At 39.5% G+C, this 60,948-nt stretch overlaps 1 protein-coding gene across 1 annotated transcript; it reads left to right on the plus strand.

Moving 5' to 3' along the window:
* The first annotated feature begins 14,756 nt into the window (after positions 1-14,756).
* Positions 14,757-48,251, plus strand: LOC128935119 (sodium channel protein type 4 subunit alpha B-like). Its single transcript, XM_054273147.1, has 27 exons — positions 14,757-15,011; positions 16,028-16,146; positions 18,318-18,422; positions 19,989-20,117; positions 20,890-20,981; positions 21,692-21,895; positions 24,479-24,536; positions 25,196-25,337; positions 26,404-26,601; positions 27,925-28,107; positions 28,696-29,076; positions 29,911-30,040; positions 31,841-32,079; positions 32,424-32,624; positions 33,378-33,731; positions 35,430-35,867; positions 36,746-36,892; positions 38,019-38,139; positions 39,621-39,775; positions 40,429-40,602; positions 40,831-40,938; positions 42,364-42,642; positions 43,222-43,275; positions 44,179-44,320; positions 44,890-44,990; positions 45,407-45,677; positions 47,053-48,251. Exons 1-27 carry the CDS (start codon positions 14,757-14,759, stop codon positions 48,249-48,251), a joined length of 5,979 nt encoding a protein of 1,992 aa, XP_054129122.1.
* Positions 48,252-60,948: the final 12,697 nt, after the last annotated feature.

A 60,948-nucleotide genomic window follows, 5' to 3' on the forward strand; every position in this document is an offset into this window, starting at 1 on the left:
CTCTTAAAATTATTCTGATGGGCCACTGAGGAGAGAGAGAGAAGAGCAATCCATATTTTTCCATCTGAGGAGGTGATAAGCAAATTTTCCTGATGGAAACGTGCATTGGACCATTTAGCAAGCTGGAGATTACTGTGTGTAACAGAATGATTTTAATACATACTTACAGGGAAAGCAATTTCCTGTTACTCTGTAATAACAATTATCCATACAAAAGAGTCTGAATTTTACATCATCATGATTTTTTTTTAAATATAATTTCACCCTCTGACAAAAGGAAATGAGATTCCTTTATCCTAGGCCTTTTATTTTGACAAAAATGTCAATTAGCTACTTTATACCATTTAAGACTTCACTATTATGTGGGTCAGAAAATGGTTCAGCTATTCTTCTAAAGCAAAGTAGCAGTGTAATGTATGATAAAAGCTATTCTAATCCCTGTGCAGTAAACAGCCTCCATAAATCACAGGGAGCTCTCTGCAGCAGCATTCCCTCAGTTTCACACTGGGCCACAAATCCCACATATGTTAATACTCATCCCATAAACTGCAATTTATGGGGATTTCCCCTCCTGGCCAGGAGGTCTCAGTTTCTCTTGTGTTGTAAAAATATCTCAAAACATTGAAAAGTTTCAACATGCACTGGTGAACGTAACTCCTGAGCTGACAGGCAGCATTTGGGAGGGGAGTTTTCGTACCATGATTTCATTAACCAAATAAAATAAACAGTAGAACTCAAAAAAAATGGGAAATTTTTATATAGACCTCATCCTAGTGAGGGAAAAAAGCACAAGGTTCTTTATCTTACCTGTGTAAAACTGTGTCAGTTAAGCAATTCTAGATTTACCATAATTTTTATACTGAAATATTACTTGCATTGAATTTGCAAAATAATTCATTCCAGTCCATGCTGGTTGGCATTGGATATTACAATGCTTTCAATTCAAAAGCTATAATTTATTATTTTAGTTAGGGGGATGCTGTTCAGAATATGAAAGCTTCCTTTTGATTAAAGACTCTGTAATTCTACTTTGCATATCCCAAACAGCCAACAGTGAAGGAAAAACATCACAACAATGATATTTTTCCTCTTCCAGATGAAGACTTCAGATCTGTTTTTACAAACTAGACATTAACACTTCCTATTTGGTTTTCATCTCCTTTCTCCCACACCATGCAGTTGAAATGGTTCTGGCTGATAAATCCTTATGCCATGAAAAATGAGGATCAGTTACCAAACAAAACCCCACACTGTATCCTTAAAAGAAGGGGACTGTGAAATGTAAAAGGATTTTACAGCTGAATTTTCCAAATCATATCTAACTTCTCAGGAAAAGCCAGAAATTAATCTTTACCAAATCTGGTGATGTTGTGAGAATTCAGAAATATATTAAATATATTTCACTCATGAAACTTATCCTCTTTCTCCCAATTAAAGCTGCCACTCTATTCACCATTGTGTTTCTGTTACTGTAGTGATGAAATCTATGTAGGAACCTGGAGAGACACTGATTGCTGCATGTCATATACAATTTTTCACAATCTACCTTCCATTCCTTACTTCCTAAATGGCCATGAAATGGCACCATTTATCATAACAGATGAGTGTGTACACACATATCAATTCCAGCATCATCAGGAATCACACAGAAATAAGTTGGTAGTTATTTTTAAAAGAACCAAGAAATGAAATTATTTTGTATTGGTTTTAAGTAACCGTTCCCCACCTCAAAGTTATTGTGGAGGGTAAAACTGAAGGATAATTTGACTCTCACTTGAAGCTGACCAGAGATTATTTATTTTAGATTAAACTGCTTTATACTTAATGAATATTCTTTTTTAATAGCAAGCACACATCACATGAATGTTTCACTTGTCTTTAAGTATTAATTTTTCTTAGGTTTAAATATCCATCACTATCAGATATTTGCCCTCTTCCATTAAGCCATTTCTGTATCATTTGTCAATGCAGATATCGCTCAGCTCTTTAAATACCTCTCCATATTTCCCCTCTAAACACCTTAATTTTTAATAATATTTCCATATTTATTCCTCACAAATGGGGAATGCATTTTGATTTTCTTCTTCATTTAGCAAGGTTTAGATTTTCTGATGGCAGCATTCACATTTCTACTTTTTAAAGTTTCTTTCAGCTTGAGGTTTATTTCCCTCCAGCTGCTCTCTGGACTTGAATTTGCTGGGGGTGGAGATTCTTCACTTTTCCTATTAATGGGATAGAGGGGACTCAAACAGATTTGCCCTGAGTCCAGTGGGGAAAAATAAGGATTTAATTTTAAACAGAGAAGGAAAAGTCAATGCCAAAGGTTCCTCACCCTTCCCTGTCCAGCTGGGATTGTCTATTTTCTCCCCACACACTTAAGAGGAGGTGGGACACATCTAAATTCCAGTTTAGTCCCAAGGCAGATTTCATTAGCACAGCCAGGGGAGCACAGAATTGTGCTTCTCTCACCTTCAACTAAATTTTTTTCAGCTCCTGCAATTCAACAACTCTGCATTTTTCATGCATTTGCTGCCTTTTGCAGGGAGCTGTGACCCAAAGCTACTTTGCTTCACAGAGAACATGAAACACCTGATTTTCCAAGCAGCCACTGGGATGAACCAGGCTGGCTGCCAAAGAGGATTTAGTGACCTCCTCATCACGAGCTTGGATAGCTCAGTGCACACAAGGATGTGCCTGGAAAGGAACCTGTAAAAGAAAGTTCAGTTCAGAAACACATGGGATGGTTTTAATTTCTGAGAGTTAATCTTTCATTCAGTCTGGGCCATCTCCAGGTGAGCACAAGGACCTGGGGAGCCAGAGATAAACACGAGATGCCTTCCTGCTTTCTTCATCCATGGGTGGTAATAATTATTTATTGCCTCTTGAAAGTGCAGGGTCTATTTCCTCTCAAGTACAGGAGATTGACTCATAGGGAGGAGTGTGGTACTATCAGGGTCCTCAGATGGAGGAGGACTCCCTGTTCTTACAAGGCATATTATATTATATTATATTATATTATATTATATTATATTATATTATATTATATTATATTATATTATATTATATTATATTATATTATATTATATTATACCATACCATACCATACCATAATATTATAATTATGCTATACTAAACTACACCAAAGAATAAAGGATACTTACAGAAGGTTTAACAAGATACTAATGAAAAACCTGTGACTCTCTCCAGAGTCCTGACACAGCTGGACTGTGATTGGTCATTAAGTTAAAACAATTCACATGTTGGATAAACAATCTCCAACAACATTCCAAAGCAGCAAAACACAGGAGAAGCAAATGAGATAATATTGTTTTCCTTTTCCCCTGAGGCTTTTCAGCTTCCCAGGAGAGAAATCCTGGCAAAGGGATTTTTCCAGAAAATATGACAGTGACAGAGGAGGCCAAGTCCAGCTGCTGCTTCAGGTCTGCTATTAATCTCTAACTTTGGGTGAAATGTAAGGAACGTCAGGTGGAATCTCTAAATTTATGTTAAATGTAATTGAAGTTAGCACTGGAGATGGATAGGAAAGCTGTGTGTGTAACTGTGCTAGAGACCCTTTATGGTGTCATTCTTGAGAGTGTTTAGGAGCTTAAGTCACATTGATTGCAATGCCATTCTCACTGAAAATCCAATTTGGCATCTATGTATTTCTTTAGAGGGCATAAATATATTTTAAAATCTACCCTTATTATTTGTCTGTTCATTTCTTATGAATGGAAAGTGCAGATATTTGTACAATGGAGGTGAACTTTACCCACCTTCATTGATACCTAAGGCTCAAACAGCTCACACTTCATAAAATTAATGTCAGATGGTTTAAAAGCTATTGGAGCTATGACAGACAGATGGCTTGGAGGGAACAAGAGATGACATTAATTTAATTTGTTCTGTACCTGATATCCCACTTTGAAGTGGGATAGTGGTGACAATTCAGAAGTCAGGAGGATTAATATATGTTTTATCTCTTTAACCTGACACGAAATTTCCTAATTTCATTTGTGGATGGTCTTCCTCACCATCTCTCATGTGCATCTTCCAATGAAATAAAACTTCCTGTGCCCAAAGCCTCCGAGACAGAGTTGAACTTTCTACAGCAACACTAATTACATTTTGAGCCTAATGAAGCAAAGCTCTGGACAAAAGACAGCAATTTTCCACCAGCACATCAGAGGTGGAGATCTGGTGTTCCACCATGAATTCTTTTCCCCCTTCCTCACATCACTGCCTGTTTTGAAAGAAGGTAACTTTAAAGATTAGGCAACAAACTGAAATTCAACAGAAAAAAAATAGAATTTTTCTCAGGATATTTCAGGACCACTTCTTCCCTTGAAAGTTTCTCTTCTCCCTCAACTTCTACTTCAAAGCTGCCAAGGATTAGATAAGAAAGAATTAACAAATTATTTTATTGATCCTGAGAGTATTTGTTATAGGGAAGGATCCAGCACCATGATCTTCTTTGTCAGAACTGTGCTCACATTTTTAATGCATTCTCTTGCTGGAGAGGCACCATCTCAAATTCCACCCAAAGGTCAGTTGGCTTTCCTTGGATTCACCTCATTTTAACCAGTGCTGACATCCTGAAAGTGAAGTAGTATCTGTAGTGATTGTATCATTCTTAGCTTCTCTCTTTAGTGTCTAATAATTAATCTATTGTATTTGCAAGGATCCCTGTGTCAGGGAGGAATGATGAACCTGACTCCATGTTCTCAGAAGGCTAATTTATTATTTTATGATAGTACATTATGTTAAAGAATACTAAACTAAACTACATTAAGGAATATAGGAAGGATACTTACACAATGCTAAAAAGATAATAATGAAAACTCCTCACTCTTTCCAGAGTCCTGATACAGCTTGGCACTGATTGGCCAAAGAGTGAAAACAACTCACAGCAGAATCCAATGAAACAATCACCTGTGGGTAAACAATCTCCAAACACATTCCACATGAGCACAACACAGGAGAAGCAAATGAGGTAAGAATTGTTTTCCTTTTTTTCAGAGACTTTTCAGCTTCCCAGGAGAAAAATCCCGAGTGAAGGAATTTTTCCAGAGAATATGAATACCACATTAATCCTTTTATTGTGCAGCCAATGCTTAATGCAGAGACAATATCTTCTTTCTGTCTTAAAAGTTCCTCAGCCAGAGTAATTCAGAAATATTGATCCTTTGGACCAGACTAATCATAAGATTACACTTTCTGTCCCTAAGCAAACCACATGGAGAAACAAGAGAAACCCTGGTTCCGTTTCAGGAGAGGGAGGACCCTCTAAAATTGCTGGAGTTCCTCCTTAGAGAGGTGGGCTCTTGCTTTCCCTCCCTGTTTTTGAAGGATAAGAAAACTTAGTTTTATGGGCAGAAGTGTACTATGCTATTAACTTCAAGGTCAGGGAATGAGCCCTATCCCATTTTTCTAGGAGAGCCTGCACAGCTGTAAAGACAAAGATCCCCCCCTCCCATCCTGCCCAATAGGGGCTTCAGCCAGAGAGGAGTTGCAGGTCTCAGGAGTGAGTGAATTTCCCAGGCTTCTGACTTATTTCTTGGTAAAATCATCATATGTATAAAATTATTATGAATCTCAGAATCCTAGACTGGTTTGGGTTGGAAGGGACCTTAGAGATCACTCGATTTCAAGCCCCTGCCATGGGCAGGGACACATTCCACTATCCCAGGTTGCTCTGAGTGCCATCCAGCTGACCTGAAACACTTCCAGGGATGAGGCAGCCACAGCTCCTCTGGATAATCTGTTCCAGTTCCTTATCATCCTCACAGTAAAGAATTTCATCCTAATATCTCACCTAAACCTGCCCCTTCTCAGTGTGAAGCCATTTCCCCTTGTCCCATCTCTCCATGCCCTTGTCCCAAGTTCCTCTCCTGCTCTCTTTAGGAACTGAGAGAGGCTCTAAATCTCCCTGGAGTCTTCTCCAGGCTGAGCAACCCCAGAACAATCATATACACCCTAAACGATATATATATATATATATGAATCTTATGCATTCACTGTCATTTTGCTTATATATGTGTAAATGTTCATGCACACACACATAAATTTACACACACGCACACACACACAGAGAGAAAGGTAACAACCACCAGGTCTCCAGTCTTACACTCAGCTTCAGTCATAGTTTTTTAGTTCACTTTATGTGGAAACCCAGGGCACTAGGAATATTTCTGCGTCTGCTCTGGGGTGCCCTGACCCCCAGGGCAGCACTGACTTGGACCCTCATTCATGGAGAAAGTTTCCCAGACTTCAAGATAGACCGGGATCCAAAAAAGTGTGAAATAGATTATAGAGAGTAGTCTAGGTGTATCACTTGGTGAGAAATTGAGGTTTTGGGGTTTTTAGTATGTTGTGGATGGCAGCAAGATGGAGGGCACAGGGAGTTGTCCTGGGTTTCGTCTTCATGCTTCTTCTTCCTCCTCCTCCATGGGTTTGGGTGGCATTTTGTAATTGGGCAGAAAAGTCCCCATTGGGGGCTCTGTGGGATCAGTTATTGGGTTAAAAGGGAAAATAATCCAGGTGTCAGTTCTTAATTGGATAGTTTAGTCTTAAAAGCCTTTGAAAGAAGAGATTGTTGGCCATTTTGTGCCTTCTAATGAAGAGCTGCCAAACTCCCAGTAGTGAGACTGTTTTACTGATAAGAAATAATAAACACCTGAGTCTGAACATGAACTAACATCTCAAGTGTCTTCAATCTAGACCCAGAGAAACTGACTACTGGTACCCCCATAACTTTATAGATCCACCCTTGTATTTTTTGCACCGTACCAAAGGACAGAATTGAAACTGAGATAATCAAAGAAAATACAAAGGCCAACACCTTTTTCAGACAATCTGTCGGAGTGCAGACACCCCCCAATGTGAGGTTAACATTTTCCTCCCTGTTTCCCACCCCCTTTTTCCATCCTCCCTCCCTGACTTTCTGCGAAAGCCTCTCAGAAACCCAGGGATGAAAGAGGATCAGGGAGAAACGCTCAGCTTGGAGCCTCCCCAGCTGAGCCTCCCCCAGGAGACCCTGTGCAATCACTTCAGCTCCTTCCATGGCTCTCACAGACACCTCCCTCAACACCCCCATGTACAAATAGAGCAGTTCCTGGAGGAACAGCATCTCCAGAGTGCTGAGGGATCGCTGCAAGGGGACACAGGGATGCTAAAGGCAGTGGGGAGGTTTTTACAACTATTTCTGGGGATCCAGCTGGGCTGAGATCATGCTCCTCTCGCACAGAAAGAAGTGACTCCTTGAACCTTCACTTAGAGGGATGGAAAATAATGTAAGTCCTGTGGTTTACTGCACTTTCTCTTCTTAGGGAAAAAAAAAAAAGGTGGTTTGTGGTAGACTCTTCTATAGGTTTCAGTCACCTTTTATTTGCCCAAAAAATCATTAAAAAACCTGAGCAGCAAATTTTTTCTTCCTGAGTGGCATGGAAAAAAGTGGAACTGGGGAGGAGTGGATATTTATTTATTCCTTTGCACAGGAGTTTCCCCTGTGTTTTTGACTTGTTATTTGGCTGAATTAAGTTAACTAGATCAAAAATAGAATCCTAGAAAGGTGAATAGGCATATGAGGAAGTTTTTTTCTGAGAATTAAAATTGCAGATATAGATATATATCTACAAACTTTAGATTTTCAAGGTATATTATTTATTTAAAAGCAAAGAAAGAAAAATTTCAATAACCTTAAGTTTTGTAACATTACTCTCTCTTACATAGGTTTATGCTTAGTAATATTGTTCTGATACAGACTCACATTTGGGTTTTGAGACTTAAGAATGGATCTTATTTTAAATAGATTTTTTTGTGTGTGTGTGAATAAGGCAGAATTGCATCTGTTTTATTTGTGGAATATGTTCTGTGCCTGGTGAATGCTTTTATCAGGATAAACTGAGGGGCAAATAAATCAATTAGTGAAACCTGGGAAAACTAGATGTTCTGGAGGTTCCTCCTATGGTACAGGTTTTCCATGTGTCAAAGGTTTTAATTTTTTTTTGTTGTATTACATTTTGGGTTTCTTTGTAACTATTTGGCTTGATTTGAGATTATTTTTCATATCTTCAAAAAAAAAGTTTTTTGAAATTTGAGTTTTCAAAATTTGAAAAGGGAAAATAGTGAATTTAATAAAGAAAAGTGAGGAACCTAATGACATTATGCATGTCCTTATTAAGTGACACTATTAAATGACATAAACTTATGCAAATGGTTTGTTCAGAAGTAACTTCTGATTAGATACATTTTAATATATTTAGAAAACTGTCAGACAAAAGACCATGTAATTTGAATATTTAATTAAATTATGGAACTAACCTTTGGCAATCCAAGTTAAAATTAAGATTGTGGATTCAAAATAATTTTTTTTTCAACACTTACAGTTAAAAGCATTTTTCACTGTGTTTTAGTGACAGATGAGGGGTGTTCTTTCATGGACCAGCTAAATTTTGTAATGGTCTTGGGAGAAATATTTCTATTGCATTTTGTCCTAAGACTTTTCCTCCATATATTTAGCTGCTGAGAGACCTTTTTGTACACAATGTACACAATTTAAGGAATGACAAAATGGCAAGTCTGTGATACTTTTGGTGCATTTACTCCTTTCTGTTAATGACAACAGTCCAAAATCCAAACCATGACTATCTACAGCTTTTGTCTGTTATAATAAAGTCATGTCAATATGAGTTATAAATTTATAGAACCATTAATCACATTAACCACTTTTGAAACACTGCTTACATGTGGAAAGGCAAAAAATCTGACTTATTTTTAGTGTGACCTGTAAGAACCTAAATCTCAAATGCAAAAAAACTTAAGTTAACAACTGCAATTGGATGTCCTTTAGCTCTTGGATGTTAGAGGCAGCAAGAGCATAGCTCTCATTCCTTAGTGGTGAAGACAACTCAGATTCCCCCTGTTTGCCTCAAATCTTGAGTATCCATAAAATCTGCAGATGGTTCAGTACAGCACTGTAGAAAATATATTATTAAAAATCAGTTTTCCCCCCTCCTGGCAGCCCAGTGTAACCTGCACAGGTTCTTCTTCCTTCCACTGTCCTCCTTGGGCAGGACCCTTTCAAGCTGGGTGAAGTGAATGAATTTCCCTTTCTCCTTCTCCTTCTCCTTCTCCTTTTCCTCCTCCTCTTGCCCACTTCAGAGTGATGAAAGTGAGTGATTCACACTGTCTGGTCACACTTCTTAAATCCCCCCCCAGGCCTGCTGATGTTTCTTGGTATGGCACTTGTAAATCAAGATATTTTCCATTTCATATTCAAGTTAGGAGAGGGCTGGGTCCTGTCCTGTTTCTTCTCTTTGTTCTGTAAAACCTCACACCTGAGGTTTATTTCCCTGCCATCTGATCAGCACCTGACCAGTTTCCTTGATAACAGCAGAGGAAAGAGAGAATCTCAATTAATTCCAATAAGAGATTATCTCAATTCTTTGTGCAGTTGCCACCATATAAAGCCACAGTTTAGAGGATCAGTGGATTCAGATACTATCACACTTTAACCACAAATACATGCAATTTTATGAGTTAACTTTCCTGTAAAACAGCTCCAACCACAGTCCTGAGCTGTGGGGGTTCTTCCTTGGGGTCTCCTCCACTCCCTGGGCTCCTCAGAGGCTGGAGAGATATTTCCAAATCCTGTTGGCTCATGGAGTTTCCAACCAATCTTTCCTTGTCTTCGGGTTACACCACTCTCCTTAGGGACACGGATGGGCAGGGAATGCCTGGATGATGATGACTCAGTGCAAACCACACTGCCACATTTGCTGTTGGCTTTTACAATCTTGTTCTGGCCACTTTTGGAGGCTTTTGTGCTTCTTGATGACCAACAGGTTGATTCCATGCTTTGGCTATTTCCTTGGGGACACCAAAGCTCCCAGTTCAAGTCCATGGGCTGATGTTAATGGCCAGGTGATTACACCTAACTCATCCTAACTCCAGCAGCAATGGGCTCATCCATGGTCATGAACAGCTTTTGAGCTCTTTTCTCCCAGGTTCACTCCTGTGCTGCCACAGAGTTTCTGTGCCTCCTCAGTGCTTGCAACTGGCCATTTGACAACTTGTCAATTGACTGCTCAAGCACTTACAGAAAGTGATCTCTGCACAGATTTAAATTATTTATGATGGCAAAGTAGCTGAAAATTAGTGCCCCCTTACCAGGCAAAAGAAAATGTGACTTAACGCTTCACTAATTGCTAAGAAGGCTCGTGCTGGAAGTAGCCATTAATGAGACAATTCAGTATTAGGCATTTTTATGTGTTCACAGTCTGCTGGTGACTAATGATGTTTGCCCACTCCTCCCACTGACTGTAGAATCACCAAGCTTTGGAAGTTTAGCAGGTGTCCATTAGTAGGGGCAGTGAGAAGAGTGGGTGTAATGGATGCAAAGAGTTGAATTTATCTCGTCTCACTTGAGGCATCTCAGGTCATCAGTTGTAGTCAACTCATGTCAGGATCTCTGCTGATCAGAGTGACCCTGAGAAACATTAGAAAGTCTCTTTTCCCAGCCCGGCACTTGAAGAAGGAGTCAGAGCTCTTCATTTCTCAGTCTCAAGGTTGTTCATTGTTTCTTATTTATAAAATTTTTTCTCCTGGCTTGCAGAGGTCAGCTCAGCAAGACAGTTCCAGGCACTCTGCCTGCCCCTGGGGCGGTTTTATGTCTTTATACTAAAAACTACGTGTACAATATTTACAATTACTTTCCAATACCTATCACCTATGTTAGACAGTGAGCTTCTACTCTAAACCAATCCAAAAGTGCCAACATCACAGCAGAACTTGGAGGCCAAGAAGAAGAAGAAGGAGAAAGGCAGGACATGGCCAGTTCCCTCCATCTTGCCTCCTGAACCCCCATACCAAAAACCCCAAAATCTACCTTTTTCACTCCATGACAGCTTCACTATTATTCTAGCTATATTGTCGAGGCTTGCAGATCTTCATCTAAGGTTGGTAATTTGCTCCATGGGTCATAATCAAACCCACAGGTGTTTTGGGCTCTGTGCCAGGGTCTCTGAGCCCCCTGGCAGGGGTCTTGGCCATTCTGGATGGACAGAGGGTTGTTCTGGCACTTCTTTCCTGAAGTAAATGTGGAAAGGGGTCTTAGCAGGCAATGTGAGAGCTTATGGAGGTGTAGCTGTGTAACTCCAAGGTGTCTGCACTGAGGTGAAATGAATCCCACACAGAGGGGCTTTCTGGATGGATGCTAACTGGCTTTTTCAGGTGAATTATTTTGTTAATTTCCACACTGTTTGCTACCTTCATTCCCCAGCCCAGAACAGTAAATCCCAGTAAAAAGAGTGGGGATTTGTCTCACACTAGTGAGAAAAATTTGTTGCATTTTTTTGGCACTCTCCATGTGTCTGTGTTACTCTCTGTGTTTACTCATCATCAGCGGCTCTGAATTCACAATTTTGCTGATTTCAAGGAGGATGTAGGGTCTGCCTCCCTTGGCAATCTCAGTGGAGCTGCACAGGATGGTGGAAATCAGACCTGGGAGAAGTTCCTTGCAGGCTGCAATGGAGGAGCAACTAAATGGGCTGAAGAAGGGGTAATGTGTGCTCTCCTTATAGAGAAGCATTTTTTGGGTTGCCTTTTGCCTTTCAAATAAAAGACAGACTGAGAGAGCTGAGGCTGTTCAGCCTGGAGAACAGAAGGCTCCAGGGAGTCCTCAGAGCTCCTTCTGGTGCCTAAAAGGGCTCCAGGAGAGCTGGAGAGGGAATGGAGACAAGAGCATGGAGTGACAGGACTATGGATTGAAACTGACAGAGATTTAAACTGGATATTAGGGAGAAATTCTTTCCTATGAGGGTAGTGGGCCCTGGCACAGGGTGCCCAGAGAAGCTGTGGCTGCCCCATCCCTGGGAGTGTCCAGGGCCAGGTTGGACAGGGCTTGGAGCAATCTGGGATAGTGGAACATGTCCCAGCCCATAGCAGGGGACTGGAACTGGATAATCTTAAGGATCCCTTCCAACCCAAACCATTCAATTATTCTATGAACACAGTATTTTCTTTCTTTTTTTATCATGACAGTTTTGTATAGTGGGAAGAGGCATGAATTAAAACAAGGGGGATCCAAATGGGTTGAGACAATCAAGTATTGGAACAGGTCACTCAAAGAGGCTGTGCCAACTCTGTTCCTGGAGATTTGTCTGGGTAAAGCCCTGAGCTTGTGATTTACCCATTTTGAGGAACCTTCTAAGTTCCCTTTCAACCCAAATTATTCTCTGATTAAAAAGTTACACATGTTAAGATACAAGTGTTATCTTAATATGTTAAATATCTTAAGAGCCATTAAGAAAATGTCAGTTTGGTTTCATTAAATCATCTGCCTAAAAACACAGAAATGTTTTTGGGGAAAGAGTAGAACAGTTCTACAGAAACTTTGATCTGCTATTACTTACTTTTTTTATTTATTTAGTTCTAGAAAAATTTGACTTCTCCTCTGGAAATTCAGGTGTGGAAAGATGCAACACAGCCCAAGTGAAGCATAGTGAAACAATCTGCCAAATTAAAAAAATCAAACAAATGGAAAGAAATAGGGTAATCCTGGCCACTCTGATCATACTAATTATTTTGGTAATGCTCAGAATTGCCCATGGATGAAAAGTGCAGTTTTAGCCTTTTGCTCCATGGCTTGCAGCTGTTCTCATGGAAATTCTGCTGCTGACATGTGAAACAACAAGCTCAAGGCTTGATTTCCTTCCCTTAATGTTTGAAAAATTAATTTTTTCCATAATTGTTTGAAGCAATTTATAAAATCACCAGGAAAGATCTCCCTGCCTGCTCTCCAGCTCTGGCAAAGGACTCCAGGCTCTGTGTGCCCTCCTGCTTCCTTCCAATTCCCCATCCTTGGCTTTAGCCAGCAACCTCTTGTTTTCCTAGAATCTCCTCTGCCCTGGAATAGTCTTGAGGGAAAATAATCAAAGTTTATTTTCTGGAAGGTTACAAGATGGTTTCTTGGAAGGGAAGACATAAAACCGCAATGAAATCTGCAACAAACACAGAATTTTAATGGCGAACTTTTGAGATCAGGTAAACTTTTATGGAAGTGGAGGGATGGGTATGTTTGTAAAATTTGGCACGAAGCCTAATAAAGTAATTACTGTATTCCCTCTGTGCATTGCACAGAAATTGCATCTTTTCATGCATCATTCACAGCTCCCATTACTGATACCACAACATCTGAATTACTCTGAGCATCAACAAAACAAACACCACTTTGTCCAGATGAAGGTTTGAAATCTTGTGAGTGAATGTTTTAGTTTTTGTTTTTGCTGTAATACTACACAGAGCTTCCAGACTGTTAACTTGATATTGAAAAGTATGGAACAATGAGTACTCTTGCCTGGCTGTCCTTTTTCTCTTCCAGAAATGATGTTAATTTGTGCTGGGAGCAAGGGTTACTTCTTGTATTCATATTCATAATTTCGTGTACTGCTTTAATGGGAGAGGCAGGCAGACTGCAAAGATGGAGCAATTTCACTGCAGTTAGTTTGGCACTGGCCTCCAGCTGTTGTTCTCACAGCCATGGTTTCCTACAGCTCAGCAATGTGAGGTCAGCTGAAATCATGTTGTATCTGGGGAGAAAGGAAAAGGCATTGCATGACAGGGGAAGGTACAGGCAGTCAGCACATAGAGAAAAATTGTTTACAAAGTAAAACAAAGCCTCTTGGTTCAGGCTGTGCTTTCCTGGGGTGTTCCATGTAGTGTCTGGAAAAGAAAGGTGGAAGAATAAGTTGTCAGGCAGGAGAAGTTAAATTTCAAGATTAAGTACTCACTGCTGTTGTGGAGTGAGATTTGAAGCACACCTGAAGGGGTGGTGGCAGCTTTTGAATGAAAAATCCTGGCTGTGTGCCTCTAAGGTGATCTTCTGTGCCTGCTCAGCACAGGGAGAGCCCTCAGCCAGGTGGGATCATTGCACAGTGGGGCTGCACTGGCTCAGGAGGTCCCTGACCCTTCACTGAATTAACAACGTCCACCCAGAGGTCAGAATCAAAGAAAATATTTTGGAGAAATTTCCGTGCAGGGCATGAACTCAGGTTGTGTTTAGTGGATGGATTCTATCCAAAACCTGGCCAGATTTCTTAATCAAAAATGCAAAGTGTTTTTCTAGCCTATTCTCAATATTTTTGTTCTGAGAGGAAGGCATAAAATATAAACTTTGTCAGATCAAGCATTTCTATGCTCCATGCTCTGTGGGTCACAAATTAAATCCTCTTGGCTGCTGCTCGTTCCTGTGCTGGCTCCACCAGGATGGACTTTCCATCTGAGTATTCCCATCTGCACTAGTTAATTTAATACTTGATTCTTCTGTTGTTGACAACTTCCACACGTTTGATGTTGCAGTTGGATGGGTTTTACTGTCCCATTTTGAAATATTGGGCTGAACCAGAGTAGGGTTTTGTTTTTTTGTCCTGAGCAGCTGAAGAGCATTTAGGATTATGTGTATCTTATATGAGGTACTCCAAATACACTCTTAAGTTTATAGAGGTTTGCTCACATCCTATCTGTGCAAATAATTCAAAAAAATACTGAGCAGGCATCTCACTGAAAAAGGTATTTATCATATATTTTCTTCTTTTCCTTTGTAGAACCTGGTGGCTTAGAAAGTTGATTTTCTTTACTATGCATGGGCTAACAGTTGTTTCATTTCCATGACTTGCCTGTTTTGGAGTTCCTTGACTTCCTTTTTACCTGTTTCTATTATTTGGACAGAATTAGTGACAGGAAGAGGAGCATGAAAAATGGCTGAATTCTTGGGGCTTGGTACCAACAACTTCCGCAGGTTCACTCAGGAATCCTTGGCAGCCATCAAAAAGAGAATTGCTGCCAAAAAGAAATGTCCAAAAAATACCACAGAGCAGAAACCTGAGGAGAAGGCTCGTCCTCAGCTTGACCTCAAAGCTTTCCAGAAGTTGCCAGCTCTCTATGGAAATCCTCCTCCAGAGCTCATTGGGGAACCACTGGAGGATGTCGACCCGTACTACAAAGATCATAAGGTTAGAGCCAACCAAGATACTTGGATTTTATTTTTAATTAATTTAATTTAATTTATTGCATTGCCAAAAGTTTCTGTGGAAAATCTGTCAAAGAGCTCTGCCTACATCCCTTTATACAAATTTTCATCCCATTCTAGGTTAAACAATGCATGCAGTTGGCACAGCTGAGTGATGTGCTGTAATCTTTTTTTAAAAAAAGCTGAACTTTAAATTTTTAGAATGAAGTAATGTGAAATCAATTAAGTTTTGAATCAGAATAGAAGCAGAAAAAATAAACTGGATAAAGGAAGAAAAGGGGGTTTGGAGAGAAATTATAATAATTAGGAGTTCTAGTAATTTTGTACATAATTTTGTACATGATTTTGTACATTTTCATAAGTTCCATAGTTTTGAACAATGTGTTTCACTCCATCTCAATACTTTTGTTCCCCTTACACATACAATAAATGATACTTAAGCATAAAGATTATTTTAATATGATTGCTGATGAGTCTTTACAACCTCCTGACTCAAGCTCCATATTCCAGTTGTGACATACTGAAGAATATGGTTTTCAATAACAAACAGAGAAATGGAAACTAATCCATTGGGAATTATGCTTTTTGCTTGAGAGGATGTTAAACATTGAACTAATTTCTACAGTCCAAGAGCTAGAGGATCACTGTCAACAATAGAAAATAATGAAAAAGGCTGCAGTTCTTCATTGCACCTCTTGTATACCTTGACTCAATGAGGGTTTTGTTCTATTTTAAGAGAATAATCATTAGCAAGATTAGTTTTGTGCACAGCTCTTTGCAAATCACAAGGTTGAAAAAAGAAATTTATGCTAAGGAATAATTTGCAGCCTGAGAGCTGAAGTTTCTAAGGAAAGGATAGCAAATGTATTCACCCTTTCCAGTTAACCAGACTAAAGTGAAATTCAAGCTCTTGCTCATGACTGACACAACAGGATATAGCACAAATATAAGTTTTGTGTTCAACTTCCTGACAAATTCTTGTTTGTTTTTTTTAAAAAGGTTTTCATAGTGCTAAACAAACAGAAAATAATCTACAGATTTACTGCTACACGTGCCCTGTGGATCTTCAGTCCCTTCCACCCAGTACGAAGAAGAACAATTAAAATTTTAGTACATTCATATCCTTTTATTGGCTTTATTCACTCTTTTTGATTATAAAACCCTACATAATCCTGTGCTTTTGTATTTTACAGCATTGAGTTAATCTGGTCTTTTCCTCACTACAGATAGATTCTAATTATGAATCACCTTAGATAATATTAGGTGATTATTATTAGCTGTTATTAGGTGATTTTGGTGCTTTTGTGATGCACAGAAATAAGTTTTGTGAGTATTTGGCTTATTAAGCAAGATTTTCTACAGATTTGTGTTTTCAGCTCTGATATTGACTTCTTGATGTGTCATAAACAAGTATCTCATTCTGAAGCCTTTTCCAGTGAGAAGATTGATAAGATCTCTATCCTCTTTTTCATCTTCTGCTTACCTGAATGTGGGAATTAAATTCAACTCATGTGCCAAAGCTGATCAACCATTGACCAGTTTTGAGAGAAAAGGCTGAGTTAGGCAAGCACACACAGGAAACAAAACCCATATAAACTTAGTTTATCTGGGAAATAAGATTCAAAAAGTGTACATGCGGTATAAGAAAGTAAATATTTCCCAAATGTTGTTGCAGGGAATGCCTTGGGAATATAAAGGTAATATACATCCCATCTCATATATCAAATTTAGGGGGTTGGAATCACAAGGGTATTGCTCCAGTTTGGCATGGGGAAGGACACCTGAGCTGTGGCTTCAGACTGAACTAGACCCAGAGTGGAGTCTGTGATGTCCCTGTGTGGATTTCAGATTTCCAGCCATCTGTGGTGTGAGGTAACCCCAATGGCCCCAGATCATGTGTAGCCATGATATTTTCCGAAAAATCCTTTCCTTAGGATTTTTCCTCCTGAGAAACTGAGAGACCTCAGGAACAAAATGTAAACAATGGTTATCTGCTGCTGTGGAATGCAACAGGTGCATCTGTGATTAATCTCATGTTGGTTGTTTCTAATTAATGGCCAATCACAGTCAGCTGGCTCAGACTCTCTGTCCGAAACACAAGTTTTTGTTATTCATTCTTTCTTTTCTATTCTTAGCTAGCCTTCTGATGAAATCCTTTCTTCTATTCTTTAATATAGTTTTAATATAATATATATCATAAAATAATAAATCAAACCTTCTGAAACATGGAGTCAGATCCTCATCTCTTCCCTCATCCTCAGACCCCTGTGAACATGGTCACAGTCATGTCCTTGAGCTTTGGTGTCCGCATATGAGGTCGCTGCCCAAGCTCCTGTTCTCTGGGCCAGCAGGTCCCAGGCAGCACCTGGGGAGCCCCTGGAGTTGGCTAAACATGGGCATCACAATATAAAAACCCCATTAATCTATTAGAGAGCATCCAACGGAGGGCAGTGAAGATGGTGAATGGTCTGGAGGGGAAGCCATGTGAGGAGTGGCTAAGGGCACTTGGTCCGTTCAGCCTGGAGAAGAGGAGATTGAGGGGAGACTCACTGTGGTCTTCAGCTTCCTTGTGAGGGGCAGTGGAGGAGCAGACCCTGATGTTATTGCTTTGGTGAACAATGACAGGACTTGAGGAAACAGCTGGAGCCAAGTCAGAGGAGGTTTAGGTTGGATGTCAGGAAAAGGTTCTTCACTCAGGGGTGGCTGGGCACTGAACAGGCTCCCCAAGAGCGTGGTCACAGCACCAGCCTGAAGCAATGCTCTCAAGCACATGATGTGACTCTTGGGATACCCCGAAAAGGGCCAAGATTTGGCCTTGATGATCCTGATGGGTCCCCTCAAACTCAGCATATCCTGTGATTCTATGATCTAGAGCTGTTTGAGACTCCTGCAATCACACTGTCAGATTTCATGCTGTCCTTTGGAAGAGCTCTGTCAGGTCGGAGGTAGGTTTGGGCTCCACCTGTGTGATTTGGGCAAGTGTTTAACTTGTATGCCAACAAATGAAACTAAAATTGCATCCTTCCACCCAATCCTAAAGTAGTTGAGGGTCCTTTTTCCAGGCTGGAAACGCTTAGAGCAGCAGATCTGTAATCAATACAGAAATCCCTGAATAACAGCAATAGTGTGTTGTCATCTAGCATGGCTCAAAATCACTGAATACCCATGCATGCTGTTCTTACAAGTGCTTTAAACAAAAAGCCAGATAATATCAGCCAGTGGCTGATGCAATGTTTAGTCACATTTCTGAATCCATGTCATATTCTTTGCCTTCACTCCCATGACTTACATGGTTCACCTGGTTTATCATGTGCACCATCATAACTAATTGTGTATTCATGGCTCTCTCTGAGTCATATAAGTCTTCATCACCTTCATGGAGCAGATATGTTGAGTAAGTATCTGTGGGTATGTATGCTTTTTATTTATGTAGCTGTACTGAGTTATTGAGACTTGACACTTTCATTTGAGATAATTTGTGGGAGATTTAAAGGGAAAGTTGCTTGTCTTAAGGGGGTTTTTAAATTTAGATTTTATTTGAGGAAGTAGCTTTGTCTTTAAGCCTAATATATACAATAATTTTGGTGTTATAGGAGAGAATAAGTGCTGATTAGGTCCAACTGTTGAACTGGCTTCATGTCTGTTCTGCTGCTCCAGTTTTCCCAATTTCTGAAGTTACTCAGTAATTATTTTCTCTCTATCAAGATGTATTTCCTGCTGTTACTGAAGCTGATTGAGCACATGGGAGTTGCTGTCTTCCAAAATTCTGGCTAATTATATTGAAATCCTGAATTTTGCTCTAATAAAATGTTCTGTCAGAAGCACTTGGCCCGCAGAGTGCTGTTAGAATGGAAAGCTTTTATCTTTGGTGCTGCCAACACCTGCAATGTTAAATCACAATAAATCCATGTTTTGCAGTCAGTCTTGAAATGTATAATGCCATGGATTTGTTGGTCTTGGGGCTTTTTTAGAGACTATTTCAGCTGTCACTTTTTCACTTTGGCAAAAATACTAGAATATAAATACTGATGATTCTAAAACCTAACATGAAGGAGAAGATTCCCAAATACTTAGTATTAAAAACATGTTTAAAAGTATTTTTTTACTATATCATATTAAATGACACTGAAACAGCTTGGAATGGCAAACTGTCATGCAAGCAGGAACAAAACTCTGCATGGTATTAAAACACCAGAAGATGCAGAGGTGCCACTCTACCTATGAGAGAGTTAAAGGTTGGATCAGAGTTGTATCTGCTGTTGACATCAGCTACCATTCAAATGCATTTCAAGAATAATTTCAGAATACTTCTTTCCAAATAAAAAGGGAAGCATTACATCCATATAATTTCTTAGTGCATTTGCTGACTACCAAATGAAAGCCTTTTGAATTCTGTAGGGATATCAGTGCCTCCTTGAAATTATAAGTGCACTCAGTTAAGTCCAGAAGAGCTTTTACTGATAATTTTCCATTAATAAGAATAATTGCCATCTTAAATTGAAAACCCTCTACTCTTGTATTCCTCTAAGTGTTTTTAATATTCTACACAGAAATGGTTGCTGTGTGCCCAAAGGAAAAAACACAGCATATCACACGTTCACTTGGCCACTTGAAAGTGGAGGAAGATAGAAATTTGGATCTTTATTTTACCCAGTAACTGTGAGTCTGGTGTTTCTGAAATTGTGGAGTTTCACAGGAAGAATTTGGAAAAAATTGTTGAATGCCAAAAAGTGTGTTATGGGTTGCACATCAATAGTCATGTCCAGGTTGCAGTCAGCTACTGTTTCCAGCTTCATGTGACCCAGATACTGATGGAATACACTGAAATACATCAGAAATCTGTTTGTTCTCTCCAGCACTGTCTCAGTTTGCTGGCCCAAACATTAAATAGTCTGACTGTGCCTCTTCTGTTGAGTTCTAACACTGCTCTTTCCATTTGGCTCTTTTCTCCCCTCCTTAGATATACTTTCACTGGCATTTACACTTTTGAATCATTGATAAAAATATTGGCAAGAGGATTCTGTCTAAATGAATTCACTTTCCTCCGGGATCCCTGGAACTGGTTGGATTTCTCCGTTATTGTCATGGCGTAAGTGGGAACAAATAAAATATGGATTACCTGCCTCCTCTCTCTGTGCCAGAAATTCTCACTGCTGTGGTGCAAAAGGCTGTCTGTGATTTAAAAACCAGCCCATGGCTCCTAATTGCACCTGAAACTGTCTAAAACATCGACTTTTCCCCTCATTTAGCACTCCCTGTATTACAATAATCTTTTAGTCTTTCAAGAAGGGAACAGAGCTGTGCAGAGCAAGATATTCCCAGTGGTGGGCATCTGTGAAGGGATGTGTTGAGACTGGTGAAATGCAAGAGCTGGGTAAAAATACAGACTTGCTGACCCCATGAATGAAAATACAATTTTGCAGTTAAGGTGATGGGTATAGACACCAGGATAGTGGATTAAATTATGGCTCCATCTCCAAAAATCGTAGTTAAAACCTGATTTTCTGGTAATTAGCAAGCTTCTATATCCTGGTTAAATGCAGCTACAGAAGGGAGATCAAAACAGCTCAGCCAGCATTTGTAAATTCATAATATTGAGTGGTACCTTTGTATTTTAAATGAATGATGTCCAAAGATGCTCACACAAAAGCAGCTGTGCACAAGCCAGGAGCCACCTCAGAGGGAAACTAATAATGAAGAAATACGTTTTGATTTTATAAGTCTTCAGACAAATCCTTGATATGTAGCTTTTTAATGCTTAAAACATGCTTGGAAAGATTGACATCCAGGAATGACCACTGTAAATAACTGCCCTGTTAACTCTTTTCAAGCACTTGGTATTTCACATCTGCTCTTTACAGGTATGTGGGAATAGTCAATGAACGGTGGAATGTGTCAGTCCTCCGGACTTTCAGGGTTCTCAGGGCTTTAAAAACCATTTCAATAGTCCCAGGTAAGAAATCTTACTTGCTGAGTACTTTCTCCTATTTACAACTCATTCTTTGCTTCATTCAAAATTTTGGCTTTTGCCTGTATTTTTTTTTCCTGTGTCTTTCATAAGTTGCAGACATAGCTGAATTTGTGCACACAAAAAGTGTCTCAGTTAATCTGTCCCAGCCAAAATAAATCAAGTGTTAGAAAGAATATCAAACATAGTTTGTTTTCATTATGCTTTTATAGATACTGTTCAGAGTTTATAATGTCAGTTTTACAGAATGTGTGTGTTGTGGTTCCACAGAAATAATTCTGCATACTGACGACTCTTTACTACTAATTATTTTACATCATCAATCCCTGTCAGGAGAAGTTCAGATTGGATATAATCTTCAGAAATTACCAGTGTTGGAAGTATAATTTGAATTAGGCATATTACTTTTCAGGGATAAAGAAAACTGATGATCTCTGGTTCGCTATCTTTGCATGAATATTTTTCAGGGATTAGAGGAACATCTTAAAATTGTAGGGTCAAAGAAAGGAGGAAAAAATATTTCTTTCATATTAGTCACTCTCACCCTAAATATACTTGTATAGCGAATATATTTGCCACATATTATCCTGTAATTCTTATACTTTGGCTTTTATACATTGTTTTAAATCTGATCAAGTATGATATCTGAATCTCAGTTTTTCATCCTGTTTTTCCTTTTTATATTGTTTTTTTAGGGCTCAAGATCATTGTAGGGGCCCTTATCCAGTCTGTTAAGAAGCTTGCTGATGTGATGATCCTGACCGTTTTCTGCCTGAGTGTTTTTGCCCTCATAGGCCTCCAGCTTTTTAAGGGCAATCTCAGGCAAAAGTGTATCAGGAACACTACAGAGTTTTATAATAAAACATGGAACAGTTATGAAGAGTTTATTAATGATTCAGGTAATTTTGTCCCCCTAATTCTTCTTTAGATGATGCTATAGACACCTATGCACACATGTATAATCACTGCTGTGAATTAGGATGTTTTGGTTGATGTTTTGATGAGTAACTACCTGCTAATGGCCTTCTGATTGCCAGAGCAGCTTACAGACATCCAGGAATGCATTCCTTCCCTTCATTATAAGAAAAAAGCACTCCCAAATTTTCCAGTAACATCCAGATCTGTTTCCCTGAATGATATGACAATAACTGAAACATGCATTAGCTCGTTCTCTGTTGTAATTCCCCAAAGTTCACCTTTTACTACAGGCTGAAGAGCCCATGCGTCTTCATTTTCCTGCTCAGTGAGAACTGCTCCTCAGCTCTAAAACAGAGGAATTTGTTGAAAAGTCAAATTGCTTACTTCTTGACATCAAATATATCTTATTTTATGTCTTATATAAGATATCTACAATACATATGTTTCACGTTCACACCTTGGCTGAGGCTGGTGATGGAACCATGGAGCAGAGATCTGAAAATGCATCAAAGCATTCCCAGAGGAACACCTATAATATGCAATTCAGAATAGCAAAGCAAAGCCTTGTGTTAAAGGAGAAAACTCAATATATGTGAAAAAACCAGACTGAAAATAATCAATGTCTGTGCCAGAAATATGAAGAAAGCTTCATCACTGAAGAAAATCTCTCCCAGTGAGTTCAGAGACAGCAGCAAATGTACAGGAAGAAAAAAATTTTCCCAGGAGAACTCTGGAAATATATGAAAAGTCACCCAGAATTGCTGTTTGTCCACACTCTGTGTGGGAGATTTGTTCAGACAGGATTTTTTCAATAACTTCACAATCCAGGAGAAAAAAGTGTAGAAAAGATTTTTGAGGAAAACCATTTTTTTTCCTTGTTCCTACCAAAAGACCACACATAAAACCCAAGTAATTTACATGTACAGAATGCTGTAAAAATCATAATTGAAAGCAAACTTGAACAGGAATCAATCAGTGACTAGAACACCACAGCAGAGACCATGAATGAGACAAAGTTGGGCTAAAAATGCTGATTTTCTGTGCTAAAGAACAAGAAGCAAAAGTATCTATTTTTTAGTATATGCAGAACATTGAAGCTGTATAAACACAATGATATGGAGAAAACAGCTCTAGAAATATAAAATCTGTGTTGCTTCACAACCTTTGTGTTGTTCAAACCCTATGCCAAAAGGAATAGGAGAGCCTAGACAGGTTTAATGCTTGGTAGATGCCTTTCCTACAGGATTTAGGATGTACAGTCCTATAAGCCAAATTTTCTATAGAACTTTTTTAATATATTTTTATGGGCTGCCTTCTTCCTGGTTTTGTGGGAAGTTCCCATCTCCCACATGGAGGACTAAATGTTATTGTGATTCAATCACTGAATCTTTTTTAAAAAACTTTTTTTTACAGTTTGCAGGAGTGGAGCTGAGCAAAATTCCAGTAGAAAGTAGCCCCAATAGGGATTAATTCCTTTATGGGGTATTTACATGGTATGGCCAGAGCTGATATCAAAGGCTCCTGGTGTTTCTGAATCAAGCTGACTTATCTGATGTTCATAGGAGAGGCTTGAGAAGCACCAGGGACATGTGAGACCTCCTTTACATCTGGGATAATAAATCCACACCTTAATGGAGATAATTGGCTATTAGCTAAAGCTTTTACTTTGATAAGAGAGTAACTAATGCTAAGAGAAAGAGGGGAAGAGTTCAAAAAGGGCACAGCTCCAGCATCCTAATGGATAAATCTACATTTCTCAGCTAAGCAGGGCTAGGAGCTGCCTTTTGGCTCTGCAGTGGTGGATATTCACACAACCAAACACTCTTTCTTCCCCCTCAGAACTGGGCTTTTTTACTGCTCATTGGAAACAGAGCTGGGTCTATTCTACTCCTAGCAATGTTTGCACACATTCTTGGAGAGGGGTAATTGCTGCAGGCCAGAACTCTGCCAGTTTGTGCCAACATTTAAAAATACTGGAAAATATTTTAGCAAAATATCAGAAAATATTTTAGCAAATATTGGATGGGTTTAACATTTCTATTAGATGTTTGGGAGAAATTCTTTATTGAGAGAGTGGTGAGGTCCTGGCACAGGGTGCCCAGAGAAGCTGTGGCTGCCCCTGGATCCCTGAAGTGTCCCAGACCAGGTTGGACAGGGCTTGGAGCAGCCTGGGACAGTGAAAGGTGTTCCTGTCATGGCAGGGATTGGAATGAGATGAGTTTTACATTCCCTTCCAACCTGAACCACTCCTGGATTCTGTGACTGCATTTGAGCCTATGTCTTCCAATTCTTCATTTTCTTTATACAGATATAGCCAAAGTGATAATAACTGTAAAAATTCTGCATTAAAGGAGTGCCTTCAGTCTGAAAGTCATGCATACACATATTCATGTTTATAAATGAGGCCAGGGCATCCTGCAATCTGGTGCAGTTAATGTGAGCATGGGAAACCTGTGCTCTCACTCTTACAGGTCACTGGTTACTCATCACTACTAATATTAAATGATAGAGGATTCAGGCTAGAAAGTATCCTGGGTTTAATTTTTTCCCTTTTTTTTTAATAGATGACTTTGCTAGGAAAAATGGTTCTTCGGATATTTTGCTGTGTAGTTCTGGTGGTGGGTGAGTGACTTAAGATTATTTCTTCCTTGAAAGTTTTCTCTGCCTCAGTGCTCCTATATTTCCTCAGTCATGTGAGACAAAAGCAGAAATTCCAAGCTTTCCTTGAATGCAGAAACAGGAACACAGAAAATAAAGTATAGCAGTCAGATAATTTAATTCTTGTAGGGAATGAAGTATGAACTTGCATTCAGATCTAATTAGTCTTATAGACTTTCCTGAAGTGTTGTCTTCCTTTTTCCCATGGATGTGTGAGAGAACTGAAAATGTGAAAGATCTGGGGTATAGCACAGGACAGACACTCCTCTCTGTGAAGGCTCATGAGCATTAAACTGGAAAAACAAAAAAAGAATTTTGGAGGGCAGGTTTGGGCAAGGAGGGAGAGTGGTTGCTTTGCAGTGAGGGGCAGGGGATGAGGATTGGTGATGAGGGGGCTGTCCTGGGTTGGTGGTCTACTCCAGCCTGTCTTCTTCCTTTGTTTCTGGATTGTGGGTGCTGATTTTTCCATCCCTCCTTCCAGCCAATACTACCTGGAGTAGAGAAGTGTTTTGCACTCTAGTGAACTGCAGAGCTGAAACATAATCGGGACTCTTACATAAAGCTGAGGTTTTCCTTGAAATCTGCACATTTACAAGAACTCCACTTTTTGTTATTAATTCCAGGGCCTGTCCTCCTGGCTATAAATGCTGTAAAATTGGGCCAAATCCTGATTACGATTTCACCAGTTTTGATACATTTGGCTGGGCTTTTCTCTCCTTATTCCGCCTGATGACCCAGGACTACTGGGAGCGTCTGTACCAACAGGTACCAGTTTTGTGCTTAGAACTGATATTCATCGGTTGAAGCAGAAAATGTGTAGAGAGGACAAGAAACCTCAAATAAAAGCAATAGCTGCAGGTCATTGAGCCCACACCTTCCCTTCTGCCTGTGACTCCTGGAAAAGGGATGCTGAAGTGCTTGCCAACTCTTTCACTCTGCTTTTGGAAAAAAGTCCTATAAAGAGTTCTGTACTGTCCTTCAAAAATGTAAAAATGCCTCCTTGGTTGTCTCAATGGGATGTACAATCAATGATTCATCTGTGAGGGTGTTGCTGGATGAACCCTCATTGCTGATGGTGGGTGCAACCCCAGGACAGGGTCAGGTGGGAGTGTGGCAGTAACTGAAATAGGGACAGGTACAACAGGAGTGCTCAAAAATCAAAGTTTGATAAAGGAAAATAAAAGGGGCACCAGCAATAAATGCACAACAAAAACATAAACTGTACACTGTAGGGAGCTACTCCAGAAAACCGTGAAAACAGGCGTACACGAACTTTATATATGGCAGGGGACCAAAGAACAAAGAGGAACAGAAACCATACCTTATATAGAACACAAGACTAACCAATCAGAAAGCAGGGTTCATAACATCAACTTATATGGAATAAGTTAATCTGCATAACTGCTCCCATCATTCCTTTCTTGTCACCCTAACTTGGGGAGAATGTCCAGAGCCTATGGTGTGCTCTTCCAGGGCATGGCCCTGGTAGGCTCACGGGCCTTCCTTCTGCTGTGACTCCTGGAAAAGGGATGTTGAAGTGCTTCCCAACTCTTTCACCCTACTCTTGGAAAAAAGTCCTAAAAGGGTTCTGTACTGTCCTTCAAAAATGTAAAAATGCTTCCTTCATCGTCTTCATGCAATTTACAATGGGAGGGTATTGGAGGAGGAAGGAAGGCAGGGAAGAACAGCAAAGAAATTTATGATTCCATTTAAGCTTCCTGAGGCATTGTGTCTAGGAAGCTCAGTGCTTTTGAAGAATTTCAGAGACACGTTGAAAGCCTACCTGGTGCTTTTTGTGGTAATGTTTATCTCTGGGGTGTGTTGCTTGCAGACCCTCAGAGCTTCTGGGAAGGTGTATGTAGTCTTCTTCATGATGGTCATCTTTCTGGGCTCATTTTATCTAGTCAACTTGATTCTGGCTGTAGTAACAATGGCATATGAGGACCAGAACAAGGCCACCATTGCTGAAACGGAGGCAAAGGAAAGGAAATTTCGGGAAGCTATGGAATTACTGCAGAAGGAGCAAGAGGTATGTAAATTGCTCACTTGCAAGCGTTTGTCTCATTGTTCAATTTTGGTCAGATTTTGGTTTGGAGGACACAGTCTCAAGCTGCACCAAGGGAAATATAGGTTGGATATTAGGAAAAGGTTTTTTACAGAAAGGGTGATAAAGTTCTGGAATGGCTGCTCGGGGAGGTGGTGGAGTCTCCATCCCTGGGTGTGTTTAACAAAGCCTGGATGTGGCACTGGGTGCCAGGGTTTAGCTGAGCTGTTGGGGCTGGGTTGGACTCGATGATCTTGAAGGTCTCTTCCAACCTGGTCATTCTGGGAATTCTGTGGAAGAGACCCTAAAGATCATCTCACTCCAAGCCCCTGCCATGGACAGGGACACCTTCCAGTAGACCAGGTTGCTCAGAGCCCCACCCAGACAGAAGAAAAAGCATCACTTCCTGTGTAAAAAGGAGTTTTAAAATCTCCCTTTTAAAAAAAAGGTGTCACACAAAAAAAGCTGTATATAAAAACCCCTCATGGAAACAGGAGCAAGTGATAACTTATTGAAATTTGTGATTCCTGGAGCTGCAGAACAACTCCTCCTTCAGCTGTGTGTGTTTCCTCTGAATCAATGACTGTTATTCTGGATAAAATGCATTAAAGGTTGATGTTACTTTAAGTATTTAATTCCGTCAACCAGCAGCTTCAAAAAGAAAATTTATCTTTTTTTTAAATTCTTTTTTAGTCTATTTTTTCATTTGGGCTGCTGAGCAAAGAAACATACAGTAATTCTGCTGCATTAACATCTGAGCCAAAACCTATTGTAGTTGAATGAAAAGTCTCTTGGTAACTTAAATAGCACAGAAGCTTCTGGAACAAGAAATTCCTGTGTTTTAAAAATATCACTCTAAATTCAACATTGGAAGGAAAATCATCCACACTGTCAGTATAGTCCCAAGGATCCCCAATGAAAAGAAAGACTTTTATTACAGATTGAACATTTATTTTGGGGAAAGGATATATTCTACTGCATTATTTTCAAACTGAGAATTTTTATTGTAAGCAAGTTTGCCATATGGAGGAGTAGGAGCTATAATGTGATTATTTTGCCTCTGGCAGGCCCAGTAGTTGTAATGGTATAACACACTGCAAATAGCAAATTGTTCAGTGCTCCATATGTCGGGGAAATTCTCTCCTCTTTCTTTTAGGATTATCACATATTTGAAGATTTTTAACGATCTTTGTGAAACAAAAATTGTTATCAGGAAATAATAATATAGAGCACAGAAGTGTTTTCTTTCTGCTTTTACTTCAAGCACCCAGCAATAATATCATCCATGTTTGGTTTTTTTAATTTCAGTCACTGGGTATTAAAGGGATTGATATCCTGTCACTTAGCTCCTTTGAAGCCTCTTCTCTGTCATCCAAAGAAATCAAGGAAAGGAGCAATAGGCAAAAGAGAAATAAGACACTGGGGAGAGAAGAAAATGAAGAAGAAGAAGAACTTCCCAAGTCACAGCTCCCAGACAGTCAACGAAAGTTGGTAATCTATTATCTGCATCTGAGATCCTTACAGCTATTCTAATTTTAATTTAAAATTAATGGCTTGAAAGCATAAACAAAACCCCATTACAAACACAGATCACTCTAAAGTCCTTAAAATGAGCAAATATTGGGATAAAGAAGAATTAGATGAAAAAAATAATTTGAAAAGGAAGTATTATAAATGGAGCATGAAAGCACTGTTAAAATAGTTAAATAGATTTTCTATAACAAAGAGAAATAAAAAAAAGTGAACGACTACCAGAACTTAGCTTTTATATTGTCATTCTCTGTGAAAAATTTTATACCTAAAATGTAAGTATAAAATTTCATACTTAAAACGTAAGTATAAAATGTAGGTATAAAATGTAAGTATTATCTCAAAAATGGCTGGTACAGCTCATAAAATTTTATTATCTGCCGTTGAGAATATAAACACAATCCTTCCCAAAAAATCTAAATCAGATAAGAGTTTTGGACTTGCAGTGGTTGACAGCAAACATTTTGAAGCTCAAACAATTTACAACTTCCCAGATTTTCTGTGTGATGTTACGCTGCTCTCTCTGTTTTGCTTTTCCTGGCCTTCCAGTCTCTAGTGGGCCTGGTGTACGGCCCCAGCTCCAAGCGCCGGCTGAGCCACGGGAGCGTCTTCAACTTCCAAAGCCCCGCCGTGGAGGGTGACTCGGGAGCGGACCTGGGTGACGAGGACACCGCGGGCGCCGGGGGACACAAACCCCGCTGCCGGTCGCTGTCGGGGCCGCGGATGGGACGGCGCCCCAGCCTGCAGGGCCAGCGGGGCCACAGCTCCCACCCCGCCACCCCAAACTGCGCGCGGAGCAGCAAGGGGGGCGGCCTTGATGCGCACCCTGGGGTGGGTTTGGGGAGCAGCGGGGTGCACAGCCAAGATCCCATGTCCTCTGAAGGAGCCATGCTTCCGCCGGTCATGGAAGACGTGAGAAAGGGGGATCTGGTGAGGAAAAATATAATATTTTATATATATGCTTTATATTGTGGTTTATCGGTCAGTGGCAGGGTTGGGTTGGGTTTTTTTGGTTTTTTTTTTTGGTTTTTTTTTTTTGTTTTGTTTTGTTTTGTTTTTTGGGGGGGGGGGGGGTTGTTTGGTTTTTTTTTGGTTTTTTGGGTTTTTTTTTGGTTGTTGTTTTAAGAGTTTCACCTTAATGGCAAACAGCAATGTGAACTCAAGCATGCCGATATGGGAATTTTTCAGTTGTCTGTAGAAACTGGTTTTTAATAGTCTGATGATTCCTGAAAATTAGATTTTGGCCTTCTTGTTGTAAACCTTATGTTTCTGCTGTTCATTAATTGTACTAACATAGTTTGAAAGATTCCTAGTGCCGAAATTACAAGTCGCCCTTTTCATCCCAAATGCTGCTCAGGGGTGTAATTTTGAATAATACCTGTGAATTTTTAATTTTTTTTTTTTTTTGGTCCTAGCCCCTTTAGCATCATGCAGCAGCTTTGCCTGTAAGTTCCCAAATTTCCCCTATTTACCCTTCACCTCTCTCCTATTCCATTAGTTTCTTGATTAATTCCTAGGCCCATTTCCCCTCATACACTCATTTCCAAGGCTGTGCTTGCCCCATGTTACATGCTTGCAGGATCCATTCACTGCAGCCCCATAAGAGAGTAGGACCTTCAATCTCACCATCTATTACATCTTGTAGAAAAGTACATTTATTTGGCTGCCTGTCATTGTTCCTATTAACTCTCACAGTTACCCATCATCACATCCTGGCTCATTTCACTCCCGTGGTATCTCCCTAATCGTGTTTACTTCTCTGAGCAGCCAGCTGTGCGTGATGAGAGCAGCATGATGCATTTACCTCCTCATCTGTCAGTGGAGTACTTTAATGAGGCTCTTCAGAGACAAAGGGCAGCAAGTAGAGTCAGCATAATTACCAGTGTCTTGGAGGGTAAGTGGTTCCTCATTAAGTTTATTTCAACCCTAAAGTAATGCTGCCATGAAAGAACAAAACATAGTTCTTAAAGGTTAGCAGGGATTTGTAGGTGAGTAGTTAGGAATTTCATTGTTCATTTCGATTTCTTTTAGAAAAAAAAGGTGTCACACAGTCTCTGTGTACTGGAACACATTCTTTGCCTATTGTAAAAGCTCGTTTTGTAGGACAGAGAGTGAAGAGGGTTGGGGTGAGAGGGGGTGGAAGATATTTCTGATCATCTGACCTGCAGGACTGGGACACTGTTTTCTCCTGAGCCTCTGATTTCTGTTGTGTCAGTGGCAGAATTCAGAGGATTCACATGCATGCAGAATTCAACAATTAACAAGATTATGCAAGTAAAATTAGTTGTGACAATTCTCGGATATTGAATACTTAGCGTCACAATTTTATTCCTTTAATTTACCTTCCCAAGTGAATTTTTGGTGGGAGTTAATCAGTGACAGTCATTTTGATGATTGATAGTTTTGTTGCAGATCTTGCTGAAAAATTTCAGTCCAAGTTATTCAGGATGAGGAACTTTTGTTTTCTTTTGGCCTATTTGAGGAACTCTACCACCAATTCTTGGACCACAAATATGAGATTGAATAGGGAGGTACCTGTGGGAGGAAGGTCCCTTTTCTAAATTTTTTAAAAGATTTTTTCCTGGGAGAATCACTGTTGAACGCATCCAGTTGAGCTTTGCTTTGTAGTGTAATTCATCAAAGATTTGGGTTTTGTTGCACAGTTTTAGCTGTGAGCTGGGGTGAAAAAGGACTTGTAGTTCTAGAGGAAGACAAGAGCTGGACCTGGAGTGAGGATTGAGTCAAAGTGATCACTCTGGAATAAGTGGTGTAGGGTGCAGATGTAAGTATTGAGCCTGGGGGAGAAGAAATGAAAATTAAACAGAGAGAAGAAATAAGGACAGGGCCAATTAAGAAAAGGATATGAGTCAGACCCAGCTCATCTATTTCTGAAAAGCTTCCAGGTCTCTGAAAACCAGATGAGTAATTCCTACTGTGCTTGTACTTAAAGCTAGTTCCAGTCAGTCAATGAATTTGCGCAGGACTTAACCTGGGTCAAAAGTATTTTGAAGGGCTAATTAATATTAATGGAGAAGAAAGAAAAGCTATGAGATTTAGATTTGATTAAAAAGATGAAAATGACAAAGATGAAACAGCTTCTGTCCCAAGTTCTGCTTGAGGAAAATGGAGATCTGTTCAGCTTGCATCAGCTGGAAATTATGGGTGTGACCTTTCCCATAGAGAAGGCCAAAGGCCAAATTTCAGGCAATTTGGATTTGCCAGAGTCAGAATTCCCATGTCTACCACTGATTCTTTAAACTGCCTTGAGGGTCAAGGGAGACAGAAATTTGTTGGGTGTGACACAGCTGTTGTCCCAGACACCCTGTGAGGACAAGATGGGAAGAGCTGAAGCTGCTCTGTTGTCCTGCAGGAGCATGAGAAGCTGTGGTGAGGGCCATGCATCACAAATATCTGCATTGCCAGATGGCTGTAGTACCAGTCTGAAACAAAGAAAACTCTTTCCAAAGGTTTTTGAAGGAAGTGCTCACAAAAGAATTTGGCATTTTGTCTGAATTTTTATTTTCATGTTTATCAGCTGGTGTAAGAAACACATAAATGGTAAAATGTGCAAGGAAGCTCTGTGAGAGATGAGAGACTTCCTTTTCCTTCTCTGGTCTTTTGAATGCTTGGAGTTGTTATTTCACCATCTTGCTCAGTGATAAATAATGATAGAAGGATTTTCTTTTTCATTTAGAACGTGAAGAAGCCCAGCAAAAATGCCCACCACGCCTGAAGAACTTTGCTTTAAAGTATCTAATTTGGGATTGTTGCCCATTTTGGTTGAGAATCAAGGAAAAAGTGGCTGCTTTCATAAAGGATCCTTTTTTTGATCTCACCATCACAGTTTGCATTGTGATGAACACTTTGTTCATGGCACTGGAGCACGATAATATGTCACCTACTTTTAAATACATGCTTAAAATAGGAAACTTGGTAAGCAAATTCTCAGCTATGTGGCTTTTTATAGACTTAATTAATTGGCTGATCTGTGTTTTCACTTGATACATAAAAAGTGAAAGTAAAAATTGAAAATTAGCAAACCCAGCATTAATAAACTTTGTTTCTAATACAGACAATTCCCAGATTTTTTATGCAGTTTGTCATGCCCCTGAGAAGGCAGAAAAAAAAATCCTCCCATTTTAATTAAAAGTGCATTAGGACTTCATAAACATGAGTTTTATTAACCTGTCCATGAATATTATTTGAGGGAAGGTGACCCAGAGATAAAATAAATTCATGGCTACTTTCAGGCTGATGCTACTGTTTCCTTGTCACAGGTTTTTACAGGAATCTTCACTGCAGAAATGATCTTAAAAATCATCGCTCTAGATCCCTATTACTATTTTCAGCAGCCCTGGAATATTTTTGACAGTGTCATTGTCACACTGAGTTTAATTGAATTGAGTTTCCCCAAACACAAAAGCAAGAAAGAAAGGAGAAAAGGAGGAACCCTGTCAGTTTTACGATCCTTCAGACTGGTAATGCTTCATGCATGCTCAGTTGTATGAAACTTTATCTTGTGAATTTAATACAGAATACTTCTGCAGTTAGGAGGCAAGAAATTACTTTTTTTTTATCCCAATTATTTTTACTTCCTGAACTTGGCTTTAGGATACACACTCAAACTCCTTGTGACGTTAGAGTCCGAGTTTAAAAAGTATATTTTTTTTTAGTTCACTGAGAAATATTCAAAGGAAAAAATATTCCAGAATGGACATGTTATAAAAATGACACAAATAATTAAAAACTAGCACAGGAAATTAGGAAAAAAAGCCTTGGAGTACAAACAGAAATAAACAATATTTAAAGAGAGATGTGAAATTATGTTAAGGCATCCACTTCATATACCAGGGACTGATTTAAATTCCTTGATCAAAATATAGACTCTTTTCAAAGTGCTACAGCAGCAGTCCCTGAGCTTTTGGTCCTTTGTTTTACATGTAAATTAGGCACCATAATCTACATCAAGAGAATTGCATGGACACCTGCCTGCATTTATCAGGGTCTCAGGTTAGTTTGGTCCTTTACGAGGTGATTAGTTTATGTTTGCAGTGTTGCCTAGCCAAGAGAAAAAAATATCTATAAATACTTTTTATAAGTATTAATGTACCACAAATGTTGCATTGCTGGAATAGTTCAGAATATCAGTAATTTAGTTGTTGCAGGATTTGCATGGTGCAAAGATGAATTATCTCTACTGATGTCTAACTATGTTTTATGTTGCTATGCAGCTGAGGGTCTTCAAACTGGCAAAGTCCTGGCCAACTTTAAACACTCTAATTAAAATAATTTGTAACTCTCTGGGAGCACTGAGTAATCTGACCCTCGTCCTGGGAATCATCATTTTCATTTTTGCTGTAGTAGGGGTGCAACTTTTTGGGAAGAGTTATTCGGACAACTGCAATAAAATAAAGAAAGACAGCAAGCCACGCTGGCACATGATGGACTTTTTCCATTCATTCCTCATCGTTTTCCGAATTCTGTGTGGAGAATGGATTGAGACCATGTGGGACTGCATGGTGGTTGCTGAACCATCAATGTGTCTTGTTTTCTTTCTGCTGGTCATGGTGATAGGAAATTTAGTGGTAAGTTTCGCAATGTGTTCTTCTCTTCATCCTGTCTGTGGTGGGCTCCAGTTAATGGTTGTTCTGACAGCAAAAGGTAGCTTCCATAAAAACGGGTGGAAAAGTTACTTATGTTTGTTATAGTCTGTGAAATCCTCTTTTTCCTTTCACCTTTGGGCCACTGTCTGTATTTTCCCATTTTGTGAGCTTTGCTCACAGCACCACTTGACCTTTCCATGTGGCAATTGACAAGAAACACCTTTGCAGTAAATATACCACAGGCAGCTAAGTTCCTCCCTGTCTTGGGATTTGGATGTAAATAATCAGTGAGGCTTATGGCTCACCTGCTTGAATTAATTAGGCCAAGTGCTTAAGTCCCTCTCTAAATCAATTTTATTTATTTTATTAAGACCTCATGCAAGTACTGAATTCTTTATCAGCAAATGGCAGAATCTACAGTGCTACCACAGAAATCAGGATTATTTTTAGGCATCTCAAGATACATTTATATCCAAGAGCTAGATCTTGCAATGGCATAACCTACACAGCCTCAACACACTGTGCTGGGACACAAGGGACAGCCTGCCTTCCTTGGTCCTAAGCTGTCCTTTCTTGATGCCCAAATCATAAATATATTCTTTTGGTAATTTTGTTCCTCATGTCCTTTATTCATATGCCAAGCTTCTCTTAATTGGAAAAAGAATTCTAAACATATTTAACTCTAGGCAGACCTTTGTGGGAAATCTCTGCTCTGTGGCTGAATCCTAAATATGTATTTAATGTCCTGTCTGTTTCACAGTGCAAGGATTGATGTCAATGCTGAAATTCTGTGAGTGAGATTTATATCACAATTTAATGTTAACTGTCAGGCAATGAAGCGTTTAGCCCCCACTTTTCGTCCAGGCTTTCTTATAGTCCAAGGAAGCAGAGAGAGGTATCTGGGACTGAGATTTATACCAGCCTAAAGTCAATAAGTAAGACAGATGAGATGAATTGATCTCTGGAGAGCTGGTATTCTCCACTGCCTGTGGTCCTTGGATGGCCCGGGGGTGTTATCTGCCCAGTTCTGCCATGATAAAAATTAAGCTACATAGATCCCATTAGTAACCAAAATACTAGTGAAAAAATTAAATTCTCACATTCCCTTAAAAGCAAACAACCAAAAAAACCACCCCAAAACAAATGGAGGTTTAAAAATTCCTTTATATGAAGATCCTTAAAAATGAAAAATTTAGCTTCTCTTGATTTTGATTTTTGTGATAATGTGGCAGATTTGAGGAAATTTCTGGGCCTGAATCTGATCTTACAGAATTTTGGAAGTAACTCCACAAGGGCCTTATTTAATTCTAATTTGAAGAATCAAGAGACAATTACTAAACTGACAGGACATGAGTCAATGTTACTGCTTTAACCTTTGAAAAGCTGCTTTCACCAAATAATGCATTTGGTACACAGATCTGTTTTCTCTTGTAGTTTAAATTACATTTTTTTGAGAAGAAAGGAATGGGAACATTGAAATTTCAGATAGATATTTTGATTTCATCAATCACAATGTGATCAGTTGCTGCCATTTCCTTATCACCTTGTTTTGGTTTGCTCAGGAGAGACAGAACTTTGGTAGCGTCTGTGTTCTTCAAAGTTAAAATTCAGATTTTCCAATGCTAATCTCCAGACTTTAATTTTTTTTTTAATTATTATTATTATTTCAATTGCTTTCAGGTTCTCAACCTTTTCATTGCACTGCTGCTGAGTTCTTTCAGTGCTGACAGTCTCCAGACAACAGAGGATGATGGAGAGATGAACAATCTTCGGATCGCCTTAGCTCGGATCCGCAAGGCATTCCACCTTGTCAAGAGCGCGACGTGGGATGCCTGCTGCAGGAAGCTCAGGCACATAAAGAAAGTGCACAAGAAGAAAATCAAATTGACTGCACAGAACTCACTTGGGTTCAAGAGGGAAGAGCCAAAGAGTTGTAAAGAGAATTACAATAATGAATGGATTGAGAAAAACAGGGACAAATGCCCAGGTCTTGAAGATTTTGTTAGAAACCCCAACGTATTTGTCTGTGTCCCTATTGCTGAGGCAGAGAATACAAGTGAGGGTTTTGAAGATGATGATAAACTGAGCACATTTACTGACACAGAATGCAGCAAGCAGGTAATGGATGTCTTCATTTGTGTTGGAACAGTAGAAATGTGGAGAGAGATGAAGGGAGGGATGGGCGGGAGAAGAGTCTCTAGCAGAACAGGGTGGGAGATGTTGATCCATTTCCAGAGAATTACAAAGTTCTGAACTAGAACCAAAAGTAAAAATATTTACAGCAAGGGTAAATCATCACTTGGAGGCTTTTAAAATCAAGATTCTTTCATGGTTTTAAAGGAAAATTTTTTCAGGAATTCTAGCTGACGTGCTGTGGTGCACACAGGTAATTATGGCAGTCCTTGGTGAACATGTATTTTTTAATGTAAATATTTATGCATAATATTAACTGTTTTGGTATTATTTGCATGAAAGAGCCAAAATACATGTTCTGCATACAGAACATTATCATGGATTCAGTATATGAATTGATAGCTCTGATCCTTACTTTGTATTTTTCCTTGCTGTATGTAGTCTGTAGTAATTATTAGAAGTGGATGGGATTAAGTATGGAGTATGGCTCTACTAAGGACAAATTTTTGATACTACATCATATATTTACCCTATTTCTTTGTGCTCCATGAATTTTTCAGATCTGTTTCAATCACTGTTGTCATTCTGGTATCACAATTTCCCATATTAAATTTCCCTCTTAATTCCTACGTAAGAATTCTCATTTAAGTTTTGAATAGGTCACTAAAATGCCTTCATTTGCCCTGTTGGGGAAAAGTTCTATCCTTAGGTAAAATCAGAGACTCAAAATGATCCTTTCTTATAACTCTTCTCTGGAGATTCCCACTTTAAATTAAATTCATAGCTTATTGTTTTTCCCCTCTGATTTGTGCACTCCCTAAAAAGACAAAAGAAAGCCCCTCTAATCCACAGATTAATTTCAGGATGAAAATCACCTGAGGCAAAGGGGAGACAGAGCAAAAAATTCAGGCAGCTCAAGCAAAGGATCAGGATTTTCCTCTGAAGAATTCAGTGTGTTTTATCTAGGAAAGGACAGGAAGAGTGAACTCTCATCACCAGAGGATAAAGAGGTAACAATTTATTTTTTTTCCAGTGATGTTAATTTTCCAATACTGGTCAAACACAGGCATATTTCAGTTCAGGGATTTACCAGAGAGACGTTTAGTGCCAGAAGCAGCTCTGAACTTGCAGTACCTGGTCTGGCAGGACAGGAGGCAATACAGGAGCTGGAATTCTGTGAGCAAAGTCAAAGGTTTTCTAGGTTTTTATTTTAACAGAAAAATATATATAGTATAGGAAAGAGAGCATGTAGAAATGGGAAAACTATAATGTAACTTTGGTAGTAATTATGAATCATTTATAAAATACTCTCTGATACCTTCCATTCATTAAATTTTGACTCCACAAAACAGGAGTATTAAAAAAAAAAAAAAAAAAAGAAGAAGAATTCAAGGGAGATAAATTTTCATGTGGGAAATTCCATCAAGTCTGCCTAGGTCCTAAGTATCTTGGATTCAAGAAGCATAATGCTTGAAATGAGTTTCTCTCTGTGTTATTAAAGATTGTTGTTACCAGTTTACAGTGATTTTAAAATAATTTTGAATGTAGAATACATTCAAAGAAGTAAAAACCAGCATTATGAAAACATGAAAGAACAAAAACATAAAGTAAGCAATTGCTAACAAACTGCTGACTCCTAATATTGTCTTTGGTTTACTGGGATGGCAAAAAGCCTACTGAAAAGTACAGGGTGTGATTCCAATTTCTGCTTCCTAAATATTATGGGTGCTCAGTTCCTGGCATGATAACTGATTTATTTATCTGGGTCTCCTGTGTGAAGGCATCTTTCCATGATTTCATGGTTTTAACCCAGGTAATTTCTGCTCTTTTGAGAGCTACATTCACTAATATGCAATTTAAAAGCTCTTCAGTTTCCCAGCTGATTTTAGGCAGTTACATCTGGCTCATGTAGATAGATATTGTAATTACAGAGCTTGGGCCTCTATTTGAGTGCACCTGTTGGTACTTCTAAGCTTATAACTTTTAAAATCAAAACATTTGTTCCATTACCAACAATACTTGTTATATTAGTACATACCAAAACTTTAATTTTGAGTTTTATTTGTACATGGAATAATTTATTCATTTGGACCCGAATAAGAAAGAATCAATAATTGATATTACTGTGCTTGGTAGTTGGACGGTGTCAGCTCTTCTGAAGTCAGCACAGTGGATCTGACAAATCCTGAAGATCTTTTAAAACAGATTCCAGAATTTTATGAAGACTTCAAGACTCCAGAACAATGTTTTCCAGAAGGTAAGACTCTCGCAGTTTCACTAGACTTGAGTGAAAACTCAACTTGTTTCCCTAGTGATGCTGAGCCAATAGGATCAGATTATTTTCAGTTAATTTTAGTTATCTGAAAAAAAGCTAAATAGCTGTCCCTGTCTGGTCAACACAGAGACTGAGACACCTGAACAATAGAACCCTTTCCTCTAAAAGCCAATTGCTTCCGAGTGGGACATGGGCAATGGCATAGACCCCATTTTGAAAAATAGGATTGTGAGGTGACATGAATTTCACTCAGCTCGACACAACCAAGTCACTCTGGGGGTTTGGCATAAGAAAAGTGTGTGGGATCAGGTCTCATGTGGAATGGTCACCTGGCACATCAGGATTATTAATACATTGCAGCAGTAAAAGTATTCCTTGAATAACATTTCATGAGCAATCTCAAACAAAGGAGTGAAATAAGCAAGAGAAGCTGCTAAGATGAATTGAATTTCTATAGGGTGATGATTAGAGAATCATAGAATGACTTGGTTTGGAAAGGACTTTAAATATCATCCAATAAGCTGAGAACTCTTTTCAAATAATCGCACAATACCTAGTTTTGCAAGTTGTTCTAGGATATGTCTAGTGCTTTTATGATTTCTTCCTACCCTAATATGTAACAACACAGGCTTTCACACCAATCCTGACAAATTTGGTGGCTTTCTATGCTGGGGTTGCAGCATCTCATCTCTGCTTTCCAAAAAGTGGGCAGGAACTGAGAAGGACTTTTGTAACATCAAGACTTTACCCATGGCCTTGAAGTTTTGTGTGGCCCAACAGTAAGTCAGTGAGAGCCTGTCCAGTGTCTAAGAAATGTCTTGAAATGTGGCATTCACATTCTCTGAAAAAATTCCCCTTCACCCAGGATTTTTCTCCTGGGAAGCTGAGAATCCTCAGAGAAAAGGAAAACAATTCTTATCTCATTTGCTTCTCCTGTGTTGTGCTCATGTAGAATGTGCTTGGAGATTGTTTATCCAAAGGTGATTGTCTGATTGGATTCTAGTGTGAGTTGTTTTGACTCATTGGCCAATCAGGGCCAAGCTGTGCCAGGACTCTGGAAAGAGTCAGAAGTTTTCATTATTATCTTTTTAGCCTTCTGTAAGTATCTTTTCTGTATTCTTTAGTATAGTATAGTATAGCATTCTTTAATATAATATAGTGTCGAAAAGTAATAAATTAGCCTTCTGAGAACATGGAGCCAGATGCATCATTCCTGCCTTCGTTGGAGCATTCCCTGCAAATACAATATTGAAATAATGAAAAATTGTCCAAAGGGGCTCTACCTACAAGGCAAATTAAACTAGATGTATCCCAGTTTTTTTTTTCTTGGTAAAACAGGGAACACCAACAAGGATGCAGTAACTGTGATCATTGCCTTTGTCCTATCCCCAGAAGTTTCCTGGCCATGCCTTCACATTCACCTGCCTTCCCTCCATGCAGTCATTGCTGTCTCTCACTTTCAGGTTGTGCTCGGTACTTCCGTTGTTGCCTGGATAGGGCTGCAAAGTTTGGAGGAGAAACCTGGTTGAGTCTGAGAAAAACCTGCTACCAGATTGTGGAACATTCTTGGTTTGAGTCCTTTATCGTGTTCATGATTCTTCTGAGCAGTGGAGCCCTGGTTGGTGTAGCACAGTTTCATGTATTCATGACGGGGTTTTTGCTTTAATTTGCACCCAGAGAAGTTGTTTTTACCAACAAACAAACTGAATTTCTTTGAACTCGTAAAGAGGGAAGAGTCTTCAAATAGCAGTCATTCATCAATAATTTTAATTATTGCAAATCTATTATTGATGTTATTAAAAATTATAAGAAAGCATGAGCTAAGCTAAGAATACATGAATCTCAAAAGCTATTTCTCTTCTGGCTGTATGCTGGATTTTTCTAAGGAAGTTATGTCACAATTGTGAAATATTAAGGATATTTTATACCATTAAAACAAACAAGTGACAATACTTGGGGAAAAAAAGCTTAGTTCTCTTCAATATATAAATTTTATTATATAATTTCTAAAAATATGTATATATTTTTATCCTGTCCTCCCAGGATTTCATTGTGCAGGAGGGATGCATCCACAGGGCTGTTTTATATAGAGATAAAGGAAGAGAAGGCACAGAGATAATTACACTTTTATCAGCTGGCATAGATTTGAGTAACAAATGGTGTTCAGATGTGTATTAAAACAAACTGAATGATGAAAGGGTCTCACTGTTGCTTGACTTTAAATGTTAAGTTCTGATTTTTGTAACTTACCTATATATATTATGATTTCAGGCATTTGAAGACATCTACATAAATAAAAGAAAAACAATTAAAGAGATACTGGAATTTCTTGACAAACTGTCCACTTTCATTTTTATTCTGGAAATGCTCCTGAAGTGGGTGGCTTATGGCTTCAAGAAATATTTCACCAATGCCTGGTGCTGGCTGGATTTCCTTATTGTAGATGTGAGTTCTGCCCTTGCTGTTCCTGCACAGCATTAGCAGCAGAATCCCTGAATATTTTCTGGATGTAAATTTCAGACCTTAACCCCTGTAGCAATGGTGTCAGGATATTGTAGTCCAGGCACCGAAAACATGGTTTTGTTTGCTGGTTGGGGTATTTTTTTTTTAACAGAAATAAAGGAAACAGATGACAGGATGTTGTTAACGCGTTTCCTTTGTCTTCCCACTCAGATCTCTCTGATAAACCTCTTTGCCAGTAACTTTGGGCCCATGAAATCTCTCCGGACTCTGCGAGCTCTGAGACCCCTGAGAGCACTGTCCCGGTTTGAGGGAATGAGGGTAAGACTGATTGCAAACCAAAGGTTTTGCACATAACAGGTTTGTGACTCATCACTGTGTCTTTCTCAAGTTCACATGCTCACCCTGAGCTCAGCTTAGGAACTATAAACTACGTTTTTTAAGAGACCCTTGGTTGTGCTCTTCTGTGCTTGGGCATTCCTTATAGAGTTTCCTGGAGTGATTGATCCAAGTGCTGTTTAAATTAAAACTGGCCTAGGTGGAACTTTGTTCCATTGCTGCTCAGACATTCTTGTGTTCCTGTATTACTGAGATAGGTAAAAATAAAATAGAGAATAAGAACTGTCAGCACAATTATAATTTTTGAAATCTGATAGCAAGCTAACTCAGAGGAAAGAGTCAGTTCAACTTTGAAAGATTTTACTGCATTGATTTGCAAAACTGTAGCCTATTAAAAAGTACTTTGCTCAAATTATTGTTTCAAATAAAGTTCTTTCAGAAAACAAAAGTGTTTTCCTATAGAACATTAGATTTTCTTTTCCCATCACAAGAGCACATTTATTTATTATTTTTTACTCGAGAAGAATAAAACTGAAAACTGTGGTTGCAATCTTGACACTGTGAAGACAGAGAGAAATGTCATTAAATTAATCATCAGAATGTATCCAAATTTCCATGTCTGGAGTAAATTTTGATATTGAAACAGGTAATGTCATACTGTATGTTTGTTATGAAGAATGTGTGTGGCACAGTCTCCAAAAAACCTTTACAAAGCTTTTGAATTTTTCTGCTGGTCCATCAAATCTTTCTTTGCTACCTCACAGATGAGTTCACTGCCTTCACTGTGAAACTCAAAGAAATATTCCCACCATTCCCTTACCCAATTTTTTAAAAGCCATCTGTTATGTCTTAGCATACATTTAAAATCTGCATGGACACTTTTCTGTGGCTGTACAGCACCTAGCACAGGAAATGTACCTGGCTTATGCTTATAAACACCAAATACAACCATAATCCACTAAAAATAAATGAAGCAAATTACTTGTGGAGAATTATTACTGATCCTTTTAGGAACTACTTTTGACAGTCTTAAATATAGTCCTCTGCACAAGTGCTCATGGATGAATACTTCGGAAGTTTTATGTTAATAGAGTCTAAAACAAAGAGTCAAATGGACCATGTCCTATTCCAAAAATAAGGGAGAAAAAAAAAAAAAAGGTGGACTTAAATTTTAGCAGTGGTAAGGCCTCACAGCAGACCAAGAAATATCAACTATTGCTTTGAAAACCTAATAGATACTAAAAATATTGTTCAGGGTCCCCCTGACAGCTGTGACCAGTGTGACTGTGACTATTTACATAGAAAACATCAGGTTTCTGTTTGCAGAGATGACTAAGTGACTGCTTACAGATACCTGGGCTTATCCATTTGTCTGAAGCATATTTTTCCTCTCCCTTTTCATCCAAGGTGGTGGTCAATGCCCTCCTGGGAGCCATCCCTTCCATCATGAATGTTCTGCTCGTCTGCCTCATCTTCTGGCTCATCTTCAGCATCATGGGAGTGAACCTCTTTGCTGGGAAGTTTGGGAAATGTGTCAATATGACAGATGAAGATTCCAAATTTGTGGTCAACATCACGAACAAAACAGACTGTTTGATGTATAACGGCACTGGGGAAATATTCTGGGTCAATGTTAAAGTCAATTTTGATAATGTTGGCTCTGGCTACCTGGCTCTTCTTCAGGTGGTAAGTGCTGCTTGTCCTCAGTAGCCAGCCCTTGTCAGATGGGCTTGACCTTTTGTTAATCCCTAATTCATCTCTGAGGGTGATGCAGGGAGTGGGATGTCCTGCAGCTTGCTCCCCCTTGTAGCTGGCAGTTCATGCACACAAACGGGAAAATGGGGACAGATAAGACACCTTGCCCTGACTTTCCAGGTGATAAAGGAACATCTGGTGGGCAAGTGCTGTTGCAGCCTCCAGCAGTTTCATGATCCTGGAGTCCATCTCAGAAGGAATTCTGGGGCAAATAGTGACCTTTTCTGTCAAAATGTGGGTTTATTCAGCCATGAGGGTTGCATGGCCTTTAGTGCCATGCTGATGAAGGTTTGCTCTGCCAGAATCCTAGGATAGTGTTCTGTCTCCCCATTGAGAGCTTTCATATCGTATGAGGCTGAGAATGCCACTCACAGCGGCTAGAGCTGGGTGCTTTGTGCCTGTGAACATAGCAAAGGCTCTTGCTGCAGTCAGTGTCATTCTGATACTGCAAATTATGTGAAGACTTTTGAGGTCAAAGTTCAACACATTTTCCATAATCTCTCATTCCAGGCAACATTTAAGGGTTGGATGACCATCATGTATGCAGCAGTAGATTCACGAGAGGTCAGTCGTTTCATTCAAGCCATATTTTTTGAAAATGTTGCGGCTTTCTGCAAATGCAGTATTCGTTTTGCACTTCCACATCTGCTGTTTGTCAGTGCTAAATAATACCAGTAATTATTTTTTGTCAGGTGATGTAAACATTTAATCTGCAAATGACTCATCATATCCTAAAGCTCCTCTGTTCCAACAGGGAAAGGGTTTCAGCTCTAGATCCACCCACTTAAACAGAACAAAGTGATATGACTTAGTAAGGAAAGAAATTGAAATGTAGAGGATGCCTTAATTTAATCTGGAGTTCAAAGGAATAAAAGAATTTTTAAAGTATTTTCATATTCTAATATTAGCAATTCTATATATGAAAATATAAAATAATATATAAAATATGAAAATACTAATAATAGTATTTTCATATTTTGATAAGTTTTTGTGTGTTTAAACGTTTTTCTTCTTTATTCTTCAATTTGAAAAGTTATTTTTTCTTCTCCCAATTTTGTTTTTATTAATAATAGCCATCACAGAAGTTTTTTGCTAAGAAGATAAAAAAGAGCAACAACATATCTAGGCCAAGAATTTTAATGGCAAGAGCTTGGAATTTGACTTCTAAATTGTTTGTTTGATTTTTCATGTACTGAAAAATTTACAGCTCCTGTTCTTATTGGAAGGAACTGCAATGGTGCTTCTGCAATACCTGTGGAAATCATGTCAAAATATTCAAACAAAATTTTGTGTTGTGCACTATTGGTATTTTTAAATTATACCACTTTTGTTACAATTAGCAGAAAGTCCGTAAATCTTAGTTTCTCCTGGAATCAGTTTTTGAGAGGAGCTTCAATATGAAGATTATTCTCAATTGGGCCCATGTTGCTGTATTGTTATTTCTCAAGTTGCTTCTCATTCTTGCAGAAAGATGATCAGCCAATAATGGAGTACAATCTCTATATGTATCTCTACTTTGTGAACTTCATCATCTTTGGATCTTTTTTCACCCTGAACCTCTTTGTTGGTGTAATCATTGACAACTTCAACCAGCAAAAGAAAAAGATAAGTGTATTGGTTGTGCTTTACAGAAAAAGGTCCTATACACGGAATCTAAAACTTCTATTGGCATTTACCAGAGCATTAATAATTAAATTACAAGAAATAACTTTTTCCTTTCTTATTCCTTGTAACCTGAACACCTAGATCTTCCCCAAACATTTAAAAGCTTCTTAAAATTTCACTCCTTTTGGGGAACTCAACATGACCAGAGACTCATTATTTAGAATGCGGTCTGCTACAGATGCTCTAATGAGTGATTTGGATATTCAGCAAGCCCAGCATGAAAGCCCAGGGAAAAAATTGGATTTTCAGCAAGCCCAGGGAAAGATTTCATCCTGTCCATGTTTTTTGTTTGCATGCCTTTTGGGTGAGCTCCGTTTCACACCAAGATTTCTACTCTGTGAATGGCTGGTTTGTGCCACTGAGTTTTTGGACACAGTTACATGATATGAAATAAGAGCCAGTAATAGCAAGATGTGAAAAAGGAAGAAATGTCAGTTTCCAGAATTTTAGACATTTTAAGTACAGTAGTTTTGCTCTTCCCCAGATAACAGTGACATTTCTTTGTATACTTAGGTGGGGAAGATATCTTCATGACAGAAGAACAGAAAAAATACTACAATGCAATGAAAAAGTTGGGATCCAAGAAACCTCAAAAACCCATTCCAAGACCCTTGGTAAACAGAATTCTTCACTGGGAAAATGCATTGCAAAAATGCAATTTAATTCACTGGAAAGTACAATATATTTATATATTACATATAAAATAGTCTTATTGTCTTTACATTGATACTCGCACAGTTCTCTAAAGTCAGTTCCACACCAACAAATGGACTGAATTATTTTACAGGTTAAAGATTTATGAAGTTCTCTGCATAAATATTATTGGGTTTTATATTCTTGGAAGCGATAAAACTTCAGGATGGGAAGGGATTTTTAATGTCATTGTAATACTCTGCCTTTCTCCAATTTCTCCAACTTCATTGCAGCTGAGTGACTTTGTGACATAAAAATTGGTAATGTTAGAAACATCTATGGATGGGTACTCCTTATTTTCATAACTGATGTCAGAAGTATTCTTTTTGCTTTCTAGAACAGATACCAAGGTTTCCTTTTCAACATTGTAACATCCCAGATGTTTGATGTTGTCATCATGGGTCTCATCTGCCTCAATATGGTCACAATGATGGTGGAAACGTATGACCAAAGTGAAACAAAGACAAACGTCCTCAGCAAAATCAATATACTCTTTGTTACCATCTTCACTGCAGAATGTGTGCTGAAATTGCTGGCTCTGAGGCAGTACTATTTCTCAAATGGCTGGAACATATTTGATTTAGTTGTTGTTATTATGTCACTTGTTGGTAAGTAAAACTGTCTTGAAAATTCTTTACTATGTAAATTATTATTATTTTTAGAAAGAAAAAAAATTAGTTAAAATTTATTAACTGCAAATAATCATTGAAATGTAAGTCATAATACTATAAGGTCTTAAGGAAAAAATAAGCAAGCCCTTTCAAGATTATATTAAATAATATTAAATGAGATTCAAAACAATTCCTTTAGTAAAAGTGTGTATATATTTTGTAATGGTTCTTTAGGGTTTTTTTTTCTCATCTGAAATACAGAATGAATAACTCATCATAGCAGTATCATATTACATGATAATTTTGATTGTCACAGATTTAGTACCAGCTAAGAAATACTCAGATCCATTATTGGGTTTTTTCATCTGTGTTTTTGACAGATGACTGAAATATATAGAAAAATGGGAATACTAGAATATGTAGAGTGGGAAGACTGGAATTAGATTATAGCCTGTAGAATTCAGGCATTGCTGACTGACAATAAGGGTTCTCACTTTGTAACACAATAAAAAGATCACAAAAAATGTATTAGTTTTTACGTGCAGAGATTGCAATGGAAGAATGGGGTAAAAAGCTCTGTTGCAAATTTGAGCTTCTTGCCAATTTAACTATTCCCAGGGCTAGTACTGCCCTAGCAAGAGGCATTTAGGGCAAGAAGGATATTTCAGTTCTTTACTATGACTCATGTCTAGGGTAGGTAAGAGTCCAGTAAGATTATGGCTCTTCCTTGAGATATTAGGTTTCTGGATTGTAAATACAGAAAAAATTATCCAAAACAGCTGCACTTAGAAAAGATAAGCCTCTTCTAATGCTACTGGGTGTCATTTATTTCATTCAAACAAAGAAAAAACAACATCTATGTGTAGCTCTGTCCCTGAATAAACCAAAAGCCATTGTAGAGTGGCATGCACATCTTCTGTGTTCATCACTCTGTTTGTTTCTACATATCATGCCTATATTTAAATTACTTTGACATTGCATTATATCTTGTTTTCTTAGTTTAGCTTTGTAGTGTCAGTATTTGAAGACAAATGTAGAAGGTAACTTGAATCTGCTGAAGTATTCATGCAACCAGAGTCAAAGAAAACCATCAGTCATCAAGTGTCAACTGATACAGATATTTGAAGTTGTGCACAGAAAGTTTCTTGTCATCTTCTATGCAACAGAGACTGTTCTCTGATGGCTGAAGAATGTAGCTCATACTTACTGATTTAAACAACTATTATTTCAATTCAGCTTCTCCTAAAAGTTATTCTGGTGGGGCTTAGCAAACACACATCAGATATTTTTGCGCTGTGAATAAATTATAATTCCAGTGTCTTGACAAAGAAAAATATTATATTCTAATGAGTTGTTATCTTCTCCTTTTCAGCCTTACTGCTTTCCAACATTGGCAAAGCCTTTGAAAATTTCTTACCACCCACACTCTTCAGAGTCATTCGTTTGGCTCGGATTGGCCGGATCCTGCGACTCATCCGGGGAGCCAAAGGAATTCGAACTCTGCTCTTTGCCTTAATGATGTCCCTTCCTGCTCTGTTCAACATTGGCCTCTTGCTGTTCCTGGTCATGTTCATTTATGCCATTTTTGGCATGGCTAATTTTGCCTATGTGAAGAAGGAGGGTGGCATTGATGACATGTTCAACTTCCAAACCTTTGGTAACAGCATGCTCTGTCTCTTCCAAATCACCACGTCAGCTGGCTGGGATGGTCTTCTCGACCCCATTTTAAACACTGGACCACCATATTGTGATCCAACCATAAAGGAGGAAGTGGGTGAATGTGGTAAACCTGCCATAGGTATTATTTATTTTGTAAGTTACATCATTATATCTTTTCTCATTGTTGTAAACATGTACATAGCCGTTATTATGGAGAACTTCAATGCTGCCACTGAGGAAAGTGCAGAGCCTTTAGGGGAAGATGACTTTGATATCTTTTATGAAATCTGGGAGAAGTTTGATCCTGAGGTAACTCAGTTCATAACTTTCTCTGCACTTTCAGACTTTGCAGATGCTCTGCCCAAGCCCTTGCGTGTACCAAAACCAAACAAAGTTGAACTCACAGCAATGGACCTGCCTGTGGTCAGTGGGGACAAGATACACTGCTTGGATATCTTGTTTGCTTTCACCAAGAGGGTGTTGGGAGATTCTGGAGAGCTGGATACTCTGAAAGTACATATGGAGGAGAAATTCATGGCTGCCAATCCATCAAAACAATCCTACGAGCCAATATCCACTACGCTCAGCCACAGGCAAGAGGAAGCGTCGGCCACGGTGATCCAGCGTGCCTACAGGAGCCACCTGCTCCAGCGCTCCCTCAAACAGGCTTCCTACCTGTACCAGCACAGAACTGGCAGCTCTGACACTCTGGGAGATGATGCTCCAGAAAAAGAAGGACTCATTGCATCTATGCTACGTGCAAATTATGGTAGGGGTCCTAACAGGTCTGAAACGTCGTCTTCAGTGTCCATCCCTCCGTCGTATGACAGTGTCACAAGAGAGAATAGTGGCAATCTTGTGGTTGAGAATGGAGAAATGATGGGCAATCAACAATCGCCAGACTTTAAGTAGTTAATTGGTGACAAAGCTGTTAAGAATAGTTTTAAATTTTCACAGATGATGATATTATAAATACATGTCAGCAGAGGCAGCCTCCCTATGAAACCAGGCCTGTTGATTATGGCAGCTGAGAATCGTGGCCTTTGGCTCTGCTGTGTTCAGTTTTCTTCAATATTTTCCTATTCAGAGAAAGGTTTTGCATCTGTTTGATCCATGGCATCTCACTGCAAAGTATGTCCCACAGTACTTGGGTGCTGTGACATGTTCACAGCAGTGACAGGCAACCTCAGCTGATATTTCCCCTGTACAGGAAGCAGAGAGAAGTCCAAGCACCAATGGATCTACTGGAGAACAGAAAATGAATGTCAATATGAGTATAGATTGAGGAATGGAAAGGAGCTAAAATTTATTCCATTCCTAATTGCTATTATCATTATAAACCTGTTTAGCAAATTGCTGATGAGTTTTTAAATCTTTTTTTTTTTATGTTTGGGGACAGATGTGCCACAAACATAGACCCTGCATGATCCACAGGTATTCCACAGTGTAGTGGACTTCTTCCCATATGATCGATTTACAGAATAAACCATGGCATGTACGTTATCATAGTTGTGTTGCTGAAGTTTAATGAAATAATAAATACAACTCTTAGTCTTACAGAAGTCATACTGAGCAGAGAAAAACCTTGTTTATGTTTTGCCTGTGAGGATTATATTTTTTAACCCAGTTTCCTCTGACAATGAGGTGAAAGCAGCTTACCATCAATCACTCCAGAAAAATTTGTGTTTATTGCATACTTTCCTCAAACTTCTCCTAACAGTTGAGTTTTGTGTTCAAGTTCACTCTTGACAATGTGGCAGAGAAGAGAAACACAAATAACCCTGGCTGGAAATTGGTAATATCACTTCAGCCACTCCCTTGGACACCAGAAACCAAGGCCAGAGAGCTCCACATGGGATCCATCAGAGGTGTCCTTGGTCGTGGTGATGAACATCATCCATGGCCATGGACGTGTCCCTGTGGAGGTTGGAGCCTTTCTCCCTCCTGCCTGTGTTTCTCTGATGGGAGAACCAGCCTTCTCTCTCCTGCAAAGGTTAGGAGAAACCAAATTATGAGTAATGTAGGTAATTAGGAAATCTGGGTTGAAATACTTGGGTCTGGGGTTAACATAAACCTGAGGATGTAATCACAAATTCTAAAATTCTGCTTCTCATAGAGCTACCTGTGCAGATGGGCTCTCGTGGTTTCTCATCTCACCACATTTTCCTTATGAAATCCTTTATCTTCATGTCCTTATACTTCTCAGAAAAACAGATGCCCAAACACTACTTACTCATTTGTCCTGTGTACATTTACTTTGTAGATCCAGCTGTTGCACTTTGCTGTCTAAGGACTGTTGTGTTCCCCTTTGTCACATACTAGGTGTAGTCACAAATTACACCTGACTTTTTAATTTATTATGTACACTAACATCATTAAAACGCTTTTTATTTTTCTTAGTTGCAAGGTTGCACCTCTGTGATCACTGTTGGGTTTGGCAGACTCTGGCAAGGCTCAGGTGAGCTTTTCCCTCCACACTAATTTCAGCCAGAAAATAATCCAGTGACTGAGTGGGACTTGCTGTACACTTCTTTGCAACCTGCAGCATGTTTTCTTCTTTCTTCAATGCCCCTTCTCACTGGTAGCAGTTATATTCTTGTGTTTTATGTTGCTTTCTTCTCCTGTCTTTTTCACCTCTTCAGATTGTGAGCTTTTTGGACAGAATTTCTCTTTTACTATGGATAATAAATTACACCTAATAATGAGACTTTGTTTTCAGTTAATATTGTCTTAAGACTGATGCAAATAAATAATATTTAAAGTAACTTTTAGTTTCATCTGTGGTATTCCCTTAACTTCTCCCTAGCCATTCCTGAAATGGTAGCACCTTTAATTAGTTTTGACTAATACTCCCTCAGATTTTAATGTAGATGCACAGTGAATCTGTGTTATACCAGAAAAGTCAACAGCTCTGTGCCTTTAGAACCCAGAGGCTCTATTCTTTCAAACAAAAAAAAATAAATCTAACTATAAAAGAATTAATGAAAATAAATGGATTCATTTGGCTAAAATTATTTTTAAGCACTTTCACAGCATATGAACAACCCCAGCTGAGGAGCTGACTACATAGCACTGGTGGGATGGTGTTTCCCAGCTCCAGCCTGTTCAGTGTCAGCTTCCCAAGATGTGCAGGATGCTTTGAGGAGCAGTAATGAGCCACATGCATCATTCTCATGGATTTAGGGGTCCAATGAACAGCCCTGGTATCACATCCTCCCAGGAGATTGCATTAAACACATTCATACCTAAATGTAGTGTGATTCATCTTTGCCAGTTTGTGTGCCAGGAAGAAGTATTTGTTTATTGCAAGAGCAGTTAATTGTTGGTCAGAATATATACAAGCATCACTGACGTCCTTCTCTCTGGAAAGGCCACCCTGAAACGGAGCCAGAGCTCCACCAATGCAGGAGATCGTCTGCCAAAGTTCATTTGGTACCCTAAGTGAACGGTTTGTTGGTGTAGGACATGAGAAATACCCTCTAGGAGGAATTTTACCTTCTGCAGAAACTCTGAGTAAAGGTGGTACTATTTTAGGGAAGATTGTTCCCTTGCCGTGTACAGAATCAAAGACTGGGTTGGGTTGGGTTGGGTTGGGCTGGGTTGGAAGGGACTTTAAAAACCATCCAGTCCCAGCCCCTGCCATGGCAGGGACACCTTCCACTATCCCAGGTTACTCCAAGCTCCTTCTAACCTGGCCTTGGATATTTCCAGGGATCCAGGGGCAGCCACAGATTCTCTGGGCACCCTGTGCCAGAGCATCACCATCCTTTCAGAAAAATATCTAATGGCAAAGATGAACCTACTCTCTTTCAGTCTAAAACCCTCATAAAAAGTCTCCCTCCATCTTTCTTATAAACCCTCTTTATGTAATGAAAGGCCACAAGAAAATCTTCTAAGGAGGCCCCAGTCATTTGGGAGATAAAACTCTGAATATAAGCATGGCAGTTAGAAAATGTGCTCTTAAAATAAATAATCTTCAAAATCCTTCTTCTTTGCCTCTGAGCCTCTTAATTTTGGTTTCTGCAGTATTCTTACAAACATCATTCTTTCCTATTGTGGCAGTGTGATATATATCCTTATTTCCAGATTAATTGCTTTCCTTTTTTGGTCATTCAGAGCAATATTTCATGTGATTTTAGTAATTTAATCCAGGCTGCATTAACAGCCTGGTCTCTTCAACAGTTACATGTTCCATAAACTATAAATCACTTAAAATTTTACTCCAAACTATTGCATTTTTAAAGAGGTTACTAATACAGACAAAACAAAAAATTGAGGCCTGAGAGCTTTTCCCTTTGACAGCCCATGAGAAACACAAGCTCAACAACATGATGTATCAATTTGTCCCTTTAATAGTGATGTGGAACAACAAATATATGAATGAATGACCTGAGAACTCAAGAACATCTGTACCTCTCTGTAGTGGGCTTCATTTTACCACCTAAAGCACACATATTTTTCATAGGAAATCAAAGTGATGGAAAATCCTTGAATGATTGCAAACCAGTCAAGTATTAAAGGGGGTGGGGAAAAAAAAAAGAAATTATTTAACAAAAAACTATTTTCTTCAGCAATATTTTCTTCACGACCTGTAGCAAAGGCAAAACTGACTTTAGCATTGAGACTATCATTAATTGAACCACGTGAATAATTTCGTTCAGTGTTTCTCAGCTCGTGGGCAAATTGATGGAGCTGCATAAAACTCCACTTGTGCTTGAAAGAAAAGCAACATTTTTTCCTCCTGTTCACCAGAGATCTTTGCAATTCAACAGTTGTGAATTAAAACTAGATCATGTGCTGGGAAGCAATGCTAGGATGAATAATAATGTGTGATATGAGAAGAGTTTAGTGTTTTCAGCCTAGAAATAACAGCTGAGAGGATGCATCGTGACTCTCAGTAAATAAAGCAGGTGGGAAAATATGAGGAAGGGAGAAAAATGTTTAAAAGATAAACAGAATAGTCAGGGGAAAATTAACTGGTAAATTTGAGGTGGTTTCTGTTCTTTGGAGTATTGATGATTTTAGCAAAAAACTGATTTTAGCAGAAGCAGAGAAGCCAGTTTGACTGGAAGGTAAATTGTTACACGTGTTTTCAAGGGGTTATGTGCCACAACAATTTCAAGGGGATCTGTGATCCAGCAGGCCCCTTAGCTCCTGCTCAAAACCATCTGAATTTAATGGAATTAAGACTGGGATCTACAGCTGGACAGGGAAACTTGTTGAATGCTTCCTCCTAGTGGTTTTCGATCAAAATGACATTTTCAATGTAAAAAAAAAAAATAAAAAATGTGGGGCCTCTGTCTCAAGTATAGACAGTGAAACCTGAACAGACAAATAGCTTAATACTGAAAAAGTATTAGCAGGAAGTAGAGAGCTTACAGGGAGGGGGAGGAGAGTTGTGCTTAAAGAAAGCTGCAGTTTAAAGGTAAGAAAACAAAATGAGTGAGAATTTCCAGTGTAAAAGAGAATGAGACCATGAATAGGAAGCTGAAACAGTAATAAGTAAATCATTGCCTATATAAGAAAGAAGAAGAAAAACTAGAGAAGATGTGAGTTTGGTGTAAAATGGGGCAGGGTTGAGGGTTTGGATAGTTTTAAAGATTATCTGTCTAAATATATTATAAATATCAGGTACATAATGTCCTAAAATTTTGGTGAAGACTATTGTCAATCTGGAATTATATTTTCTTTGGCAAACAAGAAGTGTTTGAATGGCAATGTGAGTAAATCCATGGATGGACACAGAAAGGAATTAAAACAATGGAGCTGGAGTCCAGAACAGCCCCTTTGCAAAAATCCTGTTGAGAACTGGCACATGAACCGGCAGATCTCCCTCTCTAAGGATTTTGTGAGAATCCATCAAATCAGGAAAGGTTTCAGGAGAGAAAAAATCCACAAAATCCAACCTAAATGTAACACTTGCATTAGAAAAGGAGGCAACAAGCAGCTCAAGCAGAAACTTGCTAATCTGAACTAAGTATATTGCAGGGCTGTGGGGCACATTTTGGAGAGGAAACAATCAAAGATTTGAAGGAAAGTGGAAAATTGAATTTAAAAAGGTTTGAAATGTGTTTTCTAAGAAATAAGAATGTGGCAAATCTTATCCCCTGCTATTCTGAGAGAATGTAAGGGGGCAGAGCATGAAGGGCTCTACTGGGGGCCAAATGGGGACATGTGCTTTCAGGGGATGGGAACAGCAGATCCTTGTGTGCAGGGGTACCAGTCATTGGTTTTTCTGGGTCTGGATTGAAGGCACTTGGGACAATATTTCATGTTTGGACTCAGGTGTTTATTATTTCTTATCAGTCAAAGAGTCTCACTACTGGGAGTCTAGCAGCTTTTCATTAGAAAGCACAATATGGCAACAATCTCTTCTTCCAAGGGCTTTTAAGACTAAACTATCCAATTAAGAACTGACACCTGGATTATTTTCCCTTTTAATCCAATAACTGATCCCACAGAGTCCCCAATGGGGACTTTTCTGCCCAATCACAAAATGCCACCCAAACCCATGGAGGAGGAGGAAGAAGCAGCATGAAGACGAAAGCCAGGACGACACCCTGTGCCCTCCATCTTGCTGCCATCCACAACATACTAAAAACCCCAAAACCTCAATTTCTTACCAAGTGTCACACCTACACTGCTCTCCATAATCTATTTCACACTTTTGTGGATTCCAGTCTGTCTTGAAGTCTGGGAAACTTTCTCCATGGATGCGGGTCCAAGTCAGTGCTGCCCTGGGGGTCAGGGCACCCCAGAGCAGACAGAAATTTTCCTAGTTTCCACACCTGTGGAGACCTGGATCAGCTACTGGAACAGAAGGGCTGGGATGTGTAATGTGATGCAATCCTGAAACACAGAAATTAAATGAGGCTCTGTCAGCTCAGACACAGCCCATGGGGGGCAGGTGGTGCTGAGGTAGAGGAGGCACTGGTGAGGCTGCACGTCTGCAGATGCTGGTATGAGATACTCAAGGAAGATTCATATGAACCAAACAAGATTTAAAGGGTTTCTACAACAGACAGGAAATTAGAGAGCCTGTAGAAAGAAAATTGGAGTCCTGGTTTCTTCAATCCTGCAAAACGAAAGTCGAGAAATGTGACTGTTCCTGAGAGAGGAATAAATGTGAGGGTTAAAGCAGAGTATTGAGCAAGGTTTATTTGGAACAGTCTGCATCAACCACCCTCCCTCCAAAGCTTATAAGAGGGTGCAATTTGCAGTTTTCCTGTGGTGAGTTTTCCCTGTGGAAGCTTGCCATGATCCCATGGCTATGGACCAGGCCTCTTGCACACAGGAAGATGCACATGGAAAATTTGTCATTTGGACCCTGTTGGTTGCAAAGCACAAGTTTCCCCACAACAGCAAGATCCAATAATCCAATATGTGTTTTCTTATTCCATCAAGTTGATTGAGATGGTCCCTAACTGAGACTTTAAATATATATATGTTTTGGGAGGGTAACACCAGAAAGTGGAAAGGTATTTTCCATGTATTCACTGAAAGGAACTGGAAAGGCAGGTCAGTGCTGACAAATATCTTAAAGGTTGGTTTGGTTTTATTTGACTAAAGTCATTTGTTCTGTTGGGGTTCCAGCTCTTGACCTGAGGATATCAAGGAAAATGTTTTCCACCTGGTAATTTGTTTCTCAGTTAATCAGCCTCACAGTTAAAGCTTACCTCTTCATTTGAATTAGCTTGACTTTAGTCACTGGTTCTTGATACACCTTTAATAAAAAATTAAAATTTTATTTAGTACCTTCCATGAAAATGTTACTATCACCTCTGTATTTATTATTTTCCTGTGAATGGAAGGAGCTCTTAAAACCTCTCACACAGGCATTTTCTCAACAATCAAGCAAGGTTTTGGCTCTTGTCAACATCTTCCTAATATGGCAAACCAATAACACAGCTGAGTTTGGCGTGGTTGTTATAGCCAGGATGGTATGCAGCCAATATTCACCTCCTTGGGTGGGGCTGAAGAACAGGATCCAACAGCTGGGAGCTTAATTGGATGCGCCAAGGAAGGGGTTAACATGTTCATCCATGAGGCAACAGCTGAAAGGGATAAACAATCAGGAAACAAACTATTTATGAGGCAGGAGAGGAGTGGGTAGGTTAGTTGTATTTGAGTGATGATTTGTTTTGGATTTTGTTTGGGGGAGGTTTTTGTTTGTTTGGGGTTTGTGGGATTTTTTTGGATGTTTCTGTGGATTTTTTTATATTTTGCTTTTGGGCTGATTGTTTGGGGTTTTTTTTTGTTGTTCTCTTGTTTTTAAATTTTTTGGGGAGAAAATGTTGGTGGCTTTTGGTTGGTTGGTTGGTTCTTGTTGTTGGAATAAGGATTAGAGTTTGTTGGTACCTGTGCTCTAAACCAGTAATGGCATTCATGTCTAACAAGGTAGCAGTGCAGATAAAGAAATATTTCTCCATTTTTAGAAACATTTTTGCTGTGTTTGTTGAAAGCCAGGCTTTCCATGTCTGTAGACTTGATGAGTTTATCCTTGATTCTTTATTTTTTTTCTAAAGGAATGGCTGCATTTGTTTGCCTGTTTTATGGGAAGGGTTTTGTTGTTGTACTTTTCTTTGTCTTTAGTACTCTGTCTGAGGTGTGAAAAGACACATTTGGGGTCATTTATGTTTTTGGGGTGGGTCTGACAGAAGTGATTTTCCTGTTTCCATTTTTACTAGAAAAGTAGTTAAATAGTGTAAAAGAAAATGGGGCCTGTTGTCACTGCATTCAGAAGTTCCTGCCTGTGTCTCACCTATGTTTGCTCTTCAACTTTTACTTTACTTTAAACTATGTAGAAATTAGCTTTTGTTTGTCCTTTTTGTTTTTTTTTTTTTATATGAACATGAGTACAGAAAGGGCTAAGGAGTAAAAATCAGTTAGGAGAAGCAGTATGTGAGAATTAAAAGGTTCTGGGAAGTCCTTTTCCAGCTTCCATTCTTGCTGTTGGACTTCACAATGCTCTGCAAAGAGGGGGGGCTGCTGCAGTCTCCCAACTCTTTTAGAGACCAGAGTCAAATGTTAGGATTGTGTGTTATTTTCTGTGGATGGCTGTGTTTGTGTTGAGTACAGCAATTCCCCCCAAAACTCTGGCAGAAGTCCTAATCCTATCCCATTTGCAGCCCAAATCAATGCTTGAAAATAGATGAAAGAGTAAATAAAATAAACTCTCTCTCCAAGAGAGCATTCAAATATTGCAGAGGAGGAAAATAATTGGACTTTGCTTGATGCTGAGGAACATATTCAATACCCAGTCAGGGTCTGACCCTGCACTCAGAGGGCTCAGCTTGGAAAAGCAAGATGTGGTGGCTCAGTGTGGCATTGATGTGCTTTAATGGGACATTTCCAGTCAAGGGCATCTGGTTCTTAAGGGCTCTGTTCGAGAGTAAGGATATTGCATTAGAGATGAAATAAGAAGAGCTGATGGCCTTGAGTAGTTATAGGCTTGTATAAAATCTTCTCCAAAGAGGTAAAACAAATATTTGAAAGACTCTTCCATTTTTAATAGGCTGAATTTCTGGATGATTGGAGAACCTGATGACTTCAGTGTAACTTTTCTCAGGAGGTAACTGGGCCTGCTGCATTAGCTACCAGATCTAGCCTAGTCTAAAACTACTTTCTACATAGAGATGAGGGAGAAATTGGTGGTGGGATGTTATGGAAATACAAAAATAGGAGTTGGGAGCAAGGAGAGGGTGAGGAGTTTGCAGGCTGCTGGCAAACAGGCCAAAGGGAGAAGCAGAAAGCCCAAAGATGTGATGGTTTATGTGTGACTCTTCACCTCTCAGACAGAAGATGTAGCTAGTGAATTGTGCTGATTTTTGCTTGGGGAGAGTTAATTTTCTTTACAGTAAAGGTGTATAGGGCTAAGTTCTAGGTTTGTGCTGAACACAGTGTTGGTAATCTAGAGATGCTTTGGATATTGCTGAGCAGCACCTGCACAGCACCAAGGCCTTCTCTGCTTCTTGTACTGCCACACTGCTGAGGAGTTTGGGGGTGCATGACAAGCTGGGAGGAGACACAGCTGAGACATCTGACCCCCACTGACCAAAGAGATATTCCACACCACATGCTCACTAAATAAAATGGGGGGATGTTTGGGGTGATGGCATTTGTCTTCCCAATTCATCACTATGTGTGATTGGGCCCTGCTCTCCTGAAGATGGCTGAACGCCTGCCGGTGGAAGTGTTGAATGAATTCCTTGTTTTGCTTTGTTTATGTGTGTGGCTTTTGCTTTATCTTTTAAACTGTCTTTATATCCACCCATGAGTTTTCTCATTTTTTCTCTTCTGATTCTCTCCCTGATCCTGCTGGTGGGGGAGTGACTGAGTGGCTGCCTGGGATTAAACCACAACAGACTTTTTGTCATGCTCAATGTGCAGCTCAAAGGGTTAGAGACAATGAGAGATTTGATTGAAATGTGCTAGATTGATTTAATAGCTGTTATTGCCATTTAGCTATTAATTGGCAGGCTCCTGTGCTTGCCATGGGGCTCACTTGTCTGGCTGTGCATTAGAGCCTCATTAGTGGCTCCTTTTTACAATTGCTGGTCAAGGTACTCTGCTGTGCCTGGGCACATATTGATAAGAGCCCTGGTGATAACAGCCCTGCCTGGGCTGGCAGATGGCCAGGGCATCACTGGTGTGTCTGTGCTGCTGAGCTGGACAGGCTGGGAACTCCAAGTGTGAACTACAGCCAAGGGGACTGTGAAGTGTGGATGAGCCCATGCTGGTGTAGGTTAATGCCTGAAGGAGGCTGTGGTCCTGTGGAGATCACACTTGTGAAGAACTGAAGCCTGTGGGCAGGATCTCTGCTGGAGAAGTTTGTGGGGAACTGTTTCCCATGGGTGGAACACCACTCTGGAGGAGGAGGAGAAGCAGAGATGCCCCTGAAACCTGTGGTGAAGATGATGGTGAGGAGCAGCTCCCTGCAGCTGTGGAGGACTATGCATGTTACAGGAATCACTGTGCCAGGAGCCACATGGACCAGTGGAGGAAAGGCATTAAAACAAGCAGTGAAAGAGCAGAGTGATCTGGCCTGAGATGGGTTTGGTGCCCAGTAACCCAGCACAACACACCATTCCTCCTGTCCTGACTGGCCACTGTGACTGATGGAGCCCAAAGTCAGGGACTAAATGAACACAAAACCTTTTGGTGCAGACCTTGTTAAGAAAACTACTCCGACCATTGATGAGAGACTCTGGCCTACATTCTCACCCCCACAGGCTTTTACTGGTGGGACTGAGGCCTCTTCACAACATTGGGCTCCAGATGAGGGCTTTGCCTGGCTGCCTATGCACCCTTCTCACATGCATTCAGACAAGGTTTCACGCCCTTTGTGTGAAGGATTGGAAGTCCATGACCTTTTTTCTTGGGCTCTGGTCATTTTGATACCTCATCTATTTATTGCTTTGAAGGATGGGAAGGAAAGTCAAGCTTAAGTCAAGGACTAAAGGGACACAAAGATCCTTTTACTGCAGACCTTGTTAAGAAAATTACTCTGACCATTGCTGAGAATCTCTGGCCCATGTTCCCACCACCAGAGCTTTTACTGCTGGGACTGAGGCATCTTCACAGCAGAAGTCTCCAGTGAGATGGGGGCTCTGCTTGGCTCCCTACACCCCCTTCTCCTGTGCATTCAGACCAGGTTTCATGCCCTTTATGAGAAGGATTGGACTTTCACGGCCTCTTTTCTTGACCTCTGGTCATTCAGATACCTCATCTGTTTATTGCTTTGAAGGATGGGAAGGGAAGTTAAGGTTAACTAAGTTGTGTTGAGTATTTTATCATCTGAACATGATGCCAATGCTATGGAACAAGGGGTGGAATGTGCTGTGTTTTGCCTGGGGCAAATTTTCTTTATGGTAACTAGTGTGGGGTTATTTGGATTTATGTTGGAAACTGGTTTTGTAATATGGAGATGTTTTTGTTATTGCTGAGCAGGGCTTGCACAGACCCAAGGCCTCTTCTGCTTCTCACAGTGCCTTACTGGTGAGGGGAGTGGGAAAACTGGGAGGTGACACAGCCAGGACAGTTGACCCTAACTGACCAAGGGGTTCCAGACCATATGACATCATGCTCAGTGTATAAAGTGGGGAGAATAAAGAATAATGGAGGGGGATAGTGAGTGGGATGGTTTTTGTCTTCCCAAGTGAGTTATGAGTGATGGAGCCCTGCTTTCCTGGGGATCACTGAATACCTGCCTGCCCATGGGGAGAATTAATGTAGAATTAATTCCTTGTTTTGCTTTGCTTGTGTGTGTGGCTCTTGCTTTTTCTCCTAAACTGTCTTTATCTCAACCCATGAACTTTCTCACTTTTATTCTTCCAATTCTCTCCCTGGTACCACTGGTAGGGGAGTGAGCAAGTGGCTGTGTGATGCTTACTTGCTCCCTCCCCTCTCCCTGATAAGGATAAGAGCAAATGGCCTCAACTTGCATCAGGGTAGGTTTAGATTGGATCTTTGGAGAAATTCCTTCACAAAGGGGAATTCAGATGTTGGAACACATTGCCCAGAGAAGTGGTGAAGTCACCATCATTTGGAAGGGTTTGAAAAATATGTGGATATGGCATGTAGGGACAGGGTTTAGTGGTGGACCTGGCATTATCAGGTTAATAGCTGCTGGGCTTGATGATCCTGGAGGTCTTTTCCTACCTAAATGATTCTTTGCAGCATCAGGCTAAGAGTTTCAGAGCTAAAAGAGCTTGAGGGCAGGCCTCATGTCCACCTGGAGCTCCTTAGGCTGATCAGCTTGAAGATGCTGAAAAAATAAAAATGATAATTTTCTAATCCCTGAATTCAGTTGTAGAATCACAGAACCATTAATGTTGAAAAAACCCTCTAAGATCATGGAGTCCAACTGACCCATGATCATTTCCCTGGCTGTCCTCATGCTGTCCTCTTTTCAGAAGAAAATATTGTCACATCTTTATGCTCTGTGGGCACTTCTGCAAATAAAATAACATGGAGAGTCAGAGCTGAGTAGACTACAAATCCTGGATTTAGAACTTAATTTAAGGATGAAAGGATCAATGAGAAGCACCTAAGAAAGAAGCGCCACACAATCTTTGTCCTTCAGTGCCCTTACAGGAAACTCTATAAGAAAAGGAACAGGAGAAGAGCACAGTTTAATTTGCCTCAGATTGGTCAGGTTTCTTCAGAAATTCTGAGTCACTTAACCGCTTGTGACCACAATTTGCCCAAGATCTGACCCATGTGAGCATCAACAGCCTAGAGCAGTCCCAAGGAAGTCCCCAGGCCTGTTTCTGTGCTGAAAAACATTGTGGGCATTATTGCTTAGGTCTTTGTACCCTAAGCACTTCCCAGAAGCTGAAATGGTGGAGTCTGAATGCAAACTAATAGGCATTGAAATTAATAAGGAGAGTCAAATTAAAGAATAAAAAGGAAATGGTTCATGACTCATGTAAAATATTAAGTAAATGTAGTGGAAGGAAGTTTGCCTTTAATTAGTGTTAAAATGGAGCAGGGAGGGCATGATGGACAAAAGAGGGTTCAGGGTATTAAATACAGAAAATTATCACTTGGAGTTTCCCTGCAGTCCTTGTGGGGATTTTCTTGTTAGCTGTGCCTCAAAGGTGCTTCT

This window comes from Melozone crissalis, unplaced genomic scaffold, assembly GCF_028551555.1.
Source record: "Melozone crissalis strain CALT ecotype California unplaced genomic scaffold, PUWL_Pcris_2 ptg000016l_1, whole genome shotgun sequence".
Lineage (NCBI taxonomy): Eukaryota > Metazoa > Chordata > Aves > Passeriformes > Passerellidae > Melozone > Melozone crissalis.

What these genes read in the sequence shown, in the direction of transcription:
- LOC128935119 (XM_054273147.1), top strand. Translation starts at nt 14,757, where the DNA reads ATGGCTGAATTCTTGGGGCTTGGTACCAACAACTTCCGCAGGTTCACT. An exon ending in TCATGGAGCAGATATGTTGA is followed by an intron (nt 18,423 to 19,988) that starts GTAAGTATCTGT and finishes TCCCCTCCTTAG; the next exon opens with ATATACTTTCACTGGCATTT. An exon ending in ACGTGAGAAAGGGGGATCTG is followed by an intron (nt 29,077 to 29,910) that starts GTGAGGAAAAAT and finishes TACTTCTCTGAG; the next exon opens with CAGCCAGCTGTGCGTGATGA.